This window comes from Hylobates moloch, unplaced genomic scaffold, assembly GCF_009828535.3.
Source record: "Hylobates moloch isolate HMO894 unplaced genomic scaffold, HMol_V3 SCAFFOLD_21, whole genome shotgun sequence".
Lineage (NCBI taxonomy): Eukaryota > Metazoa > Chordata > Mammalia > Primates > Hylobatidae > Hylobates > Hylobates moloch.
Window position 1 is genome coordinate 3,319,680 of NW_026652296.1, and position 71,622 is coordinate 3,391,301.

At 44.9% G+C, this 71,622-nt stretch overlaps 1 protein-coding gene and 1 pseudogene across 2 annotated transcripts; both read left to right on the forward strand.

The window, feature by feature from the left end:
* Positions 1-12,831: 12,831 nt before the first annotated feature.
* CTCFL (CCCTC-binding factor like) lies at positions 12,832-45,004 on the forward strand. Of its 2 annotated transcripts, XM_058432881.1 has the most exons (13): positions 12,832-12,944; positions 13,816-14,369; positions 14,761-14,986; positions 23,581-23,751; positions 24,066-24,199; positions 27,111-27,231; positions 28,191-28,340; positions 30,181-30,341; positions 33,892-34,074; positions 37,755-37,920; positions 42,638-42,779; positions 43,801-43,881; positions 44,962-45,004. In XM_058432881.1, exons 1-12 carry the CDS (start codon positions 12,908-12,910, stop codon positions 43,823-43,825), a joined length of 2,070 nt encoding a protein of 689 aa, XP_058288864.1. In that variant the 5' UTR covers positions 12,832-12,907; the 3' UTR covers positions 43,826-43,881; positions 44,962-45,004. The 2 variants fall into 2 exon arrangements, with proteins under 2 accessions (XP_058288864.1, XP_031998483.2); XM_032142592.2 differs by lacking the exons at positions 43,801-43,881; positions 44,962-45,004 and having other exon boundaries at positions 42,638-42,789.
* A 9,847-nt stretch (positions 45,005-54,851) lies between these two features.
* Positions 54,852-56,002, forward strand: LOC116461136 (high mobility group protein B1-like; annotated as a pseudogene).
* Positions 56,003-71,622: the final 15,620 nt, after the last annotated feature.

Consider the following 71,622-nt stretch of genomic DNA (forward strand, 5'->3'; position numbering starts at 1 on the left):
CCTAAGGGCCTTCCTCAGAGTGGGTGTCCCTTTTAATCCATGTGCAAACATAGAAAGTGGGGGGACACCCCAAGAGCATCCCTTGACTGCAAGCATGAGAGGGGGTGGGCGAACACTCCTTGCCGACAGTCCTTCTGGCAGACAATCTGGGAAGCATTCTGGAAGCTTTTCTGGCATTGAAGCATCCATGGACTACAGCAGAGGCCGCAATAATTTGCCCTTATGCAGGCTTTCCCTTCTTCCCTGTGTCATTTCCCTGCTCCCTCACTTCCTTCTGGAATCCTCTCCAAATAAACCACCTGCACCCAAGCCCTGGACTCTTGGTGCTGCTTCCATGGGAGCTCAAGCTAACATGGGGCTAAGACTTGAGGACAGTGCTGAACCCCTCAGATTGACTCACCCTAAGAAGAACATGTATCTGAAACTGACCGAGAGTGAGTTGCTGGTTCATGTCTTCAACTCCACACTCACTTGAGGGAGTGGGCATAGTTGGTGGGGCGGTGGCAGCTGAATTCTCCAGCTTGGGGCCAATTGAGAAGGGTCAGAAATGCCTGGCAAAGAAAACTGAGCTCTGCTGTAGGCACACTGGTTTGGGGAGAGGGAGCCAAAAGAAAAGAGGATTGGGTATGGGATTGAAATAGAGCATGGGATCTGAAGTCAGTTTTGGGTTCAAGTCCTGGTTACACCACCCACCTCCCTGCCTTGAGACCTTAGACAAACTACCCATTCCTCCCTAGGAGGAAAATCAAGGCAGTGTATTCCAACATGACTTTGGTAAGCCTTAGAGCATTATGCAAATATTCATTATTATCATTTCCAGAGCTCTCATTTCAGAAAAGCAATGACTTAATGGGTTAGTAAAGTGCTTACAGGTACTTTCGGGATGATTTCTTCCTTCTGTGTCTTCTTGTTCTGTGACTTAAAAAAAATGAAAGCAAGAAAGAGAGAGAGATATATAGGAAGAAGGAAAGAGAGAGAGAGAAGAAAGAAAGAAAGAAAGAAAGAAAGAAAGAAAGAAAGAAAGAAAGAAAGAAAGAAAGAAAGAAAAAGAAAGAAAGCAAGCAAGAAAGAGGGAGGGAGGGAGGAAGGAAGGAAGGAAGGGAAGAAGAGAACCAGTGAAGAAACATCCAGGTTAAAGGTCACCAGCTGGCAGTGACCAAAACTAGTTCATGCGTATATTTTGTCTGGTTGACGGGAGGATTTGAAATTTCTATTAATTAATTGCCACTGTTTGAAAATCAGGAGAACTTACCTGGGACAGAGGACACCTGTCCCTCTCCAGCTGCCAAAGTCATTGACTTGCCTGGTTCCTGCAGCAAATCACTCTGCAACCTTTGTCCTAGGTTTTAAAATATATCATTTATTCATAATGTAGGAACCTGTGATGTCTCATTTATGCAATCAGTGCCACTGCACTGAGTAGGACTTGGGGCTGCTGAAAAAGGTGAACCCCCTCCATGCTTCACCACCTCCCTGATGCCTTCTTCTCCCTATCCATGGATACCCCTTATGCTCGAGGACCCAGCCTCAGGATGGCTCCTGTGCACCATCCTGCCCCTCACCAGAGACCGTCTACCAATGCAGAAAGGGGTTGGGCACCACTGTTTTTCTGAAATGAGAGGACTTTGAAATGTGAGCTATTCAGGATTAAAATCAATGAATGCCCTTTTCAGTATCATCAACATAGTTCCAGCATTACAGTACAGCAACCCAGATGGCCCTTCATATCCAGATAAGATAGGCATGAACCTCCCATACGAGCCTTGTGGAAAATTCCAACGTCCTTCCCAAGACTTCTGCCAGTTCCCAAAGGGGTTAAATTCTTACAGTCATCTAGGTGGGGTGAGGGAAGAGGGTGGATATGGCTATAAATGGGTAGCTTAAGGGATCCGTGTGGTGATTGGCTGTTTTGCATCCTGATTGTGGTGGTTTCACATGTGATAGACACCACACACACACACACACACACACACACACACACACACAAATGTGTGCAGGGAAAATTGGTGAAAGTCTAAACAAACTCTGGATTGTGCCAATGTCAGTTTCCTGGCTTTGATATTGTACAATAACACATAAGAAGTGCCCATTAGGAGAAATTGAGGGAAGGATACATGGAACTTCCCTGCATACTCTTTTTTTTCTTTTTTCTTTTTTTCTTTTTTTTGCAATATCCTGTGAATCTATAATTATTTTCAAAACAAAAAGTTTTTTTGGAAAAACACAAGCAAAATCCCAGTGGTAGACATTGTGCCCAAGCTCCCCACTATGGGCTGATTCTGTGTGCTGATCACTCTCCCCTTCCCACGATGCTGTCCTGCCCTGCACGTGCTCCCACAGACAGGGAACTATAAGAATTAAAGAAAGTGGAAAGAAACATGAAAGGCAGCTTGATGGTCAAGGCAGGATTATTTTAGAGAAAACAAACCTGAGAGGGGCGTCTGGCCACGTTAGGTCAGAGGCACACTTTCTTACAGACTAAGAGTTTTTAAGGATTTAGGGTGGGAGAGTTTATCAGAGGCTTGGACTCCTTCTGTGTCTCTTTGTTGTGCTTATCTGGGAGGCAGAGTTGTGTGTCTGTTCCCATACAACTTTCTGCAGCTGCAGGCATACCTCCCGAGTCTGCTTGTACATTCCCTATCTTAGTGCACCTGAAGGGAAAGGAATGTGCTTATTAAGGCCCACTGTTTTACTGGAGCCCATGGTATGAGGGTGAAGTTTGGCAGTTACCCAAGAGAGTTTCCCCCACCTCCCCTCTGGGCAGGGGCTGTCTTCTCTGTGTTTTACTGTCTGCTCTTTCTGGCTGCTTGTAGTTAGAAGAGAAGTGATTTCCTTGAAATGCATGAGGCTAGAAAAGGAGCTGGAACTTAAAGTCGCGGTGTTTGTCCGAGATGTCGGTGCTCCTGCTGTCAGGAACCAGCCTCTTTGTTACACCGCACCACAAGCAAACACACAAGAAACCATTCCCCAAGGCTTTTGAGAGCGCTGCAGAGCATGCTGACGGCCTGAAGGAGGCACGCACAACCAGTCTTTTAGTAAGATACATCTTTAAACGATATTTCGGCCATTTCACAGGACGGTTTGGTCATCCCCTTTCCCCACTTCCTCTCTGTGCTTTTCACATCCCACCCCTTTGAAATCACACACACAAAAAAACAAAAAGCAAAAGTGAGGAGTTCTCTCTTTCTAACGCGGAGTCCTTTGGTTTTCTCCCTTCGTGTCTTGATCGGGGTCTTTCCTTCCACTCTCAGGTAAACAGTCAAGGTGATTTCCTGAATCAGGACAGTTCTGCTGTCAAGAGAAGAATAGGGCAAGCTGCACCAAACAACGTCCTGTCTCCTGGTCCCTGGCTCTGAGAGCGTGCCTCTCCACTGGTCCCTGGCTCTGAGAGTGTGTTTCTGGCCGGAGCTGCACCCTTTGGGAGTCCAGCTTTATTAGCCTTCTCCAGCCTCCCTCTGACCCATGGTGGGCTGCTTGTTCACTGCCAATCTGCTCTGTCGTTCTTTCTTTCCTTCGCTTTGCAGATACTTGGTCAGCCTCTCCCCAGGGCAGCCCTGAAGACCCAGAATTGAGGAGGAGCCCCTCAGCATATGGAAGACAAAGCAGTCTCTTCACATGAGTTCTCTTATCAACCTAAATGTAGCCCTTGTTCCAAATGAAAATTGTCCCTTCCCTGTCCAGGGCAATGATTCTGAATTTTAATTCTGGAGAAAATATGTTTTGGAAACTGTATCAAGAAGAAGCCAGAGGTAGTTAGAGCAGGAAAGGTAAACCGTGAATATATTTTCAGCTCCAGTTTGGGGATTCTGTTTTACATTGTTTTATTATAGTAAACAGCCTTCATGATTTCTATAAACAGAGATGTTAAAGAAGTGCTAAGGTGCATATTATGTTAAACTTAAATATAGACAACTAATCTTAGAGATAAACCAAACCCACTGCAAATTTATTTTGAACACTCAGCTCTTAGAACCAGGTAAGCTTATTGCACAATTATACGTTCAGGTTCATTCATTCAACAGACATCTGTTGATTGACTTCCATGTGCCGTGCACTGATCTGGTATTGGGGAGAGAACCACAGCAGAAAGAACCCTCACCTTGTCCTAGGCACGTTGTACATTTTAATTACATTTATCCATAGCAGACCACGAACACCCAATTTTTGGAGGAGATATCAGCAACTTTTTTTTTTTTTTTTTTGAGACAAGGTCTTACAGTTTCACCCAGGTTGGAATGCAGTGGTGTCATCATGGCTCACTGCAGCCTCTGTCTCCCGGGCTCAAGCCATCCTCCCACATCAGCCTCCCGAGTAACTTGAACACTGTCATGCATCACTACACCCAGCTAATTTTTGCTTTTTTTTTTTTTTTGGTAGCGATGGAGTTTTGCTATGTTGCCCAGGATGGTCAACCCATGGGCTCAAGTGATCCGCCCACCTCAGCCTCCCAAAGTGCTGGGATTACAGAAGTGAGCCACTGTGCCTGGCCCCAGCAACTTTTAATCCTGGGGAAAATAAAGAAGACAAGGAAAACTGGGGTTGCAATTTTTTACTTTTTTTTTTAAGACAGGGTCTCATTATCTTGCCCAGACCAGAGTTCAGTGGCACAATCAGCTCACTGCAGCCTCGACCTCTTGGGCTCAAGCAATCCTCCTGTGGTTGTAATTTTTAATAGGGAGGACTGGGAAGGCCTCAGAGACACAGCAGTTGAACAAAGACTTGCAGAAAGTGGAAGAACAAGTATTGCTACTGGGGGGAAGAGCATCCCCACGGAAGGAACATCAAATGCCAAGTCTCTGGGTTATCAGCCAGCTTGGGGTGTCTGAGCAACAGCAAGAGGCCACAAGGTGGGAGCAGGTGGAAGATAGGGTGGCCCACTGTGATGTCTGTGAAGAGAAGGGCACCATGGAAGGGTCCTGCTTGGGTGTGGTGGCATTGGGCGTGGTGGTGTTTGGAGTGGTGGCATTTGAAGTGGTGGCGTTTGGAGTAGTGGCGTGATAGACGGATCAGGGTGGGGGCCAGGAGGTAAGGAGAGGTGGCCAGATTCTGAAGACACTTTTGAGGTAGATGCATTTGCTGATGGAATAGATTCATCTGTGAGACAAAGAGGAACCTCTAAGGTGTTCAGCCAGAGCATCTGGAAGGATCCCCATTAGCCGTGATGGGAAGACTAGGTAAAACAGCATTCAGGTGGAGGGAGCAAGTGTTCTGCTTTGGACAAGCTACGTTTGCCTATTTTGACAGGGATGATGGGGGCAGATGGGTCCCAGGGTCTGGAGTCAGGGAAGCAGTCCCCATTGGAGAGGGGAAGCCATCATGCATACACAGTTCACTGAAAACATCGAAACTGGATAAGATCCCCAAGGGAGAGAGTGGGGAGAGGAAAGATCCAAGGGCTGTGTCTGGGTTACCCCATCTCTTCTTGAGAGGCCAGGAGGAGAAATCGGAAGCAGCTCCGAGATGAGGGGGTAGCCGTGAGGAGGGAGAAGCAGAGGTGTGGGGCATCCTGGATGCAGGAAACTCCTGTACGAGTTTCCCCCAGCTGCTGTAATAAATGACCACAGACTGAGTGGCTTAAAGTTTTGGAGGTCAGAAGTCTAAAATGGGTCAGCAGAGCTGTGTCCCTTTTGGAGGCTCTAGGGGAAAATCTCTTTCTTTGCCTTTTCCAGCTTCTAGAGGCCACCACCATTCCTCCATCTCAAAGCCAGCTGCCTCTGATCTTCTAATCTGTCTCTCTGCTTCCTTTTCACATCTCCTTCTGACTCGGATTCTCCTGCCTCCCTTTTATCAACCCTTGGGATGACATTAGGCCCACCCAAAGAATCCAGGATAATCTTCCCACCTCAAGATTCTTACCTTTCTCTTTGCACTATTAATGTGTACTTTTTAAAGCAATTATGCAAAGGAGAAAAAGTCGTCCTTCACATCAGTGCCTTCACCATCTGCCACCCAAATGACCATTTACGGGTTAAAATGCACTTTCCAGATTCTTCTCCCCCAAGATGCTTGCTTTCAGACCCCATTTAATGTGGGCAGAAAGAGGACCTCCAGCTGAGTATGCTAAGCACGTGACATGAGTTACTTCTCAAATGTTCCAGAAAGTCCTATGGGGGGCGGTATCATAATCCCCTTTTCACGGAGAAAGAAATAGAAAGTTTAAGAAGCTTGCTCAAGGCCAGGCAGGGTGACTCAAACCTGCAATCCAAGGAGGGAAGGTAGGAAGGTAATAAAGCTTTTATTTGCTTATTTACCAAATGCTTCTTCATGGATAAGTAGGAGAAGGAAGAGGTTTTAATGATAAAGTTCTGGGAAGTTCCAGAACACCTGGAGCACTTGTACAGTCGAATTCCCATTCTTCACTCCACCTCTTCCCCTTCACAAACATTACAAACAGTCTTAAAAATTCTCTCTTGGGCTTCATGTGTCCCAAAACTACTCACCTCTGTGGCCAATTCCATGAGCAAAGCTGAACTGCTTGTTCAATAAGGGTACACCCTCTCTGTGTTCATATCAAAGTTCAAAGTATAGTGCTCTGTATATAAACAACATTTGCCCAACAGGTTAACTGACATGCTCTGAAATGGACACTCCTTTGCCATTCATTGGTTGAAATCAGGTGAAAGAGAACTAAACTGTTTATGTACTTTTGTGGTACAAATTATCTTTATAACACTAAGAGAAGCCAGACACCACGTAAGCATGGATAAAATAACAGTTTACATTCCAGCTGCTGGTCAGGCTTCAGAGTGATAATAAATAAATACAGAAGAATCAACTGTGCAGAAGAAAAACTTGGTGTCTACCCTCTAGTTCTGCCATTTGATAAGGTAGCAACCCACTCCCAGCTGTTTTTCCTGAGAATTGAGCTGATTATAGTAATGCATGCAGTTGAGGCAGTACTAATAAATCTTAACACTAAGACCTATTTCCTGGCCTGGTATGTGTTAAATTCCCTTTGCCTTAATGCAGGTCCATAGTGTATCTAGGGGAACTGACACACAAAGTGTCAAAGCTGGAAATTCTGGGCACCGGATTCCATTTCAGAAAAGACTTCTGGGCTGGGTGCGGTGGCTCATGCCTGTAATCCCAGCACTTTGGGAGGCCAAGGTGGGTGGATCACTTGAGGTCAGGAGTTTGAGACCAGCCTGGCCAACATGATGAGACCCCATGTCTCTACTAAAAATATAAAAATTAGCCGGGCATGGTGGCATGCACCTGTAATCCCAGCTACTTGGGAGGCTGAGGCAGGAGAATCACTTGAAACCAGGAGGCGGAGGTTGCAGTGAGCCGAGATCATGCCACTGCACTCCAGCCTGGGCGACACAGCGAGACTCCATCTCAGAAAAAAAAAAAGAAAAGAAAAAGAAAAAGAAAAGCTTGCTGAGAACCCTGTTTCTCCACAATATAGATATCACAGTTCATTATAAATACCTATGGCACGAATAGACAACTGCTGAATGAAGTAAAAAGTTCTTGAAAGGTTTCTTAAAATGAAGAGGTCAGAGACATCATTAAATTGTCCAGGTAAATATCACTGCAGAACAACAAGAGAAAACTCATCATGACATTTATTTGTGTAAGGCTGTGGGATATAAAACTCAGATTCACCCTTCATGTATGCCAGAGGGGCTGTAAAAAAGAGTGGTCGAAGGCCAATGGAGTCCAACACTCAGTTATTCCACAAATTGTTGTCAAGGGTCCTGTCCCAGGCACTTTGGATACAACAGTTAACAAAACTCACAAAGATCCCTACCCATGTTGAGCTTTCTTACCATATATATTACGTAGCATATATATGGGGAACGTATGTAGAAATATGTATTTAATATATAAGTATATATAATATACATTTAAAAACATAAACATATATATAATTTCCCATGTGGAAATTAACAAGAAGCATAATAAATAACAAATTATAAAGTATTTAAGACAAAGATCCCTGAATCACTGTTTCCACCACTTGAGCAAGTTTTTATTTTTTACTTTTTTGGTTTTTTTGTTTTTGTAGAAATTGAGTCTCGCTATGTTGCCCAGGCTGGTCTCAAACTCCTGTCCTCGAGTGATCCTCTGGCCTCAGCCTCCCAAAGCACTGGGATTGCAGGTGTGAGCCACCATGCCTGGCCTTGAGCAAGTTTCTTAACCTTTCTATTTCTTTCTCTGTGAAAAGGGTATTATGATACTGCCCCCTCATAGGGCTTTCTAGAAGATTTGAGAGATAACTCATGTGACTTGCTTGACATACTCAGCTGGAGGCCCCCTTCCTACCCAGACTTTAGGGCAATTCCAGCCTTCACTCACCATTTCACTATCGAGCTCTTTTATCCCTTGGGTACTTCAAATACTTATGTGCTTACCAAGTGCCTCATAAAGATTTTACAGTCAACTTAGGGGAGCCAGGGAACAACTAAGCAATAAACCTCAGGACACTTACTTTGAAAGCAGTGAACATGGTATTTTTTAAAGACAATGACAGCACTCAGTGGCCTGTCTCGTCCACTGCTGCCTCATAGAATTTTTTTTTGAAATATTTTTACATTTCTGATTTGTCCATCTCTATTTGAATCTATGCCAGTTCCAAATAATGCTCTAGAGCTCATCTGTCCCCATGCCCACCCGGTCAGGCACACATGCTGGGGATAATTCTTAGCCCAAAGGGCTAAGTGGAATACGTTTTCCAACATCTGCTTTCAGCAGCCATGCAGTAGCACAGCCTCCCACACTCAGTCCCATTTGCATGGTGTGAGCCTGCATTGGTGTGAGCCTGCACTGGTGTGTGCCTGCATTGGTTTGAGACTGTCCTGGTGTGTGCCTGCACTGTGTGAGCCTGCACTGGTGTGAGCTTGCACTGGTGTGAGCCTGTCCTGGTGTGTACCTGCACTAGTGTGCTAGAGCTGCCGTAACAAAACACCACAGACTGAGTGGCTAAGAAAACAAACATTTATTTCTCATAGTTCTGGAGGCTGGAAGTACAAGAGCAAGGTGTTGGCAAGTTTGGTTCTCCCGAGGCCCCCTTCTTGGCTCACACAAAGCCATCTTCTTGCTGCTCTCAGGCAGCCTTTCCTCTGTGTGTGCCCTTCTCTGGTGTCTTCTCTTCTTATAAGGACCTCAGCCAGGTAGGCTTGGGACCCCATCCTCTTGCCATCATTTTAATAATCACCTCTTTGGAGGCCCTAACACAGTCAAGTGGCTTAGTTCTCCCCCATCCCTACTGCCCCCAGTGGCCTTTGTTCAAACTGAATTACCTCTTTAAAGGTCCTACCTCTAAATATCGTGACATTGTGTACCCCCAGGTACTGGGGGTTGGGACTTCAACATATGAATTTGGGGGGACACAGTAATATGTGTATAGCCCCTACCTGTGCCACATACTTTACAAGGCCTTCCTTTCCTTTGAGCACATTGCCCGATAAGCTCATAGTGTGGACCCACCATGAAGCAATACCACCTGCAAAACATGTGCACTACAGCCGCAGCTGGGAGAGCAAAGCTCACCTGTCCACTACATGGAAGTCCCCAAACATCAGGTACAAAAGGCATAATAAATATCATTGTCACCCAGCGGATGCAAGTGACTGAGCTCCACAGCAGGCACTGGGGAAACCCATGGCTGGCCTGTCACCACACCTGGGCATCTGTAAGAGACCGAATGGCATTTGCTACGAGGAGGGCCTGGGTCTCAGCAGGTTTGGATGCAAGGAACAAGACACACTCCGTCCCCTTACATCCACTCCTAGCACAGCCCCTGAGGATAAGGAGGAGATGGGTCTGGATGGAGCAGAGACAGAACTCTGTAGATGAAAAGGCTGGACAGGTGCACAGCATTGGTTAAAGGGGGAACTGAAGCCCATCTGAGGAATTGAGACTTGACAAGGAGGATGTGGGCCCAGGAGTCCACTGTTCTTTTCATCTGAGACTAAATGCAAGCACCTTGCCTTGCAGTCTATCTTGATCCCCTAAAAAAGAGATGGAAGGTTTACCTGGTAGAAACTGCTCCACACACTCAGGATACAAATAGGATCCTACCTCCTACTTTTCTAAACAGTTTCCTGGGCCGCACAGGCCTATGAGCAGGAAACCCAGCAGGTCTGGCTTGGAGTGCCTCCCCGCAAATATTATCCAAGAACGCGGGGAAGGAGCAAAGTTTAGCAACTGCAGGCCTGCCTCCCCTGCCTGCTTGGCTCTCTCTCCTCCTCCTCATCCCTCCCTTTCCATCTCTTTCTCTTTTTAAACCCCTTTGTCCCCTTCAAATTTAACTCAGTTTCCCCTTTCTCTATCCCTCCTCCCACTGGCTTTATATCTCCTTTTAAAAAATTCCTTTTAAATTGGTATTTGAAATTTTCTAAACATGATTCTATAATACAAACTCTGAAAAACTTCCTAGCAGCATGAGTGTCACAGCCATCACGCAAAATTACCCAAGAAGGCACTAAATAGGTGCTGATTGCTCAAGCAGAAAAACTCATTTAAATGATTTAAAATAAGTCATTATAGCACATTACTTTCCCAGCGACCTTCAAATATTTTCTTTGTATAGTACATATACTGTGACAGAAATCCCAGACACCACGCAGAAACTAGGGAGCCAAGAAAGTCACTGGTAAGTGTACCATGTACCCACTGGTACATGGGTGTCTTTCAAAGCCGAATTTAGTTCTATCTTTTATACTACTGAAAATGAAAACAATATTTGATTATATACTATTCGCGAATGACAAAGAGGGATCTGTGGAGAGCGGGCAAACATAGAAAGCACTTTGATGGATACAGAAAGTTCTCTGGCTATGGATGGAGGGAAATCCATCCCCAGGACTGGAAGATATGTTTAAACAAAAGAAGGCCAAGAGAAAGCCATTTCTTCATCCAGGTCAATTTTCGTCACTCCAGGAGTTTTGGAGTCCAATCTCCAGTCTCCTGTTTGCCATACTTTCTCCTTTGAGCTGTTGGTTTTTGATTTGCTTTTCGCAGCATACAAATATTTACTCACAATCAGCAAACAAAATGCCATTAAGATTTTGAAACAAAAGCGAAAACAAATAGAACAGTTTCTGGAATGTTGTAAGCTGTGCCTTAAAAGAAATCAGTGAGGTACAAATTATTTCATTCACTCGTTGGCCCCAAATTTGCATTTTTAAAATCTGGTTGCAGGTATCAACCCAACTTCTTCTGGAGACCATCAATATGATTAATTTCCATTAAAAGTAATTGATTGAAGTCAAAACACAAGTAACGAAATGAACCACTTTAGAGTGAACAGTTCAGTGGGCTTCAGTCCGTTCACAGTGTTGCCGCCCCTCCAAGTCCCCCGCCCTCCCACCTGCCTTAAATGAGCTCCTGGGAAGTACGCATGAACTCCGATGCACCCCTGCTCCATTGGCTGCCTCCTCTCCCTTTCCAGCCCCCACATGCCCGCCCTTTCTTTGCTCAACTCCCCAGTCTTCTCCCTCGGACGCTCATTCTCCTCCACACCCGCCTACGTTCTCCCTTTTTTGCGCTCGTCGTCCCCTCTCTTCCTCGTTCCTCGAGCTCCCTCTGCTCCCTCGAGGGTACTCAGGACCCGGCAACTCTGCACACCTCAGTGCCCCGGAGCCCTCGGAGTTCCTCCCCTTTCCCACCATGAAGCCTCTTTTTTTCCATTTATTTCTATCCCCATTTCCCGACCCCCATGTCTGGGGTCCCTGTCAATCTCCATCACCCCTGCCGCCTTATCTCCCCCTCCTTCCACGTCTCCTTTCCTGCACATTCCCAGCCCCCACCTAGCTCCTGCTCAGGTCTCCATGGCTCACAGAGGGCCCTCCTCACCCTCCGCTCTGCCCTGTCCAGCCCACCCCAACCCATCTCCTGGAACCCTTGTAAGGTCTCTCCCTGCCCAGTCCCCGCTGCGTCCATTTTCCACCCAAGTCTCTAGGCACCCCGTTCCCCATCCTCTCCCATTGCCCCCCCTTATCCTCCCCTGACCCCAGGTCTCCCGGCTCCCCCTGCAAGGCCCTCCTTCCCTCCTTACCCATTCCCCACCCCTGCCCCGCCCAGGTCTCCCAGCACCCCCTGCAGGCCCTCCTCCCCTTCTTATCCAAGCCCCCCAGGTTCCCCAGCGCCCCCTGCAGGCCCTCCTCCCTCCTTACCCATTCCCCTCCAGCTCTCAGTGCCCCCTGCAGGCCCTTCTTCCCTCCTTATCCATTCCCCCCACCCCCGCCCAAGTCTCCCAGCGCCCCCTACAGGCCCTCCTCCCTCCTTATCCATTCCCCTCCAGGTCTCCCAGCGCCCCTTGCAGGCCCCCCTCCACTCCTTATCCATTCCCCGCCAATGTCTCCCAGCGCCCCCTGCGGCCATCCTCCCCTCCTTATCCATTCCCCCTTCAGGTCTCCCAGAGCCCCCTGCGGGCCCTCCTCCTCTCCTTATCCATTCCCCCTCAGGTCTCCCAGGCGCCCTGCAGGCCCTCGTGCCCTCCTTAGTTCCCCCCCAGGTCTCCCAGCGCCCCCTGCGGGGCCCTCCTCCCTTCCTCATCCACTTCAACCCCGAGGTATTTCCGTGCCCCCTGCAGGACCCTCCTCCCCTCCTTAGGCCCCCCCGCCCCGGGTCTTCCAGTGCCCCCTGCAAGCTCTCCTCCCCTCCTTATCCATCCCCCCCAGGTCTCCCAGTGCCCTGTATGGGACCCTCCTCCCCTCCTCATCCACCCCCCCAGGTCCACCAGTGTTCCCTGCGGGGTCCTCCTCCTCTGTGATCCCCCTCCCCCCTGCCCCCACAGTACATCACCCCTCCCCCAACCCTGCCTGGCTCCGCCCCCTTCACGCTCCCTCTTTTCCGCTCCGCGCCTGCGCACTGCCACCCTCCACTCTCGCGCCAGCCCTGCGGCGGCCGGCTGCGGGCTGCAGCACGCGGTGCACGAGGCAGAGCCCACAAGCTAAAGATGGAGTGGGCCGGGCACTCCGGCCACGCCTTCCGCGGTGAGGGGCCAGTCCTGGGCAGGGTCAAGCCCACCTGCTCTCCTCCAAGAGCATGAGCTGTTCTGGGCGTGGGCGGAGGGAGGGGTTGGCCGGAAAGGCCCAAGGGCGGGCGGCAGACGCTGAGGGGCTGCCCGGGGGAGAGTCGGGGCGGGTCAGGGCGGGGCGTGGGGGGCAGGGTAAAGCAGGGGCACTGCCAGGCCTCCGAAGGAGTGTGCTTGGCCTGGCCGAGGGCTGCTTGGCCAAGTCTGGGTGGGCTCGAGGCCACTAGGCCCAAAGCCTGCCTGGCTCTGAGGGTGCTAGGTCTAGAATCGTGCACGAGGGGAATGCCTGCTCGGGCCCAAACCTCGCTAGGCGCAGGTTGTGCACTGGCCCAGGGCCTGCTTGGACCTGAAACTGGCTAGGCCCAGGATGTGCACCGGCCCAAGGCCTGCTCGGGCCCGAACCTCGCTAGGCCCAGGTTGTGCACTGGCCGAGAGCCTGCTGGGCCCAAACCTTACTAGGCACAGGATGTTCACTGACTGGACCTGCTCAGGCCTAACCTTGCCAGGCCCAGGATATGCACTGGCCCAGAGCGTGCTCAGGCGGAACCTTGCCAGGCCCAGGATGTGTGCTGGCCCTAAGCCTGCTGAGGCCCAAACCTGTTCGTTCTAGGGTTTTGTACAAAATCCTGCTTTAGCCTAAATCCTGCTTAGCCTTGACCCCCTCCTAGACCCAGGCCAGATCAGCATTGTTCTGACACTACTAGGTCCAAAGCCTTTTGAGGCCAGACCTTGTTTCAACTCCAAAGCCTGCTAGGTCCAAGCATCCCCCATCCCTACTCATACCACCCCCTTCTCCCCCTATGAAAACCGCTTGCCTATTTTTCAAACAGGCCAAGTCATCATGGCAGCCACTGAGATCTCTGTCCTTTCTGAGCAATTCACCAAAATCAAAGAACTCGAGTTGATGCCGGAAAAAGGCCTGAAGGAGGAGGAAAAAGACGGAGCATGCAGAGAGAAAGACCATCGGAGCCCTAGTGAGTTGGAGGCCGAGCGTACCTCTGGGGCCTTCCAGGACAGCGTCCTGGAGGAAGAAGTGGAGCTGGTGCTGGCCCCCTCGGAGGAGAGCGAGGAGCACATCCTGACCCTGCAGACGGTGCACTTCACTTCTGAAGCTGTGGAGTTGCAGGATATGAGCTTGCTGAGCATACAGCAGCAAGAAGGGGTGCAGGTGATGGTGCAGCAGCCTGGCCCTGGGTTGCTGTGGCTTGAGGAAGGGCCCCGGCAGAGCCTGCAGCAGTATGTGGCCATTAGTATCCAGCAAGAGCTGTACTCCCTGCAAGAGATGGAGGTGTTGCAGTTCCACGCTCTAGAGGAGAATGTGATGGTGGCCAGTGAAGACAGTAAGTTAGCGGTGAGCCTGGCTGAAAGTGCTGGACTGATTAAGGTACAGTTGGTTTTAATAAACAACCCCTTACATGAAAAAGAAAAAATTCAAGTCGGCTTTTATGCAATATTATGTCTGGACAGGGTATTTTGCAGTTGCAAATTAAAGACAGTAAAAATACTTCCCAGGAAAATCTTGAGAGTTCTTAGGTTCTTTTTTTAAAAAGAGTTTTAAAAGTTGTGCTAATTGGAATAGTGTAAGGTGCATTATGTTTTAAAAAGAAGTGTTAAGTTTCACTGCCACAACCCTGATGCCAAATAATTAACATTGTGATGCATAATCTTCAACTTTTGCTTTTCTTTTTGTATTCTGTGGTTCATCCAGGCAAAAATCTAATTATGTTGAAATTAATAGTATCATAGTTGTTTGAATATTTGTTGTTGTTTATTAGCTCCAGGAAGGGCAGGAGAAGAACCAGTTATTGGCTGAAAGAAGATTGGCTGAAAGAACAAAGGAGCAGCTCTTTTTTGTGGAAACAATGTCAGGAGATGAAAGAAGTGACGAAATTGTTCTCACAATTTCAAATTTAAATGTGGAAGAACAAGAGGATCAACCTACAGCTGGTCAAGCAGATGCTGAAAAGGCCAAATCTACAAAAAATCAAAGAAAGACAAAGGGTAGGCCAGTTCATCTCATAGAATACACTCCATAAAACTGGGCTGCTGTTTTTCTTTATGGGGAGGTGATGGTAATTGAAGTTTTAAGTGGTTGACTTACTTTCAAAATGTCAGGAAATGGGAGAAATTTTAAACTAATGTTCTGTATTGTGAATCAAATCCAGAAGGGTTTTGCACTTTGCACACAAACGTTTTGAAAGCACAGTAAAAATGTTCCCGCAAAGCCTTGTGCACGTAAGCATAGAAGACCAAGCCCTGGTCTCTGCTGCCTAGTTTGCAGCCCCAGAGGGATATGGGGGACAAGTCATTACAGGACAGGTGGTGAGGCCTCGTGTGCTTCAGGGCCAAGAGAAGGAGGGTGCCTTCTAAGGGAGGTGATATTTAGGTCAGTCCAGGACAAAGAGGCCATTAAGATGCGGATCAGGATTCCAAGTACTAGGAAGTGGTCTGGGTGCGTAGCTCCGGAAGTATTTACTTTGTATGTGAGGGTGGAGAGCTTTACTGTGTCTGTAGAGCTGGGTGGGTGCTCAGAGAGGTGGATGGGTCCAGATTAGGAAGACCCTGAAGCAATATTAAAGCCATATTAAACTGAGATTGCATTCCAGCAGCCCACAGGATGAATTTGTCCTATGAAAATGATTTGTTTGGCTTATTTTTTTAAAATATTAGTTTCTCACTTATTTAAATCAACATATTTCACCCCCAAAATTTCAATTTCTAGCTCTTTTAAATTATATCTGGCAACATTTGGCACAGTTTTCCTTCCTCCTGGCATCAGGTGCCTGGGGTTGGAAGGTGACTCAGTTTAGAAAAAGAGAATGCCGCCCAAACACACTGCCACCACCACCCCATTCTTACATGTGGTCAGGGCCCTTCACTTAGGTTTCTTGCCTCTGCCTTCCATAGGTGGTTGAGTTTGCAGCCTTTTGGTATATGGTAGTTTCTCATATGTTTAAATCAAGAGCTTTGCGCCCCAAGTTTTACAATTTCTAGCTCATTTTTAGGTTTTTGATGTATTCACAAATTTGTAGACCCATCAACACTGTCTAAATTCCAGAATATTTTTATCACCCCAATAAGAGGCCTGTACTGATTAGGCAGTCACTTCCTACTCTGTTCCCCTTAGCCCCTGGCTACCACTAATCTACTTTTTATTTCCATAGATTTTCCTGTTCTGCACATTTTCCAGAAGTTGAATCATATATGTATACCATGTGCCTTTCGTGTCTAGATTCTTGAGCTTAGCATCATGTTTGCAGGGTTTGTTGATATTGTAGCATGTGTCAGCGCTTCATTCGTTTTTAATGGCTAAGTAATAATCCCTATATGGGTATTGCACATTGTATTTATCCATTCATTCATTGATACACACTGCAATTGTGTCCACCTTTCAGCAAGTGTGATTGGTGCTGTTATGACCATCTGTGTACAAGTTTTTTGTTTAAGAACCTGTTTCCAATCCTTTTGAGTATATACTTAGGAGTGGAATTGCTGGATGGTGTGGTTACTCTATGTTTAATTTTTTTGAGCAGCTACCACACTGTTTTCCATAGCAGCTGCACCAATTTGAATTTGCACCAGCAGTGTGTTTAACTTCCAGTTTCTCCACATCCTCACCAATGCTTACTTTCCATTTGTTATTATTGTTTAATTATAGCCATCCTAGCAGGTGTGAAGAGGTATCTCGTTGTAGTTTTGGTTTCCATTTCTCTAATGACTAAGGGTCTTGAGTATCTCTTCATGTGTTCATTGGCCACTTATGTATCCTCTTTGGAAAAAATGGCTATTCAAATCTTTGGCCCATTTTTAACTGGCACTGTGTTAGCTTCCCAGGGATGTCATGACAAAGCACCACAAACTGAGTGGCTTCAAACAACAGAAACATACCTCTCACAGTTATGGAAGCTACGAGTGTGAAATCAAGGTGTTGGCAAAGCCGTGCTCTCTTGGAAGGCTGTCGGGGAGAATATATTTCATGCCTTTCTCTTAGCTTCTGGTATTGCCAGCAGTCATGCCATTCATTGGCTTGCAGATGCATTACTCCAATCTCTGCCCCTGTGATCACATGGAATTATTCCTGTGTGTCTCTATATCTCTTTTCCTCTTCTTATAAGGACACCAGTCATATTGGCTTATGACCCATCTTCATCCAGTAGGACCTCAGCTTAACTTGATTGCATCTGCAAAGACCCTTTCTGCACATAAGATCTCATTCACAGGTATCTGGCATGAGGACTTCACGTATTTTTGCAGGGGTCACAACTCAACCCATAAACCTTCTATTCCAAGTTTGTTGAGTATTTTATCAAGAAAACGGTGTTGGATTATATGAAATGCTTTTTCTGCATCTATTGAGATGATCATGTGTTGTTGTTTTTTTCTTCATTCTGTTAATATAGTATATTACACTGATTGATTCTCATATGTTGAACCACCCTTTTATTCCTGCAGAAAATCTCAACTTGCTTATGGTATATAATCCTTTTAATATGCTGCTGGATTTGGTTTGCTAGTGTTCTGAAGATTTTTGCATCTGTATTCATTAGGAATATTGGTCTGTAGTCTTCTTTTGATGTCTTTGTCTGGCTTTAGTATTTAAGTAATACTAGCCTCATGTAATGGATTGGGAAGAAGTGTTTCCTCCCTTTTTTGAAGATTTAGAGGATTAATATTTAAGTATTTTGTAGACTTAATCGGTGAAGCGATTTGGTTCTGGGGTTTTCTTTCTTGGAAGTGTTGATTAATGACTCACTGTCTACTGATACAGGTCTATTCCAATTTTCTGTTTCTTCTTAAATCAGTTTTAGTAGTTTGTGTGTTTCTAGGAATTTTCTATTTCATCTGTATTATCTAATTTGTTGGCACATAATTGTTCATAGTATTCTATTATAAACATTTTTATTTCTGTGAGATTGGTAAGAATGTTCCCACTTTCCTTCCTGATTTTAGTAATTTGAGTATTCTCTTTTTTACCCCCTCGGTCACAAGTCTAGATAAAGGTTTGTCAGTGTTGATCTTTTCAAAGAACCAACTTTTGGTGGTTTTGTTGGTTTTCTCTAATTTTTTTCTCTCTAATCTTAATATTTTCTTCTTTCTACTAGCTTTGGGTTTAGATTCATCTTCTTTTTCTAGTTCCTCAGAGTGTAAAGTTAGGTTATTGATTTGAAATATTTCTTCTTTTTTAATGTAAGTGTTTATAGCTAAAAATTTCCCTCTGAGCACTGCTTTAGGTGCATTCTATAACTCTTGGTATCTCATGTTTTCACTTTCGTTCACCTCAAAGTACTTAATAATTTTCTTGTGATTTCTTCTTTGACCCATTTGTCATTTTGGAGTGTGTTTTTTAACTTCCATGTATATATGAATTTTCCAAATTTCCCTTGGTATTAATTTCTAATTTCATTTTATTATGGTCAGAGAACATAGAACATCTTTTGATTTTGTTTTTTTTTGTTTTGTTTTAGAGACAGGATCTTGCTCTGTTGCCCAGGCTGGAGTGCAGTGTTACAGTCATAGCTCACTGTAACCTTGAACCCCTGGACTCCAGCAGTCCCCCTACTTCAGCCTCACAAGTAGCTAGGACAAGAGGCACACACTACCACACGCAGCTAATTTAAAAAAAAAAAGTTGTACAGATGGGGTCTCTATGTTGCCTGGGCTAGTCTTGAACTTTTGGCCTCACGCGATCCTCCCATCTCAGCCTCCCAAAGTGCTGGATTACAGGCATGAGCCACTGTGCCTGGCTCAATTTGTCTTTTTAAATTTATTAAGATATGTGTGTCTCAATATGTTTGTAACTTCACATGTGGTCTATCCTGGAGACTCTTCCCTACGCACCTCAGAAGAACGTCTACTCCAGTGTTACTGGGTGGGATGTTCTATAGATGTCTGTTTTGTCTACTTGGTTTGTAGTGTGATTTAAGCCTCTGTTTCCTCGCTGACCTTGTCTAGTTCTCTCCATTGTTTAAAGTGAGGTCTCCAACTATTAATGAATTGCCTGTTTCTAACTTCAATTTTGTTCCTTTTGCTTCAAGTATTTTGGGACTGTTATTAGGTGCATATGTATATGTATATATATATATATATATTTTTTTTTTTTTTTTGGTTGGTTGGGTTGTTTTGAGATGGAGTCTCACTTTGTCGCCAGGCTGGAGTGCAGGGGCACAGTCTTGGCTCACTGCAACCTCTGTCTCCCGGGTTCAAGCAATTCTCCTGCCTCAGCCACCTGAGTAGCTGGGATTATAGATATGCACGACCACACTCAGCTAATTTTTGTATTTTTAGTAGAGATGAGATTTCACCATGTTGTCCAGGCTGGTCTTGAACTCTTGACCTCAAATGATCTGCCTGCCTCAGCCTTCCAAGTGCTGGGATTACAGGTATGAGCCACATATGCGCCTGGCCACATATATGTTTATAATTGTTGTATCTTTATGATGGATTGACCTTTCATTATTATATAACGTCCTTTTGTCTTTTATAACAATTTTGTCTTAAAGAGAATATAGTCTGACATTTGTATAGCCACCCTAGCACTCTTTTGGTTACTGTTTGTATGGAGTATCTTTCTCCATCTTTTTACTTTCAGCCTATTTGTCTTTGAATCTAAAATGAGTCTTTTGTAAAGGACAAATAATTGCATCTTGTATAGTGTCCTTTCTGCCAATCCCGACCTTTGCACGGAGCGTTTAATCTCCTTGCTGATAAAAAAGGACTTACTTTCTTATTTCTGTATTTGTTTTTTAGATGTCACATCTTTTATTCCTCAGTTCTTTTATTACTGCTTTCTTTTGTGTTGAATAGCCACTGCCAAGTGTATCATTTTAATTCTTTTATTATTTATTTTACTATATATTTTTGAGTTATTTTCTTTAGTTGTCCTTGGTGTTACATTTAACATCTCAATTCATAATAATCTGGTTTAGATTAATGCCAATTTAATTTCAATAGTATGTAAAAAACTTTGCTCCTATATAATTCCATTCCCCACTCCACTTCCTGTTGTTACTGCCACAGAGTGTATCTTTATAAATTATATGCCATCAACATCAATTTATAATTATTGCTTTATGCTGTCTTTGAGTCAGATAGAAAAAAAGAGGATTACAAGTAAAAAAATGCATGAATATTGTCTTTTATATTTGCATATGTTGTTACTTTATCACTGTCTTTATTTTTTCATATGGATTTGAGTTATTGTTTGGTGTCCTTTCATTTCAGCCTGTTGGAATCTCTTTAGCATTTTTGTAGGATAGATCTGCCGATGACAGACTTGCTCAGTTTCTATTTTTCTGGGAATGTCTTAATTTCTCCTTCATTTTTGGAGGGTGGTTTTGTCAGACAGAATTTTTGTTTGACTTTTTTTTCTTACAGCACATTGAATGTCATTCCACTGCTTTCTGGCCTCCATGGTTTCTGATGATAAATCAGCCATTAATCTTATTGACAATTCCATGTATGTGATAAGGCATGTCTGTCTTTCTTGCTGCTTTCAAGATTCATTTTTTGTCTTTCAGCAATCTGATTATGATGTGTCTTGATGTGAATCTCTTTGACTTTATCCTACTTGAAATTTATTAAGCTTTTGGATGTGTAGATTTTTTTTTCAAATTTGGGGAGTTTTTGGCAATCATTTCTTCAAATACTCTCTTCTCCTGTGTCACCTTGGGTCTCCCATTGTGCATATGTTGATGTGCTTGATCATGTCCCACAGATCTCTTAGTCTCTGCTCATTTTTCTTTGTTCGTTTTTTTCTTTCTTTCCCTCAAACTGAATAATCTCAATTGACCTGTCTTTAGGTTCACTGATTCTTCCTTCTTTTTGCTCAGCTCTGCTGTTGAGTCCCTCTGTTGAATTTTTCATTTTGCTTATTATATTTTTCAATTCCAGAAGTTCTCATTTTTTTAAATAAATTTTATCTATTGGTTTTCTCAATTTGATGAAGCATCATTTTCATGCTTTTTTCTTTTTTGAGACAGGGTTTCACTCTGTCACTTAGTTGAAGTGCAGGGGCACAATCATAGCTCACTACAGCCTCAAACTTTTGGCCTAAAACAAGCCTCCTGCCTCAGCCTCCTGAGTAGCTGGGACTACAGGCTTACCCCATTACACCTGCCGATTTTTTAAATTTTTGATAGAGACAGGGTCTCACTATGTTGCCCAGGCTGGTCTCAAGCAGTCATCCCACCTTGGCCTCACAAAGCTTTAGAATTGTAGATGTAAGCCACCATGCCTGGCCTTTCATTTAGTCCTTTAGACTCAGTTTTCTTTAGTCTTGGAAAATATTTTAGATAACTGATTAAAGTCTTTGTCTAGTATGCCCAATCCCTGGACTTCCTCAAGGAAGATTCTATTATTTTTTTTCTCTGAATGGGCTACTATATTTTTTTGTTTCTTTGCATGCCTTATAATTTTTTACTGAAAACTGGCCATCTGGAACATTATAATGTGGCAACTGTGTAAATCAGATTCTTTCCCTCCCCAGGGTTAGCTGTTGCTGCTGGTTGTATTGATTGTTTGGTAACTTTTCTGAACTAACTTTGTGAAGTCTGTATTCTCTGCTTTGTGTAGCTACTGAAGTCTCTGCTAATGACTGGACAAAGATTTCCTTAAACACCTGAACCAAAAAAAAATTTTTTTTTAAATCCCTCAGTCTTTGCTGAAGAGCACTGTGTGTTTACTAAAGCTGGCCTTTCCAACATTCATCCAGCTTTGTCTTAGCCTTCACTTCCTACTTCCTGAGAGCATTGAGGTGAGCCAGCGATGAGCACCTGGGGCCTTAACAGCCTTCTCAGCTTGTTCCTAAGCCAGGGGCATACTCATGGTCTTCTCTATTCCAAGGAATATGTTAGAGCTTGTCTGTGCCCTTATTCCCCAAAGCATCTCATTCCCCAGCCTTTCCTCCCAAGGTTTTGTTTGTTATTTGCCCTAACTGTTATCCATTACCTGTAAACGTTTTCACCAAATATCCCTCCACTCACCTCACTCCAGGTAGCCTCTTTAGCACTGGGCAAGTTCCATGTTAGGCAAGATAAAGGCAAGCCTTTTGACGTGATCTTCTAGGATGCCACTGGACAGGTCAAAGCAAAGAATTATAATTTTTGTGAATGAAGTCCATTCTGCTCTTCTCTGGTACTGAAACTGTGTATTTGGGCTGTTATTTTCTTTTTTATTATTATTATATTTTATGTTTAAAAAAATAGAGATGAGGTCTTGCTGTGTCCCCCAGGCTGGTCTTGAACTCCTAGCCTCAAGTGATCCCCCCACCTCATCCTCCCAAAGTGCTAGGATTGCAGGCATGAGCCACCACACCTAGCTTGGATTGTTATTTTCAAGGCCACCCCTGAGCTAAGGAGCAGAGAATGGAACCAGAATAAGTTAGAATTCCACCAAGCTCTCTTTTTTACTGAGAAGCAGCTAGATTTTTTTAATTGTTTCTCCTGGTTGCTGGAAGCTTCCAGTTAAGTTTCCAGTGTCCTGAAAAAGTTGCTTGTGACATTTTTTTCACAGTTGTTTTCATTGCTTTTATGGAGGGATGGATTTTGAGAATAACAACTCAGCTATATTCTGTATTTGATGATTCCAACATCAGAAGTCTTTGTAGGTCTGAGTCTTCTGTTTGTTTCCGCTGCCCTTGCACTGGCATCTTGTTTGTCACCGTGAGCCGATTGGTTCTTTTTACTGTTATCTGTGGGAATCCCTTGAAGCCTGGGGTGAAAGTGAGTTCTTTGAGGGATGGTATATATTAATTTCTGCCAGGCAGTGATGGTCAAAAACTGTCTTAAACCAGATCCCCCAAGGGTTACTGTTAGAACCACCCAGGACATGCTCACTTGGGCCACCTTCCCTCTTTGGAGCCATCTTCTTAGGGGGAATTTTTTCACCTCTCCATCAGTGCTAGACCAGCATCATCCAAGAGGACTTTCTTTGCTGATGGAAATGGTCTTTATCTGCCCTGTCCAGTATGGTGGCCACTATCTCCATGTGGTCTTCGGGCAGTTGAAATGCGGCTTACAACAGAGGAACTAAATGTTTAATTATATTTAATTTTAATTAGTTTAAGTCCACATTTAAGAGTCACACATGACTTATGGCTATGGTTTTGGATGGCACCATTCTAGATGGTTTTTCTTGCAGTCCCCTGGCTAGAGAGAAGGATGCAGAGATGGGGTGGGTTATCTTTAGTTCACCCTACAGAGAATGCAGGGCCACATTTTTATAGGAGAATCTCTTCTTGGGCGCCCCACTTTAGGTAGGCGTTGTGCCTTCTCTCTTGTCTCCTTAGGTCTACAAGACATTCTGAAATGTTCAGGCGTCTCCTCCCTAGCATTTTTTTTCTCAGCAAGAAGGATGAGCAGAGTACCTAGTCCACTCTGTGCCCAGAAACAGACATCGGCCCATCTTGAAACAGCGAAAATGCGTTGCTCGTTATCCAGGAACATGGTGTCCTGAATTGCTTCAATCAGCTTATGAATATAAATAGCATGTTCTATTGTTCAGTTCCCACATTAGTTGAAAAGACGATGTGCTGATTTACTTTCAAGTGTTTAAATGGAATTTGAACCTCTAACAAATAAACTATTTCCTGCTTATAGGAGCAAAACGAACCTTCCACTGTGATGTCTGCATGTTCACCTCTTCTAGAATGTCGAGTTTTAATCGTCATATGAAAACTCACACCAATGAGAAGCCTCACCTGTGTCACCTCTGCCTGAAAACCTTCCGTACGGTCACTCTGCTGCGTAACCATGTTAACATCCACACAGGTAAAACTGCTGGGAAGGCTGTTTCTCTGGAATAATGTGTGTTAAGGCTTATGTTAAGAATGTGAATCCACCTATTTCTACAGTAGAATCATGTAACATTTTATACTTTAGTTTTGTCTTTTTTTTTTGAATTTCCATTAAAAATACTGTTACAAAGATTTTTCTCACATGTATCTATGGTATTTATAGTTTAAAGAGCCTCTTCTTAATTTTTAAAGCATTTTTGAGACTAAGTGTAATTAAAAAGCCATGAATTCCTTGGAATTTTTCTGGTTAAGTCTTGTTTTGAAAGTATGAACTATGTGATTTTACAGGAAACAGGCCCTATAAATGTAACGACTGCAACATGGCATTTGTCACCAGTGGAGAACTCGTCCGACACAGGCGCTATAAACATACTCATGAGAAACCCTTTAAATGTTCCATGTGCAAGTATGCCAGTGTGGAGGTAAAGTCATTCTTGGACTTGAAGCTTCATGACATCTTAGTAGAGGCTGCTGTAGAAGTTATGCCAAGTGTAACTAACAGTAGAATCTGTTACAAACAGGCCTTTTATTATTCGTATAAAATTTATGCAGGAAATAATATGCATTCTCTTTTATGAAGTTAAAATAGAAAATTGATTTCTTTGTTTCTTTGATTACTAATTAGTGAAAACAGTATGTAAAGGTGTACAAATTACAAATAAACTACTTGTGGTCAAGAAATAAGTCCCAGACGTGTTTAAAAGTTCTGCAATTTATCTAGCACTCAGGGCCACAAAATCAAAATATATTTGCTCTAACGTAGAATGCAGATCCAATTTCAATGTTGGCTGAAATTTTTGAGCTTGATTAGATACAAAGCAGCTTGCTTGAAGATTTAAGCATAGACGTTTCTGTTCTTAATTACAGAGAGACCACCCTTTTCAAACTTTAGCTGTGCTGTAGTCACTTTAATTAATTTGCTTTATTTGTACCTTCTAACAGGTTTGGCGGTACTCACGTGAAACAGGCAGAGCACTGCTTTTACTAGTCAGTGCCAGTTTCCACCAGTTAATTGTCAGGGTCCCACTGTGTGCCGGGAAATAGGCTGAGGCCCAGTTTTGAGCCTGGTCGAGACTGAGTCAACAGTACACTCAAATGGAACTAAGTTAAAGGGAACAGCTGAAGATTAAATATAGTAACAATGCAGCCGGGTTTCACAAATTGGAAAATTTCATGGTTAGGGTCAGAATTTGATTCCAAGAACTTTTTTCTGCTGTTACTATTTTTAAAAAAATTATTTCTCATCTGTGTTAAAGGTTGTGATTGTAGTATGAGAATGCAAAATGGAGGGTGAACAGAGTCACCTGGGGATCCTAAACCTGGAGTGGACTTTTTGTTGGTGTCCTGCCAGTGCTTGGTACAAACTTCCTAGGTCCCCGAAACCCTCCTCCAGTGCCAGCGGTCTGCACGCAGCCTGAGGGAGGTGGCCTCAGCACAGGGGTCTCTACTGGTGCCATAGCCCCCCATTTTTGCAGTCTCCTCAAGTCTTGCCATGCTTGTTTATTCCCTCATCCCATCCCGTGACAAAAATGCTAGCAGGAACGTATCAGAACTGTGGTGCAGATGTGCCCCTTTTTTAAAAAACCTTTTGAATTGGCTAGGTGTGGTGGTTCACGCCTGTAATCCCAGCACTTTGGGAGGCTAGTGGAGCAGATTGCTTGAGGTCAGGAGTTCAAAACCAGCCTGGCCAACATGGTGAAACCTGTCTCTACTAAAAATACAAAAAAATTAGCCAGGTGTGGTGGCACATGCCTGTAGTCCTAGCTACTTGGGAGGCTGAGGCAGGAAAATCACTTGAACCTGGGAGGCAGAGGTTGCAGTGAGCCAAGATCACGCACTCCAGTCTGGACGAGAGTGAGACACCATCTCAAAAAAAAAAAAAAAAGCTTTTGAACTCCCCTTGTCATCCCATCCCACCTTTAAGAGTCATCCAGAGTCTTATTTAATGGCCTTCTTTGCTCATTCACACCACTTATCCTCCTCAAAACTTTCATGCTATACGGTTTTTAAAATTCTTTTTGATTTGCTTTCTAATATACTTGAAGGCATTCACTTTTCTTCTGAAAATCTAAGTGAAATTTTTTGGCTTGGCTATTGTTTTCCATTCTAAGCCTTCTTTTGTTCTCGAGTGTTCCTTAGGCTTCTGTGCGCTCATCACTTACTGGGGAGGCAGGTGGAGTGTGGCATCCCTGGGTCACCAGCAGGACTGATGCAGCTTCCTGATTTCTGTAGTCCTTGTGTAGCTGATGGCCCCATTTCCTGCTGGCAGTAGATAAGGGCCTGCGATACACGAATGCAGAATAAGAATACTTCTAGAAGGCAAAAAACGAGTCAGGCAGTGAATGCTCAAATGGGAGGTATTATGTTGTTTGCTATTTAACTGATTGCCTGGGATACATAATTATTCAAATTAGAATTTAATTTCTTCTACTTAAAACTTAATTCTTCTTAGGAACCCGCTGTCACATGGCGCCAATGCTGAATAGCCAGGGACGCCTTCCTCCACTCACACTGTTACCCTGGGGCCAGCCAGGGTGGAGTCTGCAGGACTTGTGACCGTGAGGCGACACATACAGCTGTTCTCCATTAAAGAGCTAGGGTTTCATTTTTATTTTTATTTTTATTTTTTTGAGACATGGTCTCACTCTGTTACCCTGTTTGGAGTACAGTGGCGTGATCTTGGCTCATTGCAACCTCAGCCTCCCAGGCTCAAACAGTCCTGCCACCTCAGCCTCTCGAGTAGCTGGGACCATAGGCGTGTGCCACCATGCCCAGCTCATTTTTAATTTTTGGTAGAGATAGGGTTTTGCTATGTTGCCCAGGCTGGTCTCAAACTCTTGAGCTCAGGTGATCCACCCCTCACAGCCTCCCAAAGTGCTGGGTTTACAGGCGTGAGCCACCATACCTGACAAGAGCTAGAGTTTCAAGATTTTCACTTCATGCAGGGAAAAAAAAAATGTTTGCCTTTGTGCTTTTACAGTGTAATCTAAATTTTGTAACTATTGAGCATATATTGCCTTAGAAATGAAAATAAAATCTTGCATGGCATTCGGCAGGTAGGCTTAAAGTGTAGGTGAATGCGAAAGCCTCTCAGAACTGCTGCTCATTTTCCCTAAAGGAGCTTATACACACACACATCAAATGAAATAAAATCACCCATAACAGATGATCAAAAGTAATGACTTTTTCATGTTTTTTCAGTGAGTGAAATATGCTCTGGTGCTCTGATGTTAAAATATGATTCATTTAAATCTCTTTTATAATGCTGATTAATGGAAGACTCTGCCATTTTTTAGTTTCTATTGCAACGAACATCATTTATGTATTTATTAGGCAAGTAAATTGAAGCGCCATGTCCGATCCCACACTGGGGAGCGCCCCTTTCAGTGTTGCCAGTGCAGCTACGCCAGCAGAGACACCTACAAGCTGAAACGCCACATGAGAACGCACTCAGGTAAGGGCTCTGATGCTGAGGGCCTGATACCTACAGTGTTAACTCTTAAAGCAAGCTTTAAAAAATTACTTTTTATTGGCACAATTAAAGTTTAAAGGTAAAAGTGGATTTTTGCGTGCCTTCATGATACGAGAATCTTCATCTGTACCTTTACCTTTACTTAGCAGTAAGAGAGTCTACATAGATACTGTGCCACAACCCCACTGTTTGGAGTAAAACACAAAGTATTTGCTTCCATAGATTTTTTAGGTATTTAAAACTCAACTCCTGGCCAGGGATGGTGGCTCAAATCTCAGCACTTTGGGAGGCTGAGGCAGGAGGATCCCTTGAGTCCAGGAGTTTGAGACCAGCCTGGTCAAAATAGGGAGACCCTGTCTCTATGAGTAATTTAAAAATTAGCCGGGCCTGGTGGCGCACACCTGTGGTCCCAGCTACTTGGGAGGCTGAAGCAGGAGAGTCACTTGAACCCGGGAGGTTGAGGCTGCAGTGAGCCGGGATTGCGCCACTACACTCCAGCCTGGGTGACAGAGTGAGAACCTGTCTCAAAAAAAAAGTAAATAAAAATAAATGAAAGTCAACTCCTTAATTCGTTCTTCAACTTTAAGGCAAAACATAAAGTGTGCTGGTTTTGTAACAGAGGTACTTGATGTCTTGTGTTAAGAATACATTTATGTGTACTTCTTGGTTCTTCGTACAGCCCCACGGATGTGAACCGCCTTGAACTCTTGTGTAGCCACCAGATAGATGCGGGGAAGTCATGTCTCTGGTCCATCGTGGACACAGCTGTACTTGACATAAGCTGTCTGGGCTTGATTTGGGAGTCTCATACTAATTGGGGGTTGTCCGGTGAGAAGGGGGTTGATAAAGGAGGCTTGGGGCAAAAGAAACACTTTCAGTACAGGTGGCCTTTGGCAAGGATCAGGCCTGGAGGGGGAATCACTTTGTTGTCTGCATCTCAGGTGAGAAGCCTTACGAATGCCACATCTGCCACGCCCGCTTCACCCAGAACGGGACCATGAAAATACATATTCTGCAGAAACATAGCGAAAATGTCCCCAAATACCAGTGTCCCCATTGTGCCGCCATCATTGCACGGAAAAGCGACCTACGTGAGTGGTTTAGTGATCTTTCTTTTACTACAGCATTTGCTGGCTCTTTGGAGCGAGGCCCTTATATAAACCTGCAAAGTACTGGCCCTGATACTGGGAGGCCCGGTCTGCGGGAACTTGGCCCTGGGACGAGTTTTCTTCCAGAAGCCCTGTCGCACCATCTGGTGGTTGGATCTCATAAGTGCATTTTATAGCATGTTTTTAGAATCCGGGCCCAGGCCTGTTCCATATGCACATGATAAGACCTTTCACAGATGGGTGGTATTTCATTCCACATTGGGCCTATTTTTCAGATGAGGACACTGGGGATCAGAGACATAGAGTAACCTGCCTGGGAGTCACATGAACCAAGGGTGCTAGGAGGTGGCTGGATTCTGGGTTCCTATTTATCAGTGCTCTATCTGTGACACCCAGCAAGCTTTTGTTAAATCCTGGCTGTGGGCCTAAGAAGTTTTGGAAGCAAAAGTTTCAAAAGACACAGTTTTCCCCTTAAGACAGTCACTTCGGGAAAGGAGGCGGGCCTGTAACATGTAATCCGCATCTACCATGGTGAACCTTTTAACTGTCACACCCTGCGGAGTGGGAGAGGGAAACCAGAGGGTCTTGGGACAGCATGCCTAGGAGCTGGGATTTTCTACTGCCTGTGGGGAAGCCAGCCATTGTTGAGCAATGGCAGGGAGGGTGTGGGAAGCGTGAGTGAATGAGCCTCTTTGTTTCAGGATTCCTGGGCCTCCCTTTTCCATGATCTTATTTCTCTTTCCAAAAAATATGACACTGTGATACACAAAATATGTTAGCAAAACAAAAAAATTGACCCTTTTGCCCAAAGAAATTCTGGAGATGAAGTGAACTTTTTTGAAAACCTTTCTGAAAGGTGAAAGGTGTTCCACAAAGTCTTAACTTTTATTTTTCATCTGGACCATTCTGTCATTGTTGCCATAGATACCAACACATCACAAAACACAGTCCAGTGGGGCTTGGTGGGACACAAGTCTAGCCAGTTGCTGAACTTTTTTGACACCATGGTAAAGTAACATGATTTATATCCATCTCATGCCTGTGGGTGATACACTCCACATAGCCGTGTAAGATGCTTTATAAACACACTAATTCTTCCTTCCTATGACTATATGAGAAATGAAGCTCTCTAAATATCTGAGTCACTGTGGGTAAGGTGGAATAGCTCCATCACATAGCTGTCCATTGTCATTTGGCTTCTTACACAAGTATCACAAGACCATCATGCTTTAGACTTAATTGAGCAAACCCAGCCAGACCTTACCATGTGTCTCAGGTTAATTTCAACATAGGAAATAACAGGGCACTGACTTCTAACAACGAGTGGATTATTTAAGGTAAAATAAAGATGTTATATCTTTTTATATAAAACCACCTTAACATCATCCTAAAATTCACCTACCCCATAATAGTTCTCAAAGTGCTTTGTTAAATGAACATTTTAAGTCCAGTGTGACATACCTTATATAACATTTAACTCCATATTGAAAGAGTATTAAAATGATATTTCAGCATTCTGTTCGTTTAAAGCAGCGGTTCTCAACTGAGAATGATTTTACTGCCCAGAAGACAGGTGATGATGTCTAGAGGTATTTTGGCTTTCACAACCGGGGAGAAAGAGGTGCTGCTGGCATCTGGTAGACAGACACCAGGAATGCTGCTTAACATCCTACGATGCACAGGATAGCCCACCCTACCCTGCCCAGGAAGGAACTAGCATGTTCCAGCGCCAAGGCTGAGAAACCCCAGTTTAGAGGAGAGGGGAAGCAGGCTTACAGAAAACAACACTCTTGAAGTATATAACGTTCTGTAACCATTTTAGGTGTGCATATGCGCAACTTGCATGCTTACAGCGCTGCAGAGCTGAAATGCCGCTACTGTTCTGCTGTCTTCCATGAACGCTATGCCCTCATGCAGCACCAGAAAACTCATAAAAATGAGAAGAGGTTCAAGTGCGAACACTGCAGTTACGCCTGCAAGCAGGTATTATACTTTACTTAATTTGGAGAGGCAGTGGTGTGTGGAAGAATGAAGGGCTAGGGTGGGATTCTCTACCACCTTGAAAATATTGAGAAAAGTCATACTTTTAGTAGAGTAGCCTATTCAGAATAACCAGAAAGCAACTGTGAGCCAGTCGTTCAAAACAACAGTTTTTAAAGTATGTTCACGTACCCCCAGAGCTCCCTGTGACCAACTAGGGCCCCACAAGAGCCAAGCCTTTGTTACGATAATGGAAAGGTGTCATTTGCCCTTTTGAGACATTGACATTTGCACTTTTGGTGCCAAAGTAGTGGTGGTCCTTAGGCCGGATCAAGGCAGTGACACCCAGTGGAACTGGTCGTTGTGGTATTCTTCACCTTCACACACTGGCAGCATTGGGTGTTGGTGGACTTTTTTTAAAAAAACGAACAATATAGGCCAAGTGCGGTGGCTCACACCTGTAATCCCAGCACTTTGGGAGGCCGAGGCGTGTGGATCACTTGAGGTCAGGAGTTTGAGACCAGCCTGGCCAATATGGTGAAACCCCATCTCTACTAAAAAGTACAAAAATTAGCTGGGCATTGGTGGCGCGCACCTGTAGTCCCAGCTACTCAGGAGGCTGAGGCAGGAGAATTGCTTGAACCCGGGAGACGGAGGTTGCAGTGAGCCGAGATCGGCCACTGCACTCCAGCCTGGGCGACAGAGCAAAACTCCATCTCAAAAAAAATAAATAAGAAAGATTGGAGTGATTTTTTAAAGCAATTTTTATATTGTGTAATGAAATATGTCAGCATTTAGAAGACCTGCATAACTCAGTGAACTAATACTTTCCAAATGACCAATCCATGATGTTACAGACTCACACACAGGTAAAAGATCCATTCAAAGTAAAAGATAGAACAAGAGGTTTTAACGTCGCAGAGGAGAACAAGTTCCTTGGCAGGGTTTCAGATTCCACATTGCAACCCATGGGTAAAAAATTACCATGGCCGGACACACTGGCTCACACCTATAGTCCCAACACTTTGGGAGGCCAAGATGGACAGAACTCTTGAGCTCAGGAATTCAAGACCAACCTGGGCAACATAATGAGACCCTGTCTCTACAAAAAAATACAAAAATTAGCTGTGTGTGGTGGTGCACATCTGTCCCAGCTACTGGGGCGGCTGAGGTTGGAAGATCACTTAAGCCCAGGAGGCTGAGGCTGCAATAAGCTGTGTTCATACCACTGCACTCCAGCCCAGACAACTGAGACCCTAAAAAAAGAAATTACTAGTAACTGAATTTTAGTGTAATAGCAGAGAAGAATGCCCACAGTTATTTGGAAGAGCTAGTAAAACGTTTCTGTCTTTTCAAACTACATGTCTATGAGACCAAATTTTCTTTATCACTTAACATACTCCAGTGGACTGAGGGAAGAGCAGAAATAGGAATCCATCTGAATTCCTTTTTTTTTTTTTTTTTTAAGATGGAATCTCGCTCTGTCGCCCAGGCTAGAGTGCAGTGGTGCGATCACTGCAAGCTCCACCTCCCGGGTTCACGCCATTCTCCTGCCTCAGCCTCCCGAGTAGCTGGGACTACAGGTGGCCGCCACCACACCCAGCTTATTTTTTGTATTTTTAGTGAGACGGGGTTTCACCATGTTAGCCAGGATGGTCTCGATGTCCTGACCTCATGATCTGCCCACCTCAGCCTCCCAAAGTGCTGGGATTACAGGCGTGAGCCACCGTGCCTGGCCCTGAATGCTTTTAATAGAGTTGTCAGACTTAGCAAATAAAAATACAGCACACTTAGTGACATTTGAATTTCAGACAAATAACAAATAGTTTTATATACAAGTAGTTGCAGCCTATATTTTAACTGGCAACCTTATCTATTAAGACAGACATTAGGTTATTTTTGTTTTGAAAAATAGGTAATTTTACAGAAATAATAGGTAGTTGGTTTGTTGTTATTTTTAAATGAGTTAATAAATTGTTTTATTTTAAAAAATACTTAAGAATTCCTCAGTTTTGCTTTCTAAGAAAGTAAATACTAATACACGCCACCTGTATAAATAAAAGCTCTTCAGAGGCCACAGTAATTTTTAAAAGTATAAAAGGCCCTCAGACTAGAAGTTTGAAAACCAAACCACTGCTTTGAAGCATTGCACACTGTTGGTTACCAAAGGTGAAAATCAGTGCTTACTGTGTTTTGAAGTGTGGGCTGTAAACTGTAAATGCTTTGAATAAAGGAAAAGGAGTTTTTCTGGTAGATTTTGAACAAAGAATATTCTGAGGCCCCAGGCTCATATTTATTCAAATGAACTAGGAGGGCTTCCTGAAAGATGGATAGGACTTGGAAAGGATGAGGGGGCCCTGGAGCAGGCATACAGCGGGTATGTGGGAGCAGAGAGCAGCCAGGCAGGCCGTGGCCGTGGGCAGAGGCTTGGAGCACTGCTGGGTGCGCCTGGCTGCCGCGGTCCTGGAGAGTCGGGCTCCCAGCGGGGAGAGCCAGAGATGCTGTCCCAAAGGAGGGTGATGAGGTGAAAGCTGTGCGTGGAAGACCATGTTTAGTGAATTGGGTGAGAGAAAGATTAGAAGAAAGACCATCAGTTAGGCCACTGACAGTAATGCAGAAATGGCCGAATGTATATTTAATCCAAATAATCATCACATTTTGAATAAAACAAAATGTGTACTTTTGCTTGACTTCATACATATTTTTGTCCTGATTTCCCAAATTATTTTCTCCTTTCTAAGATAAAATCTCTATTTAGGCCAGGTACGATGGCTCACACCTATAATCCCAGCACTTTGGGAGGCTAAGGCAGGAGAATTGCTTGAGGCTAGGAGTTTGAGACCAGCCTGGGCAACATAGTGAGACCCTATCTCTACAAAAAATACAAATTGAGCCGAGCATAGTGGCACGCGTCCACAGTCCCAGCTACTCAGGAGGCTGAGGCAGGAGGATCACTTGGGCCCAGGAGTTTGAGATTGCAGTCAGCTATGATTGTTCCATTGTACTCCAGCCTGGGTGACAGAGTGAGACCCTGTCTCAAAAAAAAAAAAAAAAAAAAGTCAGTATTAAGATCTGTTACGATACTATTGGGAAGTAAATGGAAAAATGTTGATACTTAACGTACTTGCAACCCCAAAGGTCTGCTGAATTTAAACTGTGACATTTGACTTTCAAGTTTGCAGGTTCTATTTGCCCTTTGTAAATTCAGTTAATTGTAAGTAGTTGTATAGAAGGAAGACTCCCAGTAACGAGGGGTCAAAGGACCATCCTGTCACGCCCTGCGGTGTGTACTCCCACATCCCAACAGGACAGGACAGCCAGCAAGGAATCCACTGCAAGACCTTTGTCACTTGCTGCTGCATACGAGTTTGTTTCCTCGGCGGCCACTTACTGAGAGTGAATGCTGCCTTGTTCAGAATGTGTTTGCAGTGATTCTGCTTAATAGTGGACTCATCTTTGGGGAGGGAAATAAAAGGTATTGTACGATAAACAATGTCTAATTCAAGAAAACCCTTTGAACTAGACAAGCTGCTTTCTTCCCCTTCCCTCTTAGGAACGTCATATGACCGCTCACATTCGTACCCACACTGGAGAGAAACCATTCACCTGCCTTTCTTGCAATAAGTGTTTCCGACAGAAGCAACTTCTAAACGCTCATTTCAGGAAATACCACGATGCAAATTTCATCCCGACTGTTTACAAATGCTCCAAGTGTGGCAAAGGCTTTTCCCGCTGGGTAAGCTTACTTAAGTCACAGTAAATTCCCCATGGAAAGATCCTTCTATCTCAGGAGGACAGTGTCACACCAGGAGAGTTTAAACCCGATTATAGAAACGTGCCAGGACTTCAGGAGCATCTGTCATGCCTTAGGAAAGTGGGTATTAGTTTTTTAAAATCACAAAATTCTTGAAGAATCCTATGAAAGTGTGGTCTCCTCATCCCCTAAAAAAAAAAAAAAAAAAGGACAATCCAACACACAAAATCTTACAATAGAGAGTTATCACACTCCCCAAAGAACCCCAGCTTTTAGTGTAATATTTTCAAACAGTGAACTAGATTTAGGCTACTTGACAGAGAGAATGCAGTTTTCACACATCTTTTCAGATGTCCCTAGAATAGTGTTATTGGTGTCTATAATCCCAGCTACTTGAGAGGCCAAGGCGGGAGGATTACTTGAGGCCAGGAGTTTGAGATCAGCCTGGGCAACATAGAGAGACCCCCATCCCTCCAAAAAAATTAGCTGGTTGTGGTGGTGCACCCCTATAGGCCTAGCTGCTCAGGAGGCTGAGACAGGAGGACCACTTGAACCCAGGAGTTGGAGGCTACAGTGAGTCACAATCGCACCACTGCACTCTGGCCTCAAAGACAGAGTGAGACCCTGTCTCTAAAATAATTTTTTTAATAAAAAAAAAAGAATAGTGCTGTTGGTACTGGACTAAGCAATACATTTATGGTTTTATTCTTTTAGGTGTTGTATTAGTTACCTATTTCTGCATGACAGATTACCTCAAAATGGAGTGACTTAAAACCACAAACATTTATCACCTGACAGATTCTGTGGGTTGGGAACTCAGAAGTGGCTGAACTGGGTGGTCCTGGCTCAGGATCACTCCTGAGGCTGCAGTCAGGATGTCCGCCAGGGCTGCATCATCTGAAGGCTGGACTGGGGTCAGAGGATCTGCTTCCAGGACAGCTCCACCACACAACTGCCGGCACCGGCCTCAGTTCCTTGCCACAGGGACCTCTCTGCAGGGCTGCTTGAGTGTCCTCCTGACTCAGAGCAAGTGAGAGAGTGCAAGTAGGAAGGCACGGTGCCTTTTGCAGTCTAGTCTTAAAAGTGGCACAACAGCCAGGTGTGGGGGCTCACACCTGTAATCCCAGTACTTTGGAAGGCGAAGGCAGGTGGATAATTTGAGGCCAGGAGCTCGAGACCAGCCTGGCCAACATGGTGAAACCCTGTCTCTACTTAAAAAACAAAACAAAACAAAACAAAACTAGGTAGGCGTGGTAGTGCACACTTATAATCCCAGCTACTTGAGTGGTTGGGACGGGAGGATCACGAACCCAGGAGACAGAGGTTGCAGTGAGCTGAAATCGCACCACTGGCCTCCAGCCTGGGCGACAGAGCAAGACTCTGTCTCAAAAAAAAAAAAAAAAAAAAAAAAAAAAGTGGCACATTACTTCTAGTCACAAGAAATGAACCATGAAGTCTCACCCACACTCAAGGAGTGGGGAATGAAGTTTCTTTTGAAAGGAACAACATCAAAGAATTTCAGGACATTTAAAAACCACTGCACATGGCTAGCTAGGTCACTGGACCATGTAGGCTTCAGCCTAACTTTATAAAAGTTTTGTAAAAGTTGAATTTCCTAAAGCTGACTATTTTTTTTAAATATTTCTTCTGAAAACAGTAGTGTAGTTGTGTTTTTCTGAGTAGCACAGTGGGATAGTTCTGGAATGTCAACCCTATTAGTTTAAAATTTCAAATAAAAGCTGTGGCAGTGCTCCCAAAACACCATTGCTCATGCAAAAATTGTAAAGAGTTAAAATTAACGAGTAGAATTCTAAAGAGAAAAAACTGCTCTTTGGTGCAAGAAATAAAAAATGTAGAGAAAAGAACAAGTCTGCCTCATGCAGTCCCTCAGAACATAAAATTTTTGAAATTCCTATTCAAGAAAGCATATTTGGACTTGTGTCCAAAATATCAAAAGAACTCTTATAACTCAGTAAATCATACCCAATGAAAAACAGGTAAAGTATCTAGGCCAGGCGTGGTGGCTCACGCCTGTAATCCCAGCACTTTGGGAGGCTGAGGCAGGTGGATCACAAGGTCAGGAGTTCGAGACCAGCCTGGCTAAAATGGTGAAACCCCATCTCTACTACAAATACAAAAATTAGCCAGGTGTGGTGGCACATGCCTGTAATCCTAGCTACTCAGGAGGCTGAGGCAGGAGAATTGGTTGAACCCAGGAGGTGGAGGTTGCAGTGAGCTGAGATTGTGCCACTGCAGTCCAGCCTGGGCAACAGAGCGAGACTGTCTCAGGAAAAAACAAAACAAAACAGTTAAAGTATCTAAATAGACCTTTCTCCAAAGAAAACGTACAGGTGGCCAGTAAGCGCAGCGTCATTAATCACCAGGGCAATGCAAATCAGTTTCTGCCACGACTTCTTGAGTCTGCCCTTGTGTCATGGAAGCAGCTGTGGATGCAGTGTGTAAATGAATAGACGTGGCTGTGTTCCAGTAAAACTTGCTTTCACAAACAGTTGGCAGCCAGATTTGACCGACTGGTTGTCGTTTGCCAACCGCAGTGTCTAAGCATAAAATGGAAGAAGTTTAAACAACCTGTTACATCACCCCCATTATGTGTAAATTCTTCCTCCTTCCGTCATAAACGCAGACAGTCCTATTAAGCACAGTGGGAAAGTCAAAATGGGAATCAGGCGGGATGTTTCATACAATTTGCAAATTTAAACACCTGTTACCAGTTTTTTACTTTTGCCTGGGACCTTTTCAAAAAGTGAAAATTTTCTAACTTAAGATTATCCTAAGTGTTCGTTAGATGAGAATATGTCACGGGTAGGCTTGACTAGGGGAAGTCTTTGACTGTTATTCCTGAATGTTGTATACAGTTTCATAACTGCCACCCATGACCTCTGCTCAGTAGCTTCAAGAGAGAAGCTAACAGAAAAGTGAAATCTTTATGGTATGTAGTTGATGGTTATAAAATTGACCGATGTATTGAATTTTTGGTTCAACATCAGTCTTTACTTTAGAGAGTAGAAACATTCTAGAAAAATAAATTTTGTCTTCTCATTGATTTCTATTATTAAAAAAAATACTTAAAGCAAGCTAGCTTTTGGCTAGACCTAAACACAACAGAAAGGTTCACCTTTAAAAAGTCATCATTTTTGTACAAGATTATCAAGGGTCCATGCTACCCACAGTTTTCCCAAAGCCCATCTCTTTAACTGTGCGTTTTTCAGTGCCTTTGGGGAAGCCGACTCTTGTTATAGAACCAAACTGAGGTCTGCTTGCCTGGTGCAGTAAGACCAGATATCCACACCACAGTTTGCAGCAGGAGTTTATTTGCAGGGTGCCAAGGAAGCAGAAGCTACAGACAAAATTATAAATCAGCATATGGAGGATACCTTGCCCTAAAAGGGCAAGCAACCCTCCCTCCTTGGCCTCCTGAAGTACTGGGATTACATATGTGAGTCACAGTGCCTGGCTTCCTATTACCTTCTTGCTTATCAAATTGCTTATTTACTTCTTAGGGCTAGCGAGGTGCGTGGAATTTCCCTCGAAAGAACTCAGGATTTTCCTTTCTTTCCATGCTTGGGGTCCCCACAGGCCCCTGAGAGGGGTCCCTGCCCCATCTCACTTGCCTTGTGTGTTCTGTGTCAATTCTCCAACAGAGTAACGTGCACAGACATTCGGAGAAGTGTGGTTCAGGGGAAGCAAAGTCGGCTGCTTCAGGAAAAGGAAGAAGAACAGGAAAGAGGAAGCAGACCATCCTGAAGGAAGCCACGAAGGGTCAGAAGGAAGCTGCGAAGGGATGGAAGGAAGCCGCGAACAGAGACGGTACTGATTTTATGCAGATTTGTTTTTACCGCCTCAGTAATTTTCTGGTTGTTGACTATCCTGGATAGCAAGTGTTACTGTCCAGGGGATGTGTCCAGAGCCCCTATTCGTCCACCAGTCGGTCTTGCGAGGTGGCTTATGCCAGGTCTCTCAGAATGGCGGTGAGCATAGCGTGAGAAAGTCAGTGTGAGAGCCCCACACAGGTCCACGTGTGGCCCCCACCCCCAGGAGCCCTCTTCCATCGCATTGGACTGTCGCCTGCAGCTACAGGGACTGTCCTGGGCTGTTGCAATAGATGACCACAAGCTGGGTAGCTTGGGACAAGAGAAATTGATTTTCAAATAGGTCTAGAGGCCAGAAATCCTCAATCCAGGTGTGGGCAGGGCCGCCCTCCCTCTGGGGACCTAGGGGACGGTCCCTCCTAGCCTCTTGCAGCTCTGGTGGCGCCACCATTCCTCAGTTTGTGGCCACATCCTCCAGTCTCTGCCTCTGTCTTTTCCTAGCTCTCTCCTCTCTTCTGTGTCTGGGCCTTCTCTTCTGCCTCTTACAAAGACATTTGTCATTTAGGATTCAGGACTTCTTTTGAAAAAAGGAGGTCAGCTATGGGGCTTAGGATATGGACACATCCTTTTAGGGGTCACCATTCAGCCCCCACAGCCATCACAGTCTTCGTCCTCTGGCCTCTGGGAGCTAAAGTGAGTTCCCAGGTTGGCCGAAGCTGGGCCCCGTCCTGTGTGTCCTGTGAATGGCTCTGCTGTAAGAGGGGCCGACCTGACACCTGCACAGGCGAACACCTGCACTGTTGACCTTCTCCATTCCTTTCCTCTGAGAAACTTAGAACCGTAGATGAGTGGAAACCATCCAGCCTTTTACGGCACAAGCAAATACCCCATGTTCTGATTCCAGACTCAGTCCCTGCCTTGCGAATGTTCCCACAGATGACGGTCACCCTCCATCTGCCTTTCCTCAAGAGTTACCATATCAGATAGAGGATGCCCAGCTCAATCTGAATTTCAGATACACAGTGAATCATTGTTTAAATGTGTCCCATGCACTATTTGGGATATACTTATACTAAAAAAAGTGTTCCTCATGTATCTGAAACTCAGGTAGAAGCGGGCATCCTGCAGTCCTTCCCACTCCCTCTGTGCGGAATCGGTTCTGGGTCCCTGGTTCCAGTCGCTCTGTCCACAGGCAGCACTCCCCCACTCTTTCTCTGTGTCTCACCATCTGGCAAAGCCCTAAGCCTGGGTATGCCCTAGGCCTGCCTTTCCCATGCCTGCGTCACACAGCCAGGCCCTGCCTGGCAGGGAACTGGTGAGACTGAGAGGTCCCAGGCAGTGCCCCATCGCTCAGCTCAGTTGGAACTCTCCAGAATTGTGCACGCTGCCCATGCACGGAGCACCCTCCTTTCTCCTCCAGGCATCAGCAATTACCACTGAGCTCATGCAAGTCCCTTCTTATCATGACCACAGGCCTCTGCAGGGGGCACTGTCATCCATCTGGCAGGGAGAGCGCTCCATCGCAGGGTGGGGACGAGCCTGCCCAGGTGCCCAGAGCCCTCATTCTGAACCTCAGCACCAACAGCTTTTCCACTGATTTCCAGTGAGCACCTTCATCCCAAACTCCCAGCCCCTGCCTCCCTCCCTCTGGGTGGAGGCCTCGCTGACTCTGCACCAGCAGATGGGCTCTGCTGCCCGCTGCCCTGGCATTCCTGTGTCGTCCCACTCCCAGCTGGAGTTCCTGCCATCCTCCACCAGCTCCTGGGGCTTCTCCATCAGGCCCCGCAGGGCACAGGGCTGTCCACAGTGCTCCTGGGGCAGATCAGAAGAAAAATCAGTGTCACACTGATGGGTATTAAGCAATGAATGCAGCCTGGATTCCATTTGGAGTCCTTCATACCAATGATGTTGTAAAATATCATTTTTCACATTTTTTAACGGAGGAAGGGGCTGGAGGAGCCACCCCTCCCATCTAAGGCCCCTTCTGACTCTGAGTCTGGAACCCACCCCCCAGATCAGCAGCTTTATGTCCCCCGCCCACCCTCCTCAGCCAACTCACCCCTCCTGGCCTGCTCTTTCCTATCAGCCTTAAACATGCTCCATGTCTTCAGAAAAATAAAAGCACTTTGTGCGACCACCCACCTGGTCCTGTGCTGCCCCTCCTGTGCACTTCACGCTTCTTTGATTCTTTAATAAGTGCTGGATTCCCACATGCAGCGCACTGCAGGCTCCTCCAAGGTGGGCCTGGCCCATCGGGTCCGTCCCCAGCTCCTGGCACTAGGCCTGGCCTTAGCATTGCTCGTTAAGTCACCACTTGTTGAATGAACAAGTGAATAATAAGCACAGTCCTTTATTGGAGAAGACAGACCGGTGAAATTTGACCCACAATTCATCAGCCCGCATTGTAGAAACCCGAGGCCGGGCTACTGGCCGCCTCAGGTCTGAGTTTAAGTCAAATCCTAAAGGGTCCCTGGAAAAATGTGACTTCCCCACTAATTCCGCACCTAAAGGGCACTTCTGCAATTCTCCACATCTTGACACGTAAATGTAGTGGTTTTGTTTTGGTTTGGTTTTTGGTTTGTTGTTGTTGTTGTTGTTAATTATCTCTTAAACCTCTGGAAGACCAAATGATTTGGGGTGAATTTTGAACATGTCACCCTCAGTCGGTGACATTTTTGCTGTGGAGAAGAGTTGAGAAGGTTCCTATAGGCTTAAAAACTGATGATAGGAATTGTACATATACAAACTTTTTTCATATTTTTGATGGTCAGCGGTCATATCCAAAGCAAGTGTGAATTAAGGCAAATAACCTGGCAAAAAAATATGACTTAATCTGCATTTCAGGGTCTTTGTAGCCTGTGTTATCCAGATAATCGTCTCACTTCTGTGTCTGCTCTGCCGGTACACCAGCACGCAGCACCTCTCCAGTTCATTGATAGATCTCGACGAGTGACTATCTGATGGCACCAGTTTTTGTTTTTGTTTTTTTAAGACAGAGTTTCACTTTATAGCCCAGGTGTGATCTCAGCTCACCACAACCTCTGCCTCCTGGGTTCAAGTGATTCTCATGCCTCAGTCTCCCAAGGAGCTGGGATTACAGATGCCCACCACCACGCCTGGCTAATTGTTCTATTATTTTTAGTAGAGACGGGGTTTCACCATGTCTCAAACTCCTGACCTCAAGTGATCTGCCCACCTCGGCCTCCCAAAGTGCTGGGATTACAGGCATGAGCCCCCGTGCCTGGCCTGATCGCACCAGTTTTGTGGATCTCAGTGTTTCTTTTCATATCTAAGAACTGGGTGTTCTTGTCTCCCTCCATCCACCCAAAAAAAAAAAAAAATACTTGAAGGAAGCATGGACAAAAATATCCTCAGACAGGTTAGAACTAACATGAGGCAGTCACGTTCTTCAGTGTGGCGCTCTGTGGATGTTTGGGGAAATAATTTGGAAAATGAGTAGAGCAGGGCTCCCCGACCCCCAGCCCGTGGACCTGTGGGCTGTTAGGAACTGGGCCTCGCAGCAGGAGGTGAGCAGCGGGTGAGGGAGCGAAGCTTTGTATTTACAGCCGCTCCCCAACTCCCACGTCACCGCCTGAGCTCCGCCTTCTGTCAGATCAGCGGCAGCATTAGATTCTCATGCGTGCGAACCCTGTTGTGAACTGCACATGCAAGGGATCTAGGCTGCACACTCCTTACGAGAATCTAATGCCCGACGATCTGTCACTGTCTCCCATCACCCCCAGATGGGACAATCTAGTTGCAGGAAAACAAGCTCAGGGCTCCCACTCATTCTACATTACGGTGAGTTGTATAATTATTTCATTATATATCACAATGTAATAATAAAAATAAAGTACATAATAAACGTAATGTGCTTTAACCATCCCAAAACCAACCCCCGCCCCCCAACCAGTCCATGGAAAAATTGTCTTCCACAACAGTGTTCCCTGGTACTGAAAAGGTTGGGGACAGTAGAGGGTTGAATATGGGTCGGCTCACAGTGGTCTGTTTTAAACCCACTAAGTTGTGCAGACTGGCTCCAGAGCTGCTGGAGGGGGAGCAGGTTATGGATACAAGCCTGGCGTTGGCCCCAGCATCCCTAGCAGAACGTGCAACCCAGAATCAGTACTCAGTGTATGTCATTTGGCCAAAGGGACAAATGTCCTGCAGGCAGCTGGCTTTCTTCATGTAGGCAGCATCATTACACGGGTACTGAGACAAGACTTAGGTGAGCAGCTCAGCCACGATATAAATCTCTTAAGATCCGCCTCGATGTAAATCTGTAAGATCCACATTCACTTACAGCGGCTGATGCCAGCTGGGAATGCCTGTGTCCTCCCCTTGTCACCTTCAGGGGACACTGGCAGTGTCTGGAGACATTTTTATGGTTTTTGCAGCTGGAGAGGAGGGTGCTACTGGCATCTAGTGGTAGAGGCCAGGGTCGCTGCTAACATCCTACAGTGCCCAGAACAGCGCCCAGCCCCCAGCAGACAGCTCTCTGGCCCCTAACATCTGTAGCGCTGAGGCTGAGAAGCCCTGACTTAAGGCAGTAGTTGAGATCAGAATAGTACCATCTTATCAATCAGATTGCTTTCTAACGTGCTTGCTGCCGTGTTCAAATTTAAGTGATGGTTTCCAAAATATATTTGCACAGTTTATAAATTCCAATTCCTTGGCTTTCTGATAAATTTGCTCATCCTGGACTTTTTCTCAAGAAGCTACTGCTGAGGAGGCTTCCACCACGAAGGGAGAACAGTTCCCAGGAGAGATGTTTCCTGTCGCCTGCGGAGAAACCACAGCCAGAGTCAAAGAGGAAGTGGATGAAGGCGTGACCTGTGAAATGCTCCTCAACATGATGTATAAGTGAGAGGGATTCAGGTTGCATGTTCACTGCCCCCAATTCCTAAAGCAAGTTAGAAGTTTTTAGCATTTAAGGCATGAAATGCTCCTCAACACGATGGATAAGTGAGGGAGAGTCAGGTTGCATGTTCACTGCCCCTAATTCCTGAAGCAAGTTAGAAATTTTTAGCATTTTCTTTGAAACAATTAAGTTCATGACAATGGATGACACAAGTTTGAGGTAGTGTCTAGAATTGTTCTCCTGTTTGTAGCTGGATATTTCAAAGAAACTTTGCAGGTATTTTATAAAAGTTTTAAACCTTGAATAAGAGGGTAACACCTCAAACCTATGAATTCATTCAGTTGATATTGGCAAGGTGGCCCACAATGAGTGAGTAGTGATTTTGGGATATTTCAAAATAGTCTAGACCAGCTAGTGCTTCCACAGTCAAAGCTGGAAATTTTTATGTTGCATTATATACACCCATGATATTTCTAATAATATATGGTTTTAAACATTAAAGACAAATATTTTTATACAAATGAATTTTCTACAAAATTTAAAGCTACCATAATGCTTTTAATTAGTTCTAAATTCAACCAAAAAATGTTTTAATCTTATACAAAGGAAAACTGAGTAGGAAATGAAAAACTAGATTAGACTAGAAAATAAGGAATAAATCTATTTTACGTTGGTATAGGAGCAAGGTTCACCTTAAGATTTTTGTATTCTCTTTTAATTATGTTCCTTGGCATGTATGAAATTGCCCTGGTTACATTCCATTATTGCTTATTAGTATTTCACTCCATAACCCTTTTTTCTGCTAAAACTACTTTTTTTATATTTTTAAAATAATTGGCAGAGTGAGAAGAAACATAAAATCAGATAATGCAAATGTGTACCTGTAAGGAATTTGTACTTTTTCATAATGCCCAGTGATTAGTATTTCTTTTTTGCCAGTTGACAAGATTTTTCCACCCTCGAGCAGCATGAAAGATGCCTCTTTAACACTTGAAATTAATTTCTATCTGTATACAGAGCCAGATTTTTCTTCGTTGCTTAGTTGAGCAGTTTCTTTTGCTGAAAACCTGTCTCCACCCCTGTATTTCAAGATCATTGGTAAGCCCTAAATTCAGATTCTTAAGATGTGGACCTTTTACTGAAAATATCACAAGTTCAGAAGCCCTATACAATGTGAATATGTGGAAATAATTTCCCAACAGGAAGAGCATTATACTCTCTTTGTACCAGCAAATTAATCAACTCAACTCACATGAGATTTAAATTCTGTGGGCTGTAGTATGCCATCATTGTGACTGAATTTGTGCAATGGTTTCTTAATTTTACTGTTATTTAAAGATGTTTTACATAATTCAATAAAATGAAATGACTTAAAATTGCTATATTTGTTATATGTCAGTATCGGTCTTTAAAAACGTCTTCTTCATCTGGAGACAATATGGAGAAATTGGAACCGTTGTGCACTGTTGGTGGGAATGTTAAATGGTGCAGCCACTGTGGAAAGCAGTATGGCAGTTTCTCAAAAAAAAAAAATGAAAATAGAATTCGTATCTGACCCACCAATCCCACTTCCAGATATACTGTATACCCAGAAGAACTAAAAGCAGGGTCTGAAAGAGGAATTTGCACACCTGTGTTCATAGCAGCATTTTTCAAAATAGTCAAAGATGGAAACAACCCAAATTCCATGGACAGGTGAATGGGTCAACAAAATGTGGTATATACATGCAGTGGAATATTATGTAGCCTTCAAAAGGAGGGAGACCCTCACACATGCTACAACGTGGGGGAACCTTGAGGACGTTATGCTGAGTGAAATCAGCTAGTCACAAAAGGACAAGTATTATATGCTCTTACTTATAGGAGGTATCTAGAATAGTCAGATTCATAGAGACAGACGGTAAAGTGATGTTTGCCAGGCACTGAGGGGTGAGGGAGAATGGAGAGTTAGTGTTTAATGGACACAGAGTTTATTTGGGATGAAGAAAGAGTTCTGGAGATCAGTCATGGTGATGGCCACACAACAGTGTGAATCTACCTAATCATTCCACTGAACCATACATTTAAAAATAGCTAAAATGGTAAATTTTATGTTGTATTAGTCCTTTCTCACATTGCTATAAAGAAATACCTGAAACTGGGTAATTTATAAAGAAAAGAGTTTTAATTGACTCATAGTTCCGCAGGCTGTACAGGAAGAATGACGTTGGTATCTGCCCGGCTTCTGGGGAGGCCTCAGGAAACTTACCATCAAGGCGGAAGGCGAAGAGGGAGTAGGCGAGTCACATGGTGAAAGCAGGAGGGAGAGAGGGGAAGGTGCTGCACTCTTCTGAATGATCAGATTCCTTGAGAACTGCCGCTGTCACGAGGACAGCACGAAGGGGATGGTGCTAAATCATTCCTAAGAAATCGCCCCCGTGATCCAGTCACCTCCTACCAGGCCCCACCTCCAACATTGGGGATTACAATTCAACATGAGCTTTGGCCAGGGACAAATATCCAAACTATATCATGTATTTTACTATGACCAAATGTATTTTAATTTCAAAAACAGATAACAAACATGTTTGAAAATGCAAGCCAAGTTGGTATCTAAACACTGTTTTAAATAAATAAATAAAACTCCTAGGCCGGGCGCAGTGGCTCACTCCTGTAATCCCAGCACTATGGGAGGACGAGGCAGGTGGGTGACCTGAGGTCAGGAGTTTGAGACCAGCTTGGCCAACATAGTGAAATCCCATCTCTGTTAAAAATACAAAAATTAGCCAGACGTGATGGCAGGCACCTGTAATCCCAGCTACTTGGGGGGCGGAGGCAGGAGAATCACTTGAACCCGGGAGGCGAAGGTTGCAGTGAGCCGAGATCGCACCACTGCACTCCAGCCTGGGCAATAGAGTGAGACCCCGTCCCAAGATGAAAGCTCCTATAAACACACTTTTATAAATAGTTGCAGTTTCATGTGTGTAACACCTGTTGAGATGTAGAACAAAATTCAGATGAGATGATCAATACCTACTCAGTTACGTGCGTGACTTTCACCCACACCTGGCAAGAAGGGGAAACACCTGGTCCTCAAGTGCAGTTAGTGCCTTTGATACCAAAATAGATGAAGTGACAATAGTGCCCGCAAGAGGGCAGTCGCTTCTGTCTTTTCCAATATTGAGACGGGTTCACTATTCGGAAGTAATAAGCACGGAAAGTTATAGCAAAGTCTTGCAATTTTATTAATTCCGTGATACAGAAAGAGAAAAATTTTTCATTGCCAAGGAAGAGAAGGGACCTTTGCGAAACCTGGGAGTGAGGACACTAGTTGGCTCTGAGTTCGTGAATGCTTGGTGAGTGACATGCTTTTGCTTAAAATAGTTTTGAGATCCAGCAAGAAATAATTCCGGAATGTACACCTCTTGCACAGTTTAACATCTCTGTTTTGCAGGGAGGGGGTGTTTAAATTACAACATTGTTTGACAACAGTTTTACTATATAAAGGATGGCTTTTAAACAAACCTAAGACCTGGCTGATGCATGTTAACAGCCTCTATTGTTTGAGATCAGTCACTGAAAAGGCTGGATAGGGGTGATGAAACTGAAGTCATTTTATATAATAAAGTTTGACAGCCTACCTTTTGAAAATGGCAAGATATTTTCCAGATATTATTTCCAGTATAAATGTTTAATTTTTTTCTGATAACCATTGAATAGTCCCTGTAAATGCATTCTTTATGACTATTAGTCACTAAAGGGCATTGTTAGTTCTGCTTAAATATGTTCCATTCAATTCTTGGGACATTTGGCTTATCAAATCGACTTTCCGCATCTCCTCATGCTTTCGTTGCAGTTTATTTTTGATTGACAGTATCAGATAAACACAGATTTTAAGTGGCAGCCTAGTTTATGCTATTTTTAGTAACTTTTGAACCATTTCCAAGGCATGGGTGTGATTACGAACCTGGTTACTGTAAATCATTATCTTTTAAAGTATGCACAATTTAGCATTTTAAGATGCATATGTTTATTTTTCTGTGCATGGCAGATAGAGTACTATATGGGATGCTTACTGCGCTTTGTCAGGACAAAAAGTGCCATCAACAAACTTAATTAGGCTGGGCCTGGTGGCTCATGCCTGTAATCCCAGCACGTTGGAAGACCAAGGCAGGCAGGGTTGCTTGAGTCCAGGAGTTAAAGACCAGTCTGGGCAACATGGTGAAACCATGTCTTTACAAAAAAAAAAAAATATATATATATATATATATGTATATATGTACATATGTGTATATATATGTACATATATGTGTATATATGTACATATATACGTACATATACACGTATATATGTACATATATACGTGTATATGTACTATATATGTACATATATACACACACATATATATATACAAAAATTAGCCGGATGTGGTGGTATGCACCTATAGTCCTAGCTACTCAGGAGGCTGAGGTGGGAGGATCACCTGAGCCAGGGAGGTTGAGGCTGCAGTGAGCCTTAATGACCTCACTGCACGTCAACCTGGGCCGCAGAATGAGACCCTGTCTCAAAAAAATAAAAAATCGTAATTGAGAGCAGGCGCCCAGCACTTTGGGAGCAGAGGCAGGAGGATGACGAGCCCAGGAGCTCAAGACCAACATGGGCAACATAGGGACACCCCATTGCTACAGAAAATACAAATTTTAAAAATCAGCTGGGTGCAGTGGCAAGTGACTGTGGTCCCAACTACTCAGGAGGCTGAGATGGGAGGATCACTTGATCCCAGGAAGTTGAGGCTGCAGTGCCTGAGGCTGCTTGCACCACTGCGCTCCAGCCTGAGTGACACAGCAAGACCTTGTCTCAAACAAGGAATTATTTCTTGCTGGATCTCAAAACTATTTTAAGCAAAATAGTTTGTCTCAAACTCTTTAATTGCACCCAGTGGATGAAAGCTGGCTGCAGAGTTCATATAGAAAGACTGCTAATAGCTCCTCTCAGGAGCAACTGTGAACCTAAACACACGCTCCTAACGTTCTCCTTAATAAAGTATGACCTTGTGTACATGAGTCCAAGGGTTGCTGATTAAAAGACTCATTCTGGTCATTGCTATAATCATAACCTAAGGCCTGAACTATCAGAAGCAGTAAAATGGCAGAAAATAACATACTAGACAATGAATTACTTTTTTTTTTTTTTTTTTTTTTTGATCCAAGGTCTTGCTTTGTTACCGAGGGTGGAGTACAGTGTTTGCAATCTTGGCTCACTGCAACCTCTGCCTCCTGGGCTCAAGCGATCCTCCCACCTCAGCCTCCTGAGTAGCTGGGACTACAGGTGCACACCACCACACCTGGCTAATTTTTGTATTTTTTGTAGAGATGGGGTCTCACCATGTTCTCAGCCTGGTCTCAAACTCCTGGGCTCAAGCAGTTGGCCTGCCTCGGCATCCCAAAGTGCTGGGATTACAGGTGTGAGACACCGTGCCTGGCAACAATGAATTACTTTAAATCAGTCCCCATGGGTCACTAGATTCCACAGAAAAAGATGTGTTTTCTCTTGCTTTTCCAGGGTAGCCCCTTCACCTAATGGCTATGTGACAAACACATACTTGTGTATGGAAAGAAGTCCATCCAGCATTTTCACAGCGTGAGAACCGCTTACCCCGCAACAGGGAGAGTAATATGCTTGCGGCGCTAAAATTATCTGTGAATATGACAAAATTTTAAGAGGGAGCCAAGGATTTTTCTGTTAGATAAAAAAACAATCATTGTGTCAGTTAAATAATTTTTCTTAAGCAGAAAACAAAACCGTTGTTACACAGGCATGCCCAGATTTACCGATCATATAGAAGGAGTTAGATCCAGCTGCCCTGGAGTTCAAAAACTGATTTAAAATGGATACAGAAACAAATATGCCTGTTCTGTCTCTGCGGCAGAGCGTCAGTAAGTAGTCTGCAGCCTCCTGCTTGCAACCCCTGACAAGAAGCTGATATTTGAAAGTCTTCTTCCGATGAGGCGGAAGGAGTCAAGAGAGTTTCATCCATGTATGTACCCAATTGAGCCGCCAGCTCCCTGGCACATTCACTCCCAGGACAAACACCAGAGGCCCCAGGGTCAGCCCCACGTGACTTCGAGCTCAGCAGCCTCCCCGAAACGTGGCCATGATTGCTGACCTCACTCTGTTTTGACTTTGGGTGCCTGCAATTTTAGAATGTGATCCCAAGGATGTTGATACACAATATCCTATATACAGCCTCATGTTACAGTTGATTACTAACATCCGATTGCCTCAGAGACGCTGGAAGTAAAACGCAAGTGATTTTTTTTTTTTTTTTTTTTTTTGTTATGAGACGGAGTCTCGCTCTGTCGCCGAGGCTGGAGTGCAGTGGCGTGATCTCGGCTCACTGCAACCTCCACCTTCTGGGTTCACGCCATTCTCCTGCCTCAGCCTCCCGAGTAGCTGGGAATACAGGTGCGTGTCTGACTAATTTTTTGTATTTTTAGTACAGATGGGGTTTCACCATGTTAGCCAGGATGGTCTCGATCTCCTGACCTTGTGATCTGCCCGCCTCGGCCTCCCAAAGTGCTGGAATTACAGGCGTGAGCCACTGCGCCCGGCCAAAATGCAAGCAATTTTTAAGGAAAGGGTGAGAAGCACAGTAGGGTATGGAGGTGCTTTTGCTGAAAGGCGCATGGTGTTGGGGGGCGTGAGATGCCTTCCAGGACAGAACGCAGTTGCTGCAGCTGCTGTCGGGCAGCTGTGGATGGAGGGAGAGCCTGGCTTTTGACTGGAACACGTGGGGATCCACCTCCGTGCACCTATGAGTGGCACCCAGTCCCTATGGGGGTGCTTCCCACTAGAGGCAGCCTGGGCAGAGTCCCTGGATCCTCTCACTTGGTTGTGCGCTTCTCGCTCGGTCACCAGTGGCTCCATCTGCCTGGGCCAAGGTGCTCCTTCCTCCTGCCACGTGGCCCTGCTCAAGTTTTGACATGTGACATCCCTGGCCTTCCTTTGATCCCACCATCTGGAGGTGCAAGCCCAGCTCCCCCACCCGACATTCAAGGCCCTCGACCACAGTGGCTCATACATTTCTTTGGGCCTAGGGATCACCTAGGGAGCTTGTAAAAAGTACAGATTCAGGAACACTCCCTCCCCTACCCACAGACCCCCAGAAACAGGATCTCGGGAGTGGCACGGGAGCACCGGCCCCAGAGGCCACCTGCTCTCCAGTGTGTGTTGCTTTCCTGCTTTCACAGATGTTCGAAAAACTGGAGATTCCCTCAGTAGCCAGGCCCTTAGCATTTTATTCTGGGTGGTTCAACCCAAAAGAGCAATTCAGCATCTCTCTGCTGGCCTGTCACCCGGTCTTTGTTCCAGAGCCTCTGGAAGTGACACATGACCCATGCTGTGGAATTTGCCAGGCCTCCACGGAGTGACCGGCACAATTGCATGCCCAGGTGACATGGGAGGGGAGCCGAGACCCCAGTTTTGCGGTGGCCAGGCAAGGCCCAGGGAATGGGAGGGAGGCAGCAAGAAGACTCGGGGTCTGACCACACAGTTTCCTCTTCCACCTGGAGGCAGATGGGGTCACGTGGAGCATGGGCAGGATTCATCAACTCATCTGTCTGACTCTGCGAGTTTGTTTGGAGCTTGTTTGGTCTTATATCTGGGTGATATTCCACCCTTGGTGATATGGACCCATTTCCAAATAAGTGCAACTGATGCTTTTTAAAAATTATCCTTAGCATGTATTGCCATGTGTAGGATGACTTCAGACGTTTGGATGGATGGATGCAGACAGGTAGATAGTTCCTGATAGATACATTTTTTTAATTCCATAAAGAATCAGAAATCAGTCGTGAGAAGGTGAGACCTCCACTTGGGCAAATGGAAGTGAGTTTCCTCACACAGCTTTTGAGCTCAGTGAAGTGCAAAGCAGAATTCTTCTTAGTGCAATTTTCCAACAATGCATTGTTTTACATATTTTTAAGTCTTTAAAAAACTTTTCTGAGGTATAACTTACATACAGTAAAATTCCCCCTTTTAAGTATCTATGAGTTTTGACGAATGGTCATGTAATCACCACTTCAACCAAGACACAGGGCACCTCCATCACCCCAGGCATCCCACTGTGCTCCCAAAGTTAGAACAGGGATCCCCTTTTTAGGGGCCTGTGGACCCCACACATAAAAAGCCCTGAGTTCCTTCAAAAAGAAATCCAGACACCTAGCTAGCCCCGAAAGTAAAGAACTTACTAAAACAAAATAATAACCTAAGACAATAACTAAAAAAGTTAAAGCCCCCCAAATGTCTACTTTCCCTGTAAAACTCAAAGACACATCTTAACGTATGTTACTGAGTCGTTCAAAACCTCAGAACCCCTCCAAGATCTCCCATCAGAGAGATCCAGACACATAAACCTCAAATTTAAGAAAAGTAAAAACTAAACTTTAATCATCATCCTTTGTTCTAAGCGGTCACTCCCCCTAGCCAGTGAACATTTTTCTACTGACCCCAGATCATTAAACAAAGCTTCTCTTCCTTAACCAATTGCAAATCAGAAAATCTTTGAATCTGTCTACAACCTGTAAGCCTGCACTTGAAGACATCCTGGCCCTTTTAAGTCTAAGCCAACCAACAATAGAACCTTCTATATTAATTTATAATTTTGCCTGTAACTGTTACTTTCCACCCACCTTTAAAAATCCTTACCTGCAAGTCATCGGAGAGGTCAGAATTTAAACATTCAGCTGCCTAGTTCTCCATACTCGACTCCCTACACTAAAAACCTTTCTTCCTATCACTGGAAACCTTGGTGTAAATGTCCAGTTTGACTATGGCAAACAGACCCCAGTTTGGTTCTGTAATACTCCTTTGTAATCAAGCACTATCCCTACTCCCAGCTCCCAGCACCGGATTTTGTCCTATATAGTTTTGTCTTTTTCAGAATGTCACACAGCTGGAATCCTATACTCTATATTTGAGTGTGGCTTCTTTCATTCAACAAATGACTTCAAGATTCTTCCTGCTGTTTAGTGTCTCACTGTTCCTTTCTTTTGATTGTTGAGCGATATTCCATTGTCTGATCGCTCCACAATTGCTTTATCATTCACCAGTTCAAGGATGTTGGCTTTCTTTCCAATTTGAGAGGTTTATGAATTAAGCCATTATAAACAATTGCATACAGGTTTTGTGTAAACAGACATTTTTCTTTCCCTTGGGCAAATACCTAGGGGTGAGATTTCTAAGTCACTAGGTCGATGTATGTTTATAAGAAATTGCCAAACCATCTTCTGACGTGAATGCACCACTCTGCACTCCTACCAGCAAGATCCAAGCATGCCCACAGCCCCATCAGAAATATTCGCCACCACTTGGCATTGTCAGGCTTTTTTTTTTTTTTTTTTTTTGTCAGAGTCTCATTCTGTCACCCAGGCTGGAGTGCAGTGGCGTGATCTCTGCTGGCTGCAACCTCTGCCTCCCGGGTTCAAGCAATTCTCCTGCCTCAGCCTCCCGAGTAGCAGGGACTACAGATGTGTGCCACCACGCCCAGCCACGCCCAGCCAATTTTTGTATTTTTAGTAGAGACAGGGTTTCACCATGTTGGCCAGGCTGGTCCTGAACTCCTGATCTCAAGTAATCTACCCGCCTCGGCCTCCCAAAGTGCTGGGATTACAGGCTTGAGCCACCGCGCCCGGCCTATTTTTTTAATTTATTTATTTTTGAGACAGAGTCTCGCTCTGTCTCCCAGGCTGGAGTGCAGTGGCCGCGATCTCGGCTCACTGCAAGCTCCGCCTCCCAGGTTCACGCCATTCTCCTGCCTCAGCCTCCGGAGCAGCTGGGACCACAGGAGCCTGCCACCACTCCGGCTAATTTTTTTTGTGTATGTGTGTATTTTTAGTAGAGACGAGGTTTCACTGTGTTAGCCAGGATGGTCTCGATCTCCTGACCTTGTGATCTGCCGGCCTCCCAAAGTGCTGGGATTACAGGCGTGAGCCACCGCGCCTGGCCTTGTTTTCGTTTTTAATTTTAGCCTTTCTACTACACATGTAGTGACATCTCACTGCAGTTTTAATTTGCATTTCACTAATAGCCAATGATTTGGAAAATCTTTTCACATGCTTATTTACCATCTGCAGATGGTTTCTGGTGAGGTGCCTGTTCATAGCTTTTGACATTTTATACTCTGGGTTGTTTGAGAGTTATTTATGTATTCTGGACACAAGTTCTTTATCAGACATATGTTTTGTAAATATTTTCTCCCAGTCTGTGTCTTGTGTTTTCATTCACTTAACAGTGTCTTTCAAACAGTACAATTTTTTTCAATTTTGATGAAGTCTAATTTATCTGCTGTTTTTCTTTGATGAATCATTTTTTTTCTTCTTTTTTTTTTTTTTTTTTTTTTTTGAAACAGAGTCTTGCTCTGTCACCCAGGCTGGAGTGCACTGGCGCGATCTCGGCTCACTGCAAGCTCCGCTTCCCGGGTTCACGCCATTCTCCTGCCTCAGCCTCCCGAATAGCTGAGACTACTGGTGCCCGCCACCGCACCAGCCACCATGCCCGGCTAATTTCTTGTATTTTTAGTAGAGAAAAGGTTTCACCGTGTTAGCCAGGATGGTCTCGATCTCCTGATCTTGTGATCCACCTGCCTCGGCCTCCCAAAGTGCTGGGATTACAGGCGTGAGCCACCATGCCCGGCCAGTGAATCATTCTTTTGATGTCATATCTAAGAAATCTTTTGCATAACTCAAGGTCACGAAGGTCTTTTCCTAGGTTTACTTCTGGAAGTTTTATAATGCTATGTTTTACATTTAAGTCTGTGATCCATTTTGAACCACATAGCGCTTATGACCCAAGGTGTGGATCAAGGTTCGCTTTTCCGCACATGGTTGATGTATTGTTTTAGCACCATTTATTTTATTTTATTTTATTTTATTTTTTATTTTTATTTTTTTTTGAGACAGTCTCCCTGTCGCCCAGGCTGGAGTGCAGTGGCGTGATCTCGGCTCACTGCAGGCTCCGCCCCCTGGGGTTCACGCCATTCTCCTGCCTCAGCCTCCCGCGTAGCTGGGACTATAGGCGCCCGCCACCTTGCCCGGCTAATTTTTTGTATTTTTAGTAGAGACAGGGTTTCACTGTGTTAGCCAGGATGGTCTCGATCTCCTGATCTCATGATCCACCCACCTCGGCCTCCCGAAGTGCTGGGATTACAGGCGTGAGCCACCTCGCCCGGCCATTAGCACCATTTATTTTAAAAACTATCCTTTGTCCCTTGACTTCTCTTTGCAGCTGTGTTAAAATGTATTGACAGGCACAATGGCTTATGCCTGTAATCCCAGCACTTCGAGAGGCTGAGGAGGACAGATCGCCTGAGCTCAGGAGTTTGAGACCACCCTGGGCAACATGGTGAAACCTCATCTCTACTAAAATACAAAAAATTAGCTGGGTGTGGTGGTGCACACCTGTAGTCCCTGCTACTCAGAGGCTGAGGCACGAGAATGGCTTGAGCCATGGAGACGGAGGTTGTTGTGAGCCAAGATCATGCCACTGCACTCCAGCTTGGGCTACAGTGAGACTTTGTCTCAAAAAAAAAAAAAAAAAAAGTATTGGCCACATGTGTGGGTGTTTTAGCTCCATTCTTTCCCAAGCTAGTCCTTCATCAGAACCAGGCTGTCTTGATGATGACAGCGTATAGTCAGCCTCAAACTCAGATAATGCAAGTCCTCCAGCTTTGTTCTTCTTTTCTAAAGTTGTTTTTGGTGATTCTGAATCCTTTGCCTTTCCATCTAAATTTTCAAGTCCACTTGTGAATTTATGCAAAAAGAAAATGTTGCTGAGATCTTTGGGGGAATGAATTTATAGATCAAATTGGAAAGAATTTTACACTTTAACAATACTGAGTCTCCCAATCCGTGAACAGAAGAGTGTATCCCTCCAATCATTTAGGCCTTCTTTGATTTCTTTCATCATAGTTTTATATCTATCGTAGACATCTTGCACAGATGTTGGATCTGTATCAAAGTTTGTCATGGATTTTCCTTCGGGGAGAGTGCCATTATAAATCGTACTGTTAGCCATTGCAGTACACTGAGCTCCACGGAGACAGCGCCGGGGCAAGTGAGAGCTGGACGTGCACTGGGCGACTCTGTGCCTCGCTGCGGAAAAATAGCTAAACATGGGCAAAGGAGATCCTAAAAAGCCGAGAGGCAAAATGTCATCGTATGCATTTTTTTGTGCAAATTTGTCGGGAGGAGCATAAGAAGAAGCACCCAGATGCTTCAGTCAACTTCTCAGAGTTTTCTAAGAAGTGCTCAGAGAGGTGGAAGACCATATCTGCTAAAGAGAAAGGAAAATGTGAGGATATGGCAAAGGCGGACAAGGCCTATTATGAAAGAGAAATGAAAACTTATATCCCTCCCAAAGGGGAGACAAAAAAAGAAGTTCAAGGATCCCAATGCACCCAAGAGGACTCCTTCGGCCTTCTTCCTGTTCTGCTCTGAGTATCGCCCAAAAATCAAAGGAGAACATCCTGGCCTGTCCATTGGTGATGCTGCGAAGAAACTGGGAGAGATGTGGAATAACACTGCTGCAGCTGACAAGCAGCCTTAGGAAAAGAAGGCTGTGAAGCTGAAGGAAAAATACGAAAAGGATATTGCTGCATATCGAGCTAAAGGAAAGCCTGATGCAGCAAAAAGGGAGTTGTCAAGGCTGAAAAAAGCAAGAAAAGGAAGAGGAGGAAGATGAGGAAGATGAAGAGGATGAGGAGGAGGAGGAAGATGAAGATGAAGAAGATGATGATGATAAATAAGTTGGTTCTAGCACAGTTTTTTTTTCTTGTCTATAAAGCATTTAACCCCCCTGTACACAACTCACTGCTTTTAAAGAAAAAAACTGAAATGTAAGGCTGTGTAAGGTTTGTTTTTATACTGTACAGTGTCTTTTTTTGTATGGTTAACACACTACCAAATGTGTCTTTAGATAGCCCTGTCCTGGTGGTATTTTCAATAGCCACTAACCTTGTCTGTTACAGTATGGGGGTTGTAAATTGGCGTGGAAATTTAAAGCAGGTTCTTGTTGGTACACAGCACAAATTAGTTATATATGGGGATGGTAGTTTTTCATCTTCAGCTGTCTCTGATGCAGCTTATATGAAATAATTGTTGTTCTGTTAACTGAATACCACTCTGTAATTGCAAAAAAAAAAAAAAAGTTGCAGCTGTTTTGTTGACATTCTGAATGCTTCTAAGTAAATACAATTTTTTATTAAAAAAATAAAAATAAAAAAATAAATCGTACTGTTTTTGCAATTTCAATTTCCAATTTTTTGGTGCTAGTATAGTTAATTTTTGTTCATTGACCTTGTAACCTGCAGCCTGGCTAAACTCACATGTGAGTTGAAATTGTTTATTTGTAGATTCCTTAGGGTTTTCTATATAGATAATCATGCCATCTGCAAATAGAGACTATTTTATTTTCCCGTTTCCAAACTGTATGTTTCTGTTTTAATTTTCTTGCCATATGGCACTTGCTAGGACCTTGGATATGATGTTGAATAGGAGTGCTGTGAGCGGACGTCTTTGCCTTGTTTACAGTTGAGAGGAAGATCATTGAGTTTTTTGCCATTAAGTATGATGCTAGCTGTAAGTTTTTGTAGGTACTCTTTTTTACATTTTATTTCAAGAGTTTTTGGGGAACAGGTGATTTTTGGTTTCATGGATTAGCTCTTTGGTGGTGATTTCTGAGATTTCGGTGCACCTATCACCTGAGCAGTATACACTGTACACAATATAGAGTCCTTTATCCCTCACCCCTCTTCCACCCTTCCCCCCGACCGAGTCCCCAAAGACCATTGTATCATTCTTACGCCTTTGTGTCCTCATAGCTTAGCTTCCACTTATAAGTGAGAACATACAATATTTGGTTTTCCATTCCTGAGTTACTTCACTTAGAATAATGGCCTCCAACTCCATCCGTGTTGCTGTGAATGCCATTATTTCATTCCTTTTAATGGCTGAGTAGTATTCCATGGTATATATATACTACATTTTCTTTATTCACTCATTGCTTGATGGGCATTTAGGCCAGTCCTATATTTTTGTAGTTGCAAATTGTGCTGCTGTTAACATGTATGTGTAAGTGTCTTTTTTACATAATGACTTCTTTTCCTCTGGGTAGATACCCAGCAGTGGGATTGCTGGATCAAATGGTAGTTCTACTTTTAGTTCTTTAAGGATTCTCCATACTAGTTATACTAGTTTACATTCCCACCAGCAGTAAAAGTGTTCCCTTTTTACCACATCTACACCAACATCTATTTTTTTTATTTTTTTAATGATGGCCATTCTTGCAGGAGTGAGGTGGTATCTCATTGTGGTTTCAATTTGTATTTCTCTGATAATTAGCGATGTTGAGCATTTTGTCATCTGTTTGTTGGCCATTTGTATATTTTTTTGAGAATTGTCTATTTATGTTCTTTACCCACTTTTTGATGGGCTCATTTGTTTTTTTCTTGCTGATTTGTTTGAGTTCCTTGTAGATTCTGAATATTAGTCCTTTGTCACACGCATAGTTTACAAATATTTTCTCCCACTGTGTGGGTTGCCTGTTTACTCTGCTGATTATTTATTTTTCTGTACAGAAACTTATTTATTTTTGTTTTTGTTGCATTTGCTTTTGGGTTCTTGGTTATGAACTCTTTGCCCAACCCAATGTCTAGAAGAGTTTTTCCAATATTGTCTTCTAGAATTGTTATGGTTTCAGGTCTTAGATTTAAGTCTTTGATCCATCTTGAGTTGATTTTTGTATAAGGTGAGAGGTGAGGGTCCAGTTTCATTCTTCTACATGTGTCTTGCCAATTATCCGGGCACCATTTGTTGAATAGGGTGTCCTTTCCCCACTTTATGTTTTCATTTGATTTGTCAAATATCAGTTGGCTTTAAGTATTGGACTTTATTTCTGGATTCTCTATTATATTACATTGGCCTACATACCTGTTTTTATACCAGAATCATGCTGTTTTGATAAGGATGGCCTTGTAGTATAGTTTGAAGACTGTGTAATGTGTGCCTCCAGAGTTGTTCTTTTTGCTTAGTATTGCTTTGGCTATGCAGGTTCTTCTTGAATGTAAATGGCCTAAATACTCCACTTAAAAGATACAGAATGGCAGACTGGCTAAAAATCTACCAACCAAGTATCTGCTGTCTTCAAGAGACTCACCTAACACATAGGACTTAAGGTAGAGGGGTGGAAAAAGATATGCCATGCAAATGGAAGCCAAAAGTAAGCAGGAGTAGCTATTCTTATGTCAGACAAAACAGACTTAAAAACAACAACAGTGGGGAGAAAAAAGACAAAGAGGGACATTATATAATGGTAAAAGGATGAGTCCAACAGGAAAAATATCACAATTCTAAATATATATGCACCTAACACTGGAGCTCCCAAATTCATAAAACAATTTACTACTAGACCTAAGAAATGAGATCAGTGGCAACACAAAATAGTAGTGGGGGACTTCAGTACTCCACTGACAGCACTAGACGTGTCATCAAGAAAGAAAGTCAGCAAAGAAACAATGGACTTAAACTATACTCCAGAACAAATGGACTTAACAGCTATTTACAGGACACTCTACCCAACAACTGCAGAATATACACCGTCTTCACCAGCACATGGAACATTCTCCAGGACAGACCATATGATAGGCCACAAAACAAGTCTCAATAAATTGAAGAAAATCTAAATCATATCAAGTACCCTTGTAGGTACTCTTTATCAGATTGAGGACATGTTTTAAAATTTCTATTTCTTTATTCTATTTATTTTCTCTTTACTCTCTATATACTTATATTTACTTATTTCTATTTTATTTAAATGACATATCTTCATATTTAAAATGGGTGTTTATTATTTATACAGTTTCTTTTTCATCCAGTCCAACCATCTTTGTGTTTCAATTGGTATATTTGGACCACTTACATGTAATGTTATTATTTCTGTAGTTGTATTATTTTCTCTTGTTCCTTGCCACTTTTTGGATTTTTGTTTTATGGCCGTCAGAGCCTCGGCTGTCTGCTGCTCCCCAGGAGTGACCACGGGCTGTCCTCTGTGGCTGTGGTAAGAATGGGAGTACAGTGCTTCACACAGCCTGGCACAGCAGTCAGCAGAGGTGGGCCGCTGGTAAGTGCTCTCTTCCAATAACCCGCTAACAGTGGACTTTCAGCTACTCTGTACTCTGTCGGGGGAAGCAACTCCAGGCCATGATGAACATCAGAGCCCAGAGCAGGCTGCAGGACTGAAGTCAGTGGGGTCTTTTGTTAGGACCCAGCACACTGGCAAACAGACTTCCACTGCTCTTGATTGTATCACTTTTGTAAGTGGTAGGAAGATACGCATAAAATTTGCCATCTTATCGGGCACGGTGGCTCAAACCTGTAATCCCAGCACTTTGGGAGGCCGAGGCGGGCAGATCACGAGGTCAGGAGATAGAGACCATCCTGGCTAATACATTGAAACCCCGTCTCTACTAAAAGAAAAAAAAAAAAAAAAATTAGCTGGGTGTGGTGGTGGGTGCCTGTAGTCCTAGCTACTCAGGAGGCCGAGGCAGGAGAATGGCAAGAACCTAGGAGGTGGAGCTTGCGGTGAGCCCAGATCACGCCACTGCACTCCAGCCTGGGTGACAGAGCAAGACTCCGTCTTAAAAAAAAAAAAAAAAAAATTGGCCATCTTAGCCATGATAAGCACAGTTCATGGGTGTTAGGCACATTCCCCTTGTTGTACTCCCATCTCCAGAACTCTTTTCATCTTGCCAAACTGAAACTCTGCCCCCATTAAACATTAACTCCCTGTCCCCCTCCACCCAGCCCCTGGAGACCTCCATTCTCCTTCCCATCCCTCATGAATTTCACTATTCTATGTGCCTGGGTTATTTCACTGAGCATAATTCATTGAGGTTCATCCATGCTGTAGCCTGTGTCAGAATTGTTTTACCTTTTTAAGGGCGAATAATTTTCCTTTGCATGAGGGGGATTACATTTTGTTTATCTGTTTATCTATTGATGGATACTTGGGTTGGACAGTTCTCATTTTTAAAACTCGAAGTTTAATTAAATGAGAATGAATCAACACTGGAGGGAGAAAGAATCTCCTCAGAGGGGAGCGAAAAGCCCCCCACTCCCAGTGCACATGCCCCAAGGACCACAGCACTGTTGAGAGGTCGCCAGAACATGACAGAAGACAAACTGAAAGCATGGCAGTGCCTCTCCCCTGTTTCCAGGGTGGGGCTCTGTATTTGTGTTGACCAGCAGAGGGTCATCCAGGGGCCCAGCTCTGAGAATGTTCCCGACCTGTCTGGAGCCACGCCCCCTCCTGCTCTGCTCCATCCTTCCGCAAAGCAGCAGCCGAATGAAACAAAGCTCATGTTTCACCAGGCCCCGTGGTAAATGCTGATGGAACCCCCAAAAGTTTTCTGAAGACTGGTTTTGTTCTTATTACTTAAGGTTGATCTAATCCATCCCAAGACTTGCATTGCTGAAACAGAGTGTAGCAGAAACACATGATTCTCACCCATTTAGGGATTGTTTGCCTGTCCAGACACATGACATTTAGTGTATCAGTCGGTTTTCACACTACTGATAAAGATATACCCGAGACGGAAAGTAAAAGTGGTTTAATTGGACTTACAGTTCCACATGGCTGGGGAGGCCTCAGAATCATGGCGCGAGGTGAAAGGCACTTCTTACATGGCGGTGGCAAGAGAAAATAAGGAAGATGCAAAAGCAGAAACCCCTCATCAAACCATCAGATCTCATGAGACTTATTCACTACCATGAGAACAGTATGGGGGAAACTGCCCCCATGATTCAAATGATCTCCCACCAGGTCCCTCCCACAACACACGGGAATTATGGGAGTATAATTCAAGATGAGATTTGGGTGGGGACACAGAGCTAAAGCATACCAGTTAGTAAATGACAGCAGAGAAGCCCACTTTCCCATAAGTCAGCGAGCCTGTCTTTATAAATGGCTCAAAGCTTTCCTTCTAACTAAAAAAAGGGGAGAAAAAAAGGGTCCCTTTTGTCCCTGACATATGAAAGCCAGCATTTTCTGAGGCAGCTGCATTCCCTGAGTGGGGCTGAGGGCCGGACCCTGGGCTCCTCCCTTCCTTGACCCTCCCTGCCCACACCAGGCCTCGGGTTCTCTGGGAAATTGAATTGGACCCTGGTTTCCCATCAAATCCAACAACTGCCCATCAGCTCAGGATGCCTTCCATAACTATCTGTAGCATTTGCTCCCCAAATGTACTTAAATAATTTTAAAAGAAAACTCCGTTACCAAAAATGGAAAATCATTTTCTTAATAAGTAGGAGGGATCCCCCAAAATGAATGTATTGAACCCTCCTCATGTCTTTAACTTCTGTTGGAGACTGGGACACAGGAGGCTGCCGGTGGAGCCTGCTCAAGTGTGAAAGTCAGGCTCACCCCTAAATAAGAAACCTCTTTGTAATCACAAGGATTGGAAAATAACTGGAAAGGGCAGACCTGCCTCAACTCGGGACTCTATGTTTTTAAGTACTGTGCCCATGCACTTCCACAACTCATCTTGGAAGGTTGCAAGCCACTTAGAAATGAGTGCTCAAAACAGAAGCCTTGAACGTGAGGGATGCGGGCTACAGGGTGTTTCTGTCCAGCCACCGGCAGGGCCTTCATTCAGCTGAGGTGTCCATGAGCACTGCACAAGAAGCGCCAATTACAAGGCCAGTCCAGGGCTCCGGAGTCAAATTAAAACTGTCCCAGTTCCTGCCCCACCGCTAGGTGACCTTAAGCAAGGCCATAGACTTCTGGGACCCTGACTTTCTCAAGCCAATCAATACATGTTAATTGAATGCCTTTCCTAGCTACCAGGGAAATGGGAAGAGAAAACGTGGTTCTCACCATAAGGATGCCAAAGACCTCTCCTCCCCCTCTCCTCCCCCTCTCCTCCCCCTCTCCTCCCCCTCCTGTTTGTAGCCTTTGCCCATTTCCATGCTGGCAGATTTCCTGCTATCCAGAGGATGCACAGGAATGCGCGTCTGGACCTAAAGCATTTCCTTCCCCAAAATGCAGCAGAGGTGGCAGCCCCAAGAGCCTGGGGAATGGTGAAGTGCAGTATGCTAATTAGGAAGTGGTGAAGTGCAGTATGCTAATTAGGGAGTGATGTGTCCTGAAGAGCTATTATCTCTGTTTTTAATATAATTCCTTTAATTACATGTTTGTATCATTTAATTTTAATATTGGCCATATTTAACAACACATATGCAAATAATCTAGCCATCAGCGTTTGTGTGTTCATTGGTGGGAGCCGGGTGGCGCACACCGCGGCCTGCTGAGCCTGGAGAGACAGAAAGTTCCACAGTAGCTCCCCCGACACAGCCCAGGGCAGGGGCTCAGGCAGCGCCTGCACTCTGCGTTCTCCCTACCTGCTCTTGGTTGCGCCTTCCGGTGTCACTCCAGTCTTAGTGGGGCTCTCCTCTCCTGGTGGCACAGAGGTGGACAACAGTCCCAGGGGGTCCCAGGGGATCCTTGGGGATCCCAGCTGAAGGTCTCTGGCCTCTGGGTCCCAGCGATGTCCTGAACCAGGGGCCATACAGTGCTCGGCTTGGCCGGCCCTGGCCACTCGCCTCCCCTGGGTCTGGAGGGGGAGGGCAGCATTGTGTGGACCAGACCTGGGGGCAGGTGTCCCAGGGAACATCTGGTGGCATTAGGGAAGAGAGGGCTGTGACTGTCCAGCAGTCAGAAACATGGAGGGTCCGCCACAACCTCAGAAGCTCCTGGTCAACTGTGCAATCCCGTTTCAGCATTCTGTCAGAGGCTTTACAGTCTTGAGATATTTTTAAGCCTTTTGGTGCTTGGGGTTGTCAGATTTCGGAAGTAATACACACTTGTTTAACAGGGGAAACGGTAATATTCAGCCCTGCATGAGAGTGAGGTAATCACCTCCACAGCCCCTTCCTCCCCCACTTGCAGGGGGCTCCTTCCATGCCCTGCTGCTGGCTGTGCTGACTCAGACACACGTGCACGGTGCAGGGGTTGCTTTGCGTTTGCTGACGTAGACCCAAAACACACACAGGATTTGCACCTGGCTTTTATTCACTGCACAGTAAAGCTTGGGGTTCCCTACCAGAGACAGCCCTGCAAACAGGAGGGTTTGCTCTCGCTAAACTGGAGGCTGGGAGACTTTTCATTCATTGCTCCTTCTGAAGGGCGTAGAAAAGCAAAGATCTCTAGAGATTTCTAAATTTGGTAAGAGTGTACAGGGCCGTGCAGGGTGCCTGTGTGCTAAAAATACCAGCCCGGGTCTGGGGTGAAGGCTGCGTGCTCAGAGAAGGGGCTGTGGGGAAGATGGCTGGAGGCGCACCCGGGGTCCCAGACAAGGCTGCCTCAGCCTCCTCCAAGGGACTGGGCCTCCCCACACTGACATCCATGCTACCAGCCACGCATGTGGCACAATCATGGCTTAGGGAAGCTGCCCCAAATTGAGTAACCCTTCACCTGAGGTCCTACACCCAGGGGTTGGACACCACCTCGGGATTGGGATCCTATCTAGGATTCACCTGCACCGATATTTACTTATTTCCAACTGACTTTTTAAAATCAAATGCATTTATTTTAAAATAAAATATCACAGTGCTACAGTACATGGGAAACCCATATCACTTGTCTTAAATGGTAATGATAGGTAGATATCATATATCTCATATATAAAATTATAATAGACCAGGCGCAGTGGCTGACACCTATAATCCCAGCACTTTGAGAGGCCGAGGTGGGCAGATCACCTGAGGTCAGGAGTTCGAGACCAGCCTGTCCAACATGGTGAAACCCCGTCTCTACTAAAAATACAAAAATTAGCCGGGCATGGTGGCAGGTGCCTGTAATCGCAGGTAATCGGGAGGCTGAGGCAGGAGAATTGCTGGAACTCGGGAAGCAGAGGTTGCAGTGAGCCGAGAGCACAACATTGCACTCCAGCCCAGGCGACAACAGCGAGGCTCCGTCTCAAAAAAAAAAAAAAATACAAAAATACAAAAATTATTTGGGCGTGATGGTGCACACCTGTAATCCCAGCTACTTGGGAGGCTGAGGCAGGAGAATCCCTTGAACCCAGGAGGTGGAGGTTACAATGAGCCGAGATCATGCCACTGCACTCCAGCCTGGGTGATACAGCGAGACTCCATCTCAAAAAAAATAAAATAAAATAATAAATATTCTTATTACTGTTATTAACATTTTTGAGTGTTCGCTCTGGGTAGGTACTGTTCTGATACACTAGCGTGTTAACTGGTTTAATCCTTGCCACAGTCCCTCGGGGAGGCCCAGCGTTGCCGCTCCCTAATAGCCTCATTTTAGGAAAGTAGTTTAGGGCCTCAAAAAGACACATCACTACTAAACCAAAGACAGGGACCACTGAAATCATAGCGAAACACCTCTGGTGGATTTTGAATCTGAATTTACTTCTGCATTTGCTTTATTCATTCATTCACTGATTCCCTCATTCATTTGTTCAGCAAGTGTCTGCTGAGAACCCACTCTGGGCCCCACACTGGGAAGGCGGGAGAGTGGGTCCCGTCCCAGCCCTCCTTAGTAGGACTGCAATGGGGAAGGCTGCATTAACCAACAGGCATGGTGTGGTGGGCACTTCGGAGCTACAAGATAGGTGAGGAACAGGGTGTTCACCAGCCTAGGCTAGAAGGGTGCTGCTGGGTCAAGTTTCTAAACTTTTAAAGATGAAAATAGGTGAAATTAGGGAAGAAAGGAGGAGGATATGGGTGAAAAAATGAAAAAATGGGTGAAGCAAGTTTCATGTCTTCATTGGATACCCCTATTGTTAACATACTGGAAGAAGAATTTAACCTCATTTTCTTTATCTGTAAAATGGAAACAATGGTACCAGCTTCAAAGAATAACGTCAGATTTTTGTTTTGTTTTGTTTTCTGAAACAGTCTTGCTCTGTTGCCCAGGTTGGAGTGCAGTGGCGCGATCTCGGCTCACTGCAACCTCGGCCTTCTGGGTTCCAAGCGATTTTCCTGCCTCAGCCTCCCAAGTAGCTGGGATTACAGGTGTGGACCACCGTGCCCGGCTAATTTGGATAACATCAGTTTTAAAGCATTACAGCTGTGCCTGCCACAGAGTTAAATGCTCAAAATGTGTGACTAATCATAATCATTATTTTTATTACTGTCGTTGGCAAATGATCGTGTTTTCCATTTACCATAGCTACGTTATAAAGTTTACTGTTTTCATATATTTGATGTTTTAAAGTGAGTTGGCAGTGGCAGGCTCTCAGAGAGTTTAAGCTCTTATCCGTGCGACCATCTTTGCCCTCATTTGCATGCGTCCTGGAATTTTATGAGCACACCGAAAAATTAACCTGCAATTTCCCCATGTCCCTTTTGTCTTCCTGAGGCTTTATTTAGAAAGAAGTGGAAATCAAGACCATTCTTGTAAACTACTAGCAATTCATTTATTTGATGGGGGATTTAAATTCCTTACCAAATTGTTAAAAGCAACCCAATAACCGGCAATTTTTCTAAGCAGCACAATTCACAGCATGGGGCGTCCTACCTCTGATTTAGACGGCAGAACATTTATCTTTCATGACCAAAGTCCCTCCTAGAGAAGCAAGGTGGTTTTGCAAGATCCTCTACCCAGAGTAACCAGACTCAACTCGAAAAAGTTTAATTTTGCCTCATCTCTGTCCACCTCCAAATGTGCCCAGCACATGTGGAAATTGTAACGTTAAGGAGGAAGCGTCTGCTTGGGGAAAATTAAAACTCCAGAATGCCGTTTAAATCCAGTGACAGAAGTTAGAGCTGGACTCTGAGTCAGGCCAGCCTGGCCTATTCCAGCCACCACCTCCCATTTGTAAGGAACACCAAGCTAGTCACTGTCTCCCAGCTTCATTTCCTCATCCTCTCTCTGTGCCTCAGTTACTGTCTCTGGAAACAGGCTGCCTCTGTGACCCCGGAGATCTTGAAATGAGATAATACAGGGACGCCTGCTTAGTACAGACCCTCGTATTTAATTAGTGGTAAGTAAATGTTTCCTATCATCATTGTTACTAATACTATTATGACTATTGCCGTCTATAGAATGGGGACAAGCTCACTGTGGCTGCAAGGTGACCTGGGAATACAGGGAGCAACACTGGGTGGCAGCTACCCTTTAAAAGCAGCTCTAGAAATCTGGACTGAGCTGTGAACAGGCATCTAGGGTGCAGCGGGGAGTGAATGAAACGCTGAAGAAGAGACATCTCAGAAGGGCTGTAAAAGGAAAAGCGAAGGGAGGCTGAGGAGGGCGGAGCACTTGAGGTCAGGAGTTCGAGACCATCCTGGCCAACATGGTGAAACCCTGTCTCTACTAAAAATACAAAAATTAGCCAGGTGTGGTGGCACATGCCTGTAGTCCCAGCTACTTGGGAGGCTGTGGCAGGAGAATCGCTTGAACCCAGGAGGTGGAGGTTGCAGTGAGCCAAGATCACGCCACTGCACTCCAGCCTGAGCAACAGAGCAAGACTCTGACTCAAGAAAAAAAAAAAAAAAAAGAAGGAAAAGAGAATCCTTAGGAAAGAGAATGGGACTGCAAAGGCAGGAGAAAACAGGGTCTCCTTCCCCACAACACACATGGCCAAGCGGAGCCCACAGCCTATACAACTGGGGTGGGAGCTGGGTGGGGCGTTCTGCTATCACCTGTCATGGTCATAACAGGAATCGCAGTTACCAGGGGGATGTCCTAGGCATCCCTTAAGTGGTTTATACCAATTATGTTGGATTGATTTCGTCTGTAATCTTCATACCTGTCCTGGGAGGAAAATGCCATCATGATCCACCTTTTACAAATGTCAAAAGCAAGGCACAGAGAAGTTAAGAAACATATCCCAGGTAACACAGCTCAAAGGTGGAGCTGGGATTTGAGCCTGGGCAGGGTGACGTCAAAGTCCGCCTGCTCGACTGCCCTGAATCTGCCCCCAGCCGCCTTCAGAGAACGGGTGCTGATGGCCCCCTCGGCTCTAGGTCTCAGTGGAAAACCACCTTGGACATTTGGTGTTTTAACTCCCAGATTCCACTCTGTCCTCTGGTGCGGCTGGGATCAGGGCTGTGAGGCACTTGCTGGGGTCTTGGGTGGGAGGGGGCGTGCCTGGGGACTCGAGTGCCAGAAAGAGTGAATGGCCTTGGGAGTGGGACAGAGACAATCTAGGGAGGCAGGGACCCCCTGCGGGCCTGAAACCACAACGGCTGAAGCTGGGTGGGGAGAGGCCCAGATGGGTCCAGAGGTCTCCTCGGGATCCACGGAAGGAGGATGCCATGGACACAGCTTTCTGAAGTTTCCTCAGGACCCCAGCTCACAGCTGCCCTTCTGTGTCTGCACTGGCTACTTAAAAAAATTCAGATCTAGCAGAATTTGGAGCATAATTTCCAAATGGCAATTCTGTTCCTAAAACTGAATCCAACCTGTTGCCTAATATAATCCCAGGAGCTCGTTTCTGACCCTCCAAAGAGGTCATTCCTACAGCTCTGGGACCTGAATTCTGCCAGCACCCAAGTGGGCAGGAAGTGGGCTCTCCCCGAAAGCCACCAGGAGGAACACAGCCCGGCAGACACCTTGACCTCAACCCTGTGAGTCTACTTCATGCTTCTGGCCTCCAGAACTGGAGGGGAATAAATGTGCGGTGTTTGAGTCACTACCTTTGTGGGCATTTGTTACAGCAGCAATAGGAAACAGGTGCATTTCCTCTGTCGTTTTTATTAATAGAATATTAGTAATTTGCTGGCGTTGCTGGAGTTGCTGAGTGGCAAGCTGGGAACTTTACAGTCACTTCATCCACAGCCTTCATCCGAGTCTGGCCAGGAGGAGGGACCTGGCTCAGAGGAGGAAGGACATTTCCCAGGGCCCCATAGGACCTGAAGCCTGGTCAGTCTGACACAGAAGATACCGCACTCAGGCAGTACCCACCAGTGTCTCTACATCTTGATACGGTCTTTGGCTAAAAATGAGATAATTCTTAGACCCCATAGAAGGATTCTACTGAAGGAGACACGAAAAACCATTTAATCTGATTTTAGTTAGATGAGCAAAAAGAGGCCCAGAAGGATTAGGTGACTTGTCAGAGAACATATAGCCAATTGCCTTAAATGGAATGAGCTGTTCCATTCAGCTCCTCCCCGTGGCTGGAACAGGTCTGATCGGGCAGACTACAGCAGTATCCACTCTCCTCTCTTGCCCTAGTTGTAAGACCCCCAGTTTTCAGGGGGTTGCATGGCCACCCAGGATAAAGACTACATTTTCCTTGCAGTGAGGTATGGCCACGTGACACAGGGAGGTGAGCAGAAGTTTTCTCAAGTGTTCTTCAAAGGAACAGGGGACATCCTTCTCTGTTCCTTCCTTTTTCCTGGCTGGAAAGAAGATGTGATGGCTGGAGCTCACGCAATAATTTTGGACCATGAGGATGGCAGAGTCATGAGTCACCCTAAAGACTTTGTGGAGCCTCCTCCTGGCCCTGGAATGCTGCCCCAGACTTCATGTTTATAGGAAAGAAAAATATGCTGGGAGAATTCAGTTTCTTTTTTAAAAAGCTATTGTGATTTCTGCTTGTTTTGTTTTCTGCCCCTTGTAGCCAAACTTCATTTAACGAATAAAGGAAAATATTCAGGTGACAGACCTTGTGGGAGAGAAAGATGTGATGTTTCAAAGACAGCTTCTAGTAAAGGCTCAATGCCAGCCTCCCCCTCCCACCATGACTGCTGACCCTTCTAAGATCCCACTCTGGCCTGCTGCTGCCAAAATATAGCAGAAATTGTGCCAGAAAGTGCCAGAAATGGTGCCCTGTCTGCATAGTCCAGGATGGTTCACCCCCAACTCGGCCCTCCCCGTGCCTCTAAGAGTACCCCCCAGTGGCCTGATGCCAGCTACAGGACCATATCCAAATCTCTAACCACAAGGGAGGCGGGAAATGGAGGGTGTGTTCTGGGCCTCCACCTCACACTCAGGGGCTTGTTACTACAGAGAGAAAGGATCCTGGGGCCATCTAAGAGTCCTTGCCACATGTGGGCTCGACAGCTATTGGGTAGACATCAACTTGATGAGCAAATCCCCTTCTTGTCCCCTAGGCCGAGGGCTACACTTCCCCAAACTCATCCTCCTACAAAGAAGCAGATATTGAGATCAGGGTTGTACCAGAAAATCCAGGCCCTCTGGTGTGTCCATACTTTCAGATGTGCAGGGACTAGCTCAGAGCTCAGGCTCTGCAGTCAGACGGCCTGGGTTCAGATCCTGACACTGTGTCTTATTTAGCTGGATAGGTGCGTTCATTTCCTGGGGCTGCTGTAAACTGCCACAACTTCAGTGGCTTAAAACAGCACAAAGTGATTCTCTTATAGTTCTGGAAGTCAGAAGTCTAAGATGAGCTAAAATCAAGGTGTTGGCAGGGCTGCATTCCTTCTGGAGGTTATGGGGAAGAATCCATTTTCTTGCCTATTCTGGCTTCTAGAAGCCTGTGTTCCTTGGTTCATAGCCTCTTCCTCCATCTTCAAGGCCAGGAAAGACTGGTCTTGTCTTTCTCATTCTGACACAGACCCTCCTACCTCCCTTTTCCACATCTAAAGGACCCCTGCGATTATACTGGACCCACCCAGCAACCCATGATAACTTCCCTCTCTTAAAGGCAGCTGATCGGCAGCCCTAAATCTATCTGCCGCTTAATTCCCCTGGCGTGGAAGGTAGTGCATCGCAGGTTGCAGGGATTAGGACATGGACATCTTTGGGAGCTATTACTCTGCCTACCTCAGCAAATTTGAAACAATTTTACCTCCCTGAGTCTGTTTCCTCGCCTCTAAAAAGAGAATAGGAAATATCTAGCTCCCACGGACATTGCAGCAAAGAAAAAATAAATGGACCTGAAGCAAGGGCCTCAAACTGGGCGCCCACAGGCTCTACCCAACCAAAGAGCATGATTTGCCTCCCATCCAATCTCCATGAGTTGCTCATATTTTTTAACTGGCAAATTTCACATTAAAATTCAAATTTTCTGTTTCTCTTAACTCGTAGGAGGATCTCACCCACTGGATCTGCTTTCTGGGGTGTTGACAATCAGCTGCACTGAGCTGTGGCTGCCCCTTTGAGATGGGCCGTGGTTCCCCAGTTCACCACAGTCCCCACTTTTCCCTATTGTCTCTCCCTCAGTCCACTTCTTCCAATTACACACCCTGCCTGGCCCCCAGAGGGAGCTCGATTTGGGACATTTGCGAAGAAGCATTGGCAGGCAGAAGCAGCTTCATAAAGGATAGTTAATATTATTTATATTCACTAAGATCCATTAACAGGGCAATTCTCAAGTTTGGCTGTGCATTAGAATGCCCTAGGGAACTTTAAAAACTGCTAGTGCCCAAGCCACACCTGCATGAAATACACGGGAACTCAGGGATGAGGCCCTGTTCAGGATTGCTACAGCTCTCCAGGGATTCTGGCCAGAGCATTTTCAGACGCTCCCTGGGAGCCAGAGCTCAGGCAACGTGGAGCAGACCCAGCTCAGGTGCAAGGCTGTGGGGCAGAACTCGCCTCCCCAGCGTCCACCCGCAGGCAGAGAGGAAGAGAGGGCCAGCGTGTGGATTGTGAAACCACTAATGAAACATGCCAGGCTGTGACAATGAGCTATGGCTGTCTGCACATCCGCTTCCTGCTGTGAAGAGCTGAGGGGCTGCCCAGACGCTTGTGGAAGCTTTCAGAACTCAGTGAGTCCTTCACAGAGCGGTGGGGGCGAGTCCACGGCTTCCTTTTCTTCTTTCTGTACACTCCCAGGGCGTAGGAGCCTGTGAGGCCCCCCGGCTGCTTGTGCAGTGATCATCCTCCTCCTGCTCTTTATTCCAGAGATGGGAAATCTCTGCTGCACGGGTACCTGAAAGTTCTGGCAACTCGGATGAAGGATCAAAATATGGTTCCATTATTGGCAATGAACCATAAGCCATACCATTTATCATTATTTATTATTATTATTATTAGAGACAGGGTCTTGCTCTGTTGCTCAAGCTGAAGTACTGTATTAGTCTATTCTCATGCTGCTAATAAAGACATATCCAAGACTGGGTAATCTATAAAGGAAAGAGGTTTAATGGACTCACAGTTCCACGTGGCTGGGGAGGCCTCGCAATCATGGCAGAAGGCGAATGAGGAGCAGTCACGTCTTACATGGCAGCAGGCAAGAGAGCTTGTGCAGGGGAACTCCTATTTATAAAACCTTCAGATCTCGTGAGACTTACTCACTACCACAAGAACAGTATGGGGGAACCCATACTGTTCAATTATCCCCCCCGTGATTCAGTTATCTCCAGCTAGCCCTGCCCTTGACATATGGGGATTATTACAATTCAGGGTGAGATTTGGGTAGGGACACCACCAAATCATATCAAGTACAGTGGTGTGATCACTGCCCACTGCAGCCTTGAGCTTACAGGCACAAGCGATCCTCCCACCTCAGCCTCCCAAGTAGCTGGGACCACAGGTGCCTACCACCGCATCTGGCTAATTTTTAATTTTTTGACTATGTTGCTTAGGCTGCTATTGATCTCCTGGGCTTAAGCAATGCCCCTTCTTTGGCCTCCCAAGGTATTGGGATTACAGCTGTGGCCACCGCTCCAGCCCCCATTTATTAAGTGCATTGAACAAATATTTATGGAACACCTGCTGTGTACCAGGTGCTATTCTAAGTGCAAGGGATAAAAGGGATGGAGTCCTTGCATAAAGGAGTCAGCGAAATACCAGGTGGCACAGAGGGCGTCCATGCTGTGGAGGAAGGGCAGCAATGGGAGCAGGGAGCTCTAGGAAGAGGAGGGTGGGTTG

Coding starts and splice junctions, on each gene's coding strand:
- CTCFL (XM_058432881.1), top strand. CDS start 12,908: ATGGAGTGGGCCGGGCACTCCGGCCACGCCTTCCGCG. Junction 28,341..30,180: donor TGCACGGAAAAGCGACCTAC/GTGAGTGGTTTA, acceptor TAACCATTTTAG/GTGTGCATATGCGCAACTTG. Junction 37,921..42,637: donor GGAAGCCGCGAACAGAGACG/GTACTGATTTTA, acceptor CTTTTTCTCAAG/AAGCTACTGCTGAGGAGGCT.